The 58146-nt window shown below is 37.4% G+C and overlaps 2 protein-coding genes and 3 long non-coding RNA genes across 11 annotated transcripts; 4 read left to right on the top strand and 1 right to left on the bottom strand.

Moving 5' to 3' along the window:
• Positions 1 to 5458: 5458 nt before the first annotated feature.
• LOC110884904 lies at positions 5459 to 8451 on the bottom strand. 6 transcript variants are annotated; one of them, XR_002561678.2, is made up of 7 exons: positions 7988 to 8451; positions 7708 to 7882; positions 7439 to 7573; positions 7191 to 7353; positions 6362 to 6628; positions 5984 to 6096; positions 5459 to 5852 (listed from the first exon to the last, which is right to left on the bottom strand). It is a non-coding gene; the product is annotated as an uncharacterized LOC110884904 (long non-coding RNA). The 6 variants fall into 6 exon arrangements; XR_002561680.2 differs by lacking the exon at positions 7439 to 7573 and having other exon boundaries at positions 7988 to 8058; positions 8138 to 8448; XR_002561682.2 differs by lacking the exon at positions 7439 to 7573 and having other exon boundaries at positions 7708 to 7761; positions 7848 to 7882; positions 7988 to 8447.
• Positions 8452 to 25878: 17427 nt separating this feature from the next.
• LOC110881644 lies at positions 25879 to 27302 on the top strand. The gene is made up of 3 exons (XR_002559834.2): positions 25879 to 26014; positions 26481 to 26534; positions 27099 to 27302. It is a non-coding gene; the product is annotated as an uncharacterized LOC110881644 (long non-coding RNA).
• An 834-nt stretch (positions 27303 to 28136) lies between these two features.
• On the top strand, positions 28137 to 29290 carry LOC110881523. The gene is made up of 2 exons (XM_022129752.1): positions 28137 to 28422; positions 28542 to 29290. The coding sequence occupies exons 1-2, from the start codon at positions 28137 to 28139 to the stop codon at positions 29288 to 29290; spliced, it is 1035 nt and encodes a 344-aa protein (XP_021985444.1).
• A 3550-nt stretch (positions 29291 to 32840) lies between these two features.
• On the top strand, positions 32841 to 34260 carry LOC110881646. The gene is made up of 3 exons (XR_002559835.2): positions 32841 to 32974; positions 33439 to 33492; positions 34057 to 34260. It is a non-coding gene; the product is annotated as an uncharacterized LOC110881646 (long non-coding RNA).
• A 7605-nt stretch (positions 34261 to 41865) lies between these two features.
• Positions 41866 to 52598, top strand: LOC110884906 (major pollen allergen Ole e 10). Of its 2 annotated transcripts, XM_022132608.2 has the most exons (3): positions 41866 to 42450; positions 50886 to 50916; positions 52366 to 52598. In XM_022132608.2, exons 1-3 carry the CDS (start codon positions 42024 to 42026, stop codon positions 52517 to 52519), a joined length of 612 nt encoding a protein of 203 aa, XP_021988300.1. In that variant the 5' UTR covers positions 41866 to 42023; the 3' UTR covers positions 52520 to 52598. The 2 variants fall into 2 exon arrangements, with proteins under 2 accessions (XP_021988300.1, XP_021988301.1); XM_022132609.2 differs by lacking the exon at positions 50886 to 50916 and having other exon boundaries at positions 52366 to 52592.
• The last annotated feature ends 5548 nt before the right edge of the window (positions 52599 to 58146 follow it).

Below are 58146 nucleotides of genomic sequence, written 5' to 3'. Positions count from 1 at the left end.
GGCGGTAAGAATGACCTTATATTTTGATGATGTAAGAACATCAATCATTGAATGATAGAGAGTATTGTTCTCGGTTTTCTCAAAAATAGCCACGTAGTTATGTGAATTTTTCATCATCATGTCATGATCGGAATTGAAAGTTGCGAGAGGTTGACGAAGAAGTGTTGAAGAAGTAGGTGGAAACCGCTCTGCTGAATTTTAAACTCGAGACGAAAGTAATACCTCTGTTTGGGGATGAAATAGGGGTTTATAAAGTGAAAAGGTGAATGCTGACGTGTCAGAAGTTAGAAAGATCTGATGGCTAACATTTGTCCACGTCACAACCTCTGCTCTGATAATGGATGACCAATTGTTTGAAAACCATTGTTGGCCAACAACAGATGTTAGGCAACATTAGTAACTCAGCAGTCCTCAGATTAAACAGAACCTATGAGAACAGACAATACCCTTCAGTAGTGTTTGGAAACCACTGTTGGGCAACAACAGATCTTATACAACAATAGTAAGTCAGCAGTCCTTTCAACAGACTTTTAATATAAACGAATAAATTGATATTAAATATCAGCAGCCATTTAATGCAAAACATTTAAAAAATAAATTTTCATGGGAAAACTATAAAATTAAATATCAAGAAACTGAAAGGACAAATTTTAAACCTCTGCCATAAAAAAATAAAAAAAAAAACTCTTCATTTAAAGACCAACAATAATCTAAATGGCAAACAAAGGCTACTACCACTTCATCGGAAACAAATGTTGTAAACAGTGGTAAATCAACAGTTGAGCAATAACAGATGTTCAGAACTGTTGAGCAGTGGTAAATCAACAGTGGTAAAAAACCTCTTCATTTAAAGACGTTTACAAAGATCTGTTGAGCAATAACAGATGTTCAAAACTTCTATTGTGTTGATCGTTGACAATTCTTTAGAAACTGTTGTTGGGAATAACAGATGTTCGCAACAATAGCAACTCAACAGTCGTTACAAAAAACAGAAATTATGAGAACAGACAATACCTTTAAACAGTGGACGAATCTTTTGCCAAACAGATGTTTTAAAAACAGCTGTTTTCAACAAACTTTTAAAAGATTTTTGTCAATTTTTTTCAAAATACCTATTTTTAAGAATGTTTAGAACTTCTATTGTGTTAATGGTTGACAATTCTTTGGAAATTGCTGTTGGGAATAACAGATGTTGGCAACAGTAGCAACTCAACAGTCGTTACAAAAAACATGAATTATGAGAACAGACAATAACTTTAAACAGTGGATGAATCTTTTGCCAAACAGATATTTTAAAAACAACTGTTTTCAACAGACTTTTAAAGATTTTTGTCTATTTTTTAAGAATGTTCAGAACTTCTATTGTGTTAATGGTTGAATATTCTTTGGAAACTGCTGTTGGGAATAACAGATGTTTGCAACAATAGCAACTCAACATTTACAATAGCAGGTATCAACACTAACAACTATTGATGCTCAAATCAATAAAAATAAAATGCTCTACAAAGATTAATAGAATTAAAATTTACATATCACATATGACGATAGATCAACAATTACATTGAGAACTGAACAACGAAATTTAATAATCTTCAGCGCTTATCCTCAACTTGCTTGATAAAGCGATACTTTAAATCATAAGAACCTACAGAAGGATATAATGGTAGTAAAACGTGATGAAAAGCTTCTGCACTGTTTTTGAAGTCTGAAGTGCAGAAAGACATCACCATCAGGTTTCTGGACACTTGGTCTCTCGTAAACAGACCAAGATGCAGTCCATCAAAACACCTCTTCAGCTCTTGAACAGTAGGCCTGTCCTCATATACTTGATCCTCAACTTACTTGATAAAGCGAGACTTTAAATCATAAGAACCTACAGAAGGGTATGATGACATTTTTAACTCATGAATGTGGAGCCAAATTCATATATGTTATTTAACTTGTATATTTCTTCAAGTCTCATGTAAAAGAAGGATATAATAATCGTAGTAAAAAGTTAAATATCAAGAAACCGAAAGAACAAAAATAAAAATAAAAAAACAGGTTCTCATAATTGCCATTAACTTCTTCATTTATCATAAAGAAGTACTCCACTTTCTGCACTTCAGATTTCAAAAACAGTGCAGAAGAACTCCCCACTACTCGCTCGAAAAAAAAAATCTGAAATATATCAACACCTTAAAATAAATATTATCAACATATATCAACAGTTTAAAAAAAATCCACAAACCTAAAATAACCCGCAACTGATTGTTTGAATTTTAAATAATTCTGATTAGGCTGAAATATAAACAGAGAATTAGAACAGGTCAATTCAAATTTTAAGATTCAAAATCAGAGAAAAAAACATACCCTCAACGATGTTGCAACAATGATGTTGGAAAAATTTCGTGAACAAAAAGCTGTAATCGCAGATGAACAAACTGAATATGCAAATCCGAGGTCAAAGGTGAGTGTGTGAAATACAGCTTCAATGAAACAACGATGTTGGAACAATGATATTGGAACAAAGAACTGTAATCGAAGATTAACCGGCTCAATCATGAGAGCTATGCATTTGAGTAAGAGAGATATGATCGCAAATATAAAGGAGAGAGATAAATTGAAATTTGAATGTGGAGTCAAATTCATATATTCATATATGTTATTTATAGGGAGGCAGATTCATATGTAGTTTGAATTTTAAATTTGGAGCCAGGATTTTGATTTTAAATTTTGAATATGGGCAGAGGTTTGAAGTGGTTTTATAAACAGCTGCCCATTTGTAGATATGGGCAGATGTTTAAATTGATTTTAAAGTGATTTTCTAGATGTGGGCCAGGCATTTGAAAATTAAAGTGATTTTATATATTAAGGATTATGATGCGATAATGACATAAGATAAGCCTTATTGGACAGCCTCTCCTGCTGTCACATCAGCTTTTCTTATGTCATTGAAGTTTCTTCTTTTATAGAAAGTATAGATTGGGGGAAGATGAAGACACATGTGTTGTGATGGTGCAGGGGGTGGTCACCACAAGAAAATCGACCAATAGCGGTGACATTTATCGCTGCTAAAAGTACCGATCTGTGCCGATAAAGGTAATAGCGTTGACTTGTCGCCGCTAAAGGGTCATCGCTAAAAGTTGGCCGGTAAAGGATCGTTTGTCACCGCTAAAAATTGGCCGGTAAAGGACCTAACTTATAATATGCGTCATAAAGTAACTTTTTTACTTTTCATATTACATTAGTTTTCTTTTAATCTTATATTAATTTCTTTTAATTTAATTTTATATGATAACCTTTCCAAATCTTGATTTAAATAAAATAAGTAACAAAGATCATGTACAGTGATTAGTTTGAATGCTACAATTATATTTGAGGTTAGAATAATGTTATAATATAGCCCAACCTTTTCTTTTGTTAGTCTATATAATACCACTTAACATTAGTGGTGTTCAAAACTATCCGTATCCGAATCCGAAATATCCAAAAAATAGGATATCTGAAATTTGGATATCCAAATTTTTCGGATTCGGATTCGGATAGTGATTTTCAAAATTTTCGGATATTTCGAAAATTAAATTTTCATTTTTTTCGGATATCCGAAAATATCCGAAGTATCCGAAAAATATCCGAAAATATCCGAAAACTTATATTCGGATATCCGAAACTATCCAAAATATCCGTTTCCAAATATTAAAAAAATAATAAAAATATAAAAATTAAATAAAAAGTTGGATTTTTGGATATCCGATTTACTATCCGAAAATTCGGATATCCGAATTTCGGATATCCGAAATTTGGGATACTGATTCGGATAGTGATATCTGGTATCCGAAAATTTCGGATATCCGAATTTTTGGATATCCGGTTTTGAACACCCCTACTTAACATATGAAAAGTTCTTAAAACATCTAGAGATTATAGATGTTTATGAAAGTTGAAAGATTGTGTAAGTGGATGTGAAGCACCATAAATAAAAAAAATTACATAAATCGTAGTTTAAAACATAATTCGATAAATGTTTGATATTACAACATTAAACATAAATAAACCATTATTATTTTATTAATAAATGTAAAATCTTAGCATGTTCTCTATTTGTGGATTCACTCCGAGGATCGATTCCTTAACCGTTGAATGCGTAGAACACGTATCTTGTGTGGAAGTCAAGTACGTGTGTAGATTGAACACAAAGATGTAATTAATACTGATTTCTATTACTCATATAACAGTTTATAACCACGAAATCAAACGAGCAGAGCTTCGCCTCTATAATGCTCAAAGTCACCAATAAAGAAGACCCTACACTTCTATCTATAGGCATAGTGGTTTCGCACAAGGAATCTACGAATGAGCTCGATTCGTACGAACCTGCTCCCTTCGTACGAACCGGCCTGATTCTCACTTCGTATGAATCACCTTCTACATACATGAACTTTATATTTTTCTCTGCTCAACACCAGTCTTTCTCATCTGATTAAGCTACGATACGTGATTAACGGAAGCGATAGACATATGCACTCACAGATTCCCCCTTGGATATTGTTGCAGTCAATCTTGTAGCTTTCTATCTCTTTCTCTCTCTCTCTCTCTCTCTCTCTCTCTAAGTCTTCACGAAGCTTTGACAGTTTCAGTACCACAGACTCCACTTCAAGCTTCACTTGAAACTGCTTTTTGCTCACTACAAGAAAAGTGGGTTTTTGGTACGCACAAAAGTGTCCTAAAATGCTATTTTACAGGACCTTTCATTTAATAGGACCAACGGTAGAAGCGTTTCATATAAAGGGGTCGTAATAAGTCCCGGAACTAAAAAAGCGTCCTAACATCTCAAATAAGATTATGAAACCAATTTTATGGTCGCGTAATATGTTTTTGAATAACCAAAATAGTGTCCTAATAAAAACATATTAGAACACTTTTACGATGTTCTAACATGTGCTTACATACTTTTAATCTTTTGATACAATTACAAGCGTCCTTAAAAATTAATTGATAGGACCCTTAGTAAGTAACATTATAGCTATTTTAGTACCAAGAAAAGGGTCCTAATATACCAAATAAGATTATGAAACCAATTTTATGGTCGCATAATATGTCTATAGACAACTTAAATAGCGTCCCAAAAGAACATATTAGGACACTTTGACAATGTTCTAATATGTGATTACCTACCACTACAAAAAAAGGCCATTTAGTGGCATGCAAAATGTGCCACTAAAAACCCAAAAAGTGCCACTAAAGACCCTTTTAGGAATGAGTGGCACACAAAAAAGTGCCACTAAAAGCAGTGCCACTAAAGCCTTTAGTGGCACTTTTTTGTTTGCCACTACAAACTCTTAGGCCTTTAGTGGCACATAATTTTTGCCACAAAAATTGACGTTTCTTACATTAGTTTTATTTAATAATAATTATTATTTATTTACATAAAAATAAGAATAAAACTTTAACATGTAGTGAATCATAATATAATCACTTCAATTAAAAGTTTGATCATCTTCCACACAATGTAAATGTTTCAAACAAATGTCAAATAAGTGTCAACCTAAGTCTAAATATTTAAAACAAATAACTAATAAACGTTTGAATAAAAACTCAAAACTTCATTGCGCTTATGAACCTCTTTCACAATCTTCATGCTAGTTAAATGATTGTTGTTGTCAATTGCATTCCCCTGACCAGCAGTGAAACCATGACTACCACGCTAAGAAACGCCACCAACAGGTCCATGTACTCCATGGTTGGTATAAGGTAAGGCTGAGGACCTCCATGATAAGGATGGATGAGGAACCTAGGGCATTCGATATGTAAATGGATGTAGACTCGGTTTGTGAGATCATTTGCTGGTGGTCGAGATGGCATGTACTAGCCTGCACACAAACAAAATGATTAAATAAAAGAAAACCATTTAATTGTGTTCTAACAATCATAATACACCCCTTTGCAAAGTTTACCAAAAAAAAAAAGATCTAGAAATATGACCCAAGAAAAGTAGACTTACCTTGGGTGAATAAGAGAGGAATGTTAACTGCAAACAACCTAGTGTAGCAAGAGCAACTTCTTTACTACCATTTGCAATGTTGTTCTTTACAAACCGAAGCAAAGATTCCCATCCTGAAAATTAAGAGCTTCTGATTTGTTAAAACAAAAGCTAGTATATATTGTCCCTTTTCTAATGAAGATACAAAGAAAATGTACACAATATGATTACGAAAACGATACTATCTGAAACTAATCTAAGCTTTTAAATTGAGCAATTTATAAAGTAAGCATTTGATGAACTTTGGTCACTTTCAACCCATTTGACCCGTCCTAAAAGGCAAAGTATGACCCAGAATAAACCCATTTCTAAGAATTTTATATATATACTCTACCTTACCATGTGAGAAGCATGATCTAAAGTTGTGAAAACACAATTCCAGAGACAATCCACCTACATGCTCTTTGAAAGCTTTTGGCCATGGCTTGTTAGAGTTGAAAGAGTGTCCGCATAGCTGAATTCCTTACCTTTTCCATTATTCTCTATAGGACCCTCCAGCGGACCCTTGGTGATAAAGTCAGTCGAAATCCAAAGCAGACCAATGGTGTTAAGCTAATATTCTTTTTAGTCTTCTGAAAACTCTATGCACCGTTAACATCAATACATCTGATTACGTCAAAATAATGATTTAAATAGTAATATAAGCAGTATAAAACCGTAAATAAAACATAATAACAAAGAAAAAAACTAACACTACAAGAAACAGGCACCTTTAGCGAAATCGCAGCCGTTTAACGACGCATTTGCAACCGTCAAACGCAGCTGCAAACGGCAGCGATTTCGCAGCCACTTAAACGCGCGTTTGCAGCCGTATACGGTCCTTTAAACAGCGGCAAACGGCCGCGATATTGCAACCGTTTGCAGCTGCGTTTGCAGCCGTAAACTGGCCTTTAAACGGCTGCAAACGCAGCCCCAAACGACAGCGATTTCGCAGCCATTTAACGGCACGTTTGCAGCCGTTTAACAGTCTGTTTACAGCTGCACATGCGTCATTAAATGGATGCGAAATCACAGCCGTTTAACAGCGCAGTTGCAGCCGTATACGGGCCTTTAAATGGCGGAAAACGCAGCTGCAAACGGCTGCGCAATTGCAACCGTTTGCAGCTTCATTTCCAGCCGTAAACTGGCCTTTAACAGCCTGTAAATTATATGCATATAACTTATTTACCCTTAAGTGGTTCATGATGGCTTCCCTGTGCGGTTGTGAAACTATAGTATATATTGGATGGTTCTGAATTCTGACAAAGTCTTCACCTTAAAGATAGATAAAAACACACCGAGGAACATGGCACCGTGTCCTGTCCATAGTTTATACTTTGCTTCCTTTTCATCTAAAAGACACATACACTTTTGTAGCTGAATGGACAATTATTTAATTAAATATATATTTAAATATAATACTTCAACTCAACTCACTATTTTTTTTTTTATGTTAGATTGAATGTGTTTTCAAATCAGAGTATTTGTTGGCTTCATATGTTTATAATTTTCATAAATGACTCTATATCATCGACTTCACATGCAAGGACCTTTTTAAGGGATTGGCTTATCCTAAAAAAAATAAAAGATCACCAGATCAGGTTACAGATCAGGTTACCATAACGCTAAACTAAAAATATACAACTAAATGGAAAAGTAAAGACAAACAATACCACTGGAAAGCAAAGCGAGATGGTAAAACAAACCTGGAGGGCAAAGCGAATAACAATCTTGACAAGTAGGACTGAATATGAAGACAACTGGAATTGGAATAAAAAGTGTGTAAGGGAAACAACAAACCAACAGGTTACACAAAGGATACCACTATGGAATCAAAGAGTACAACAGTTGCAGTCCCTTGGGCATGAATGACTCGGTAACCTGCATATATTTTTACCTAACCAACTAAATTATGGGAAAAAATATACCAAAACAGAAGCAAAAAAGACGGTATATGTAAAAAAATAAAAGTGTTTTGTCTATAACCTGAAGCGCGTTCAACAGTTCCAACTTTTATCCCTTGTAAGTACATGAACCTTCACCATGTCAAACTCAACCTACGCACAATCAACAACAATTGCAACAAAGGTACTTAGACAATTGTGAATAAAATTAGAGGGGAAAACTAACACAAACATTTCATTAAACCCTTGGTATGCACATATTCTAAACATCATAATGAGCAGATAAAAACAGAGATTTAGCCACAACAAAGGTACTTAGACAATTGTGAATAAAATTAGTGGACAATTGCACACAGGGGCTGTAGCGAACAAGAGAGACGTGGTGCACTAGAGGGCAACGACGGTTCAATAGGGCAGCGATGGTGCACCGGAAGGTATCAGTTAGGGAACGAGATGGATCTGACAGAGAGACTTGGGGTTCAATTAGGGTTTGTGAGGGTGAGAAATTCATGAGATGGGGAAAATGTGAACGGAAACAAGCGGGAATATAAGGAAAATAAAATTTTGAGGGGAATTGGAAACAAATGGGAGGGAAAATGTAAATGAAACTAGTTGGATGCTCCGCCCGTGTTGCGGGGCGCTAAACCAAATATTTCTTAGTTTCATGACACGTACGTATGTATTTTAGTTGCTTGTACATACTACTTATAAAACGATCTCAACACAAAATACATCGAGTCAACCAATTAAACTAAAACACTACCATAGTTGAAAAAAAACGGTGGCAAGCTTGTAATTTTGAGATGGGGGCAAAATAGTAATTTGTCAGAAACAATGAGCTAGTGTTAGACACCTGATTGACACAAAAGTTAGATTGAGTCAACCAAGTAAAATAAAAACTACTATAGCTTTGCAAAAAAATAGTAAAAAAAATGATGGCAAGACTACAAATTTTAACTGGGGCAAAATCGTAATTTTTTTAAATGAGGCAAACGCATAATTTTAAACTGAGGGCAAATTTGTAATTTTAAGCTGGGTAAAACCAAAATTTTGTTTTGAATCGGGGTAAAATCATAGTTTTAAACTAAGGGCAAAATCATAATTTTTAGCTAGTGACAAAAGCATAATTTTATTTTGCACTAAGGGTAAAAACGTAATTTTGAACTCAAGGCGAAATCATAATTTTTGAAAAGGGGGCAAAATCATATTCTTGAACTGAGAGCAAAATCGTAATTTTGATCTAGGGAAAAAAACTAAAACGATGACAAGACTACAAATTTTAACAGGGGAAAATTGTAATTTTTTAAATGAGGGCAAACTCATTATTTTAAATTGAAGGCAAATTCATAATCTTGAGCTGCAGGGTAAAATCATAATTTTATTTTGAACTGGGCAAAATCATAGTTTTAAACTAAGGGTAAAATCATAATTTTTAGCTGGACAAAAAGCCTAATTTTATTTTGAACCGAGTACAAAATCGTAATTTTGAACTCCAATACAAATAATGAAATCCGAAAAAGCAAAAAAAAAATATTGGTGGTGGTCAACAGTAGCGGGAGGTGGCCGCGGAGGATGGTGGTGGTGGTCAGCGGAGGGTGGCTGTAGTGGTCGGGGTGGCGGTGGTCGGTGTAGGCGGGTGGCGCGATGGTGGTCGATGGTGGTGACGACGGGTGGTGGTGGCGGCGACGATGATGGGTGGTGGTGGTCGACGGTAGCGGGTGGTGGCAGTGGAGGATGGTGGTGGTGGTCGGCGGAGGGTGGCGGTAGCGGTCAGGGTGGCGGTGGTTTGCGATGGCGGGTCGCAGCGATTGTGACAACCCGAAATTTCAAGGTTAGTACCTTCGATTTAGTGATTTCCCTGTTTCTGTTTTAATCTACCTATTCGATCCGTGACTCTGGCAAAGGTGCTTTATAGCTGTGCAATGTGTGTATTGTTTGGTTGGAAACCCATTAGCATAATTGATTTACTTGTAAATAGGATTCTAACACATAACCGACACATAACATCAGTTATCCGAATCTGTTACTCTTAACTTGTCAGTTCATTGTTTCACACATTCTTGTAAGTGTATCATGGCCTAAGATAGCATTTGATGGTAACATAAAATCAAAGTATAAGCCGCATGCCAATGAATTAATTATTATCACCCCTTTTCTAAGAAACAAACCTATTCCACATTAGTGGGTGACCACCGGCCCAAACCACTAGGTTAGTAAGCAAACCTAACCGGCCCAACCTATTGTCTATGTATATACATGTATACGTAACCCTCGTGGGCACTGGATAATACAAACCCTACCTCCCTCTAGTTGCGTGCGGCAGGAGAAACCATTCTCCCCCATCGATACATCACTTTGTTTCAGCAAGACTTGTGGTTAGTAAACTCCATCTATGCTAGCCATTAACTGATGATTGTTCTCTTATATACTCTTGATTTGGTACGATGTTGATATGTCGGCTTATGCAAGGAATTGGTGCCATATTAATCTGGTGCATATATATTAAATTATGTTTTTGATAGGGCCGAATAATTTAGAAACCTCGATACACGCCCCGTAGATCATTAATAAATCGGCCATATTAGATCATTAAATTAAATTATGAACGAGTATGATGTGCCGTCAATTTGAATATGGGTTGCAAATGTTTTTGATAGGGCCGAATAATATTCATGTGATAGATGCTGTATGTGGGCTATGATTTGGTGTAGATATATTTGTGTGAACTAGCAATATAGGGCTATCATTGGGATGATTAAATGAATGTTTTATTGAAAAAGGGTAACAGTGATATCGATTGATCACTGACAATCAATATATTGATTTTCATTTGATAATTTAGTGCATGGGATATCGATGTATGTATGTATGATGCTATACTTGTGCATGCCACAACAAAAGAATCATAATAGGTAACTAGCTAAAAGGTCCAATAGAATTGTAGGATCTTGGTTGCATGGAACTTGACTATTGAACAAGAAAGGATAGCTTTAAGGGTCCAATAGGATTGTAGGAACATGGTTGCATGAAACTTGACAATTGAACAAGGAATGACGGCCATGTGCTTGATCAAATCATATAAATATTTTACTAATGGTGAAGGTGGGCTTATCATGTCTAATAAATGCAGTGAGGTTAATTGTGGGAACGAATCATGTGGGTCGGTTCATTGGTGATCGAGCATTAGTAATAAAAAAAAAAAAATCAAATAGGGCCGAGAGGTCTTTGGATGCGGGGCATTTATCCCTTGCGAACTGGGCTGGGTTGCATGACCACGGGTCACCAGCTCAGCCCACATCAATGCGTATGTTGGCTTTAGGGCCCAACCTGTCATGAAGTCATATATATACGCGGCCCTTAGGCGAAGAATGGGTCGCGGTTGTAAGCTGGACTTCAGAATGGGTTGTACACTTAATCTAGAAGGCACAGCTGGGCTTTAAGGGTTGTAACTCAAATATTAACTGGTGCAATGGGCTGATGAGTTCTTGTGACATGGGCCGATTCATTTTAGGCGTATTGCGTATCAATGAAGCATGTGTTTAGAACCTTATGATAATCCTGCAAATGGCAAAACTGTTTAGGTGTTGTAGAGATATTTATGTATGTACATCATTTTTGTGGTGCCTCGCGCGTATAGTGCAATGAGACGTTAGGGGTTATGTAATATGCGATGTACGAGTTGCGACATGAACTTGTACTATAATTGTACCATGACCAGGAGGTTTAATAATGACATACGTGACGTGATATGTTGGTCGCTCATTTCTTTTGCAATACGTGAAATTTAGTATGTGAACTATGAATACATGAAACTGACTACTTCTGGTAACCACAATAGGGTTTGACTGATCATTGTGTGAAACGCGTAATTGAGTCTACCGAGCAAAACAAAGGTGAGTTCACTACATTCGAGCATGCGTCCCAGTGGGTGGGGACAGTCAGTGGGTATCCCATGGGGGGGGGATAAGTCTTTGGGTAAAAACGGGTATATTGGTTAATATTCTCACCTATCATCTTTTGTAAGTCCCTCATCGGGTATTAGTTAGTAGCGCTACTTAGGTTTGGCACCCTCACCCCGTGCCTGTAGAGGACGGAGGTGAACTAATGACCCAGTCTGGCCCAGTACTAGATAGGAGTACGTGGGAAGGGCAGTCGTGTATTTCAGGAGCCGTCATTGTTCGGAAATGAGATATTAACAATATTACTTGCATTGGTCATTGAACTATTTTACGTACAACGGGTAACAAACGTTTTCTAAAACTGTGAACTCGCCAGCTTTGTCTGATACACGTGTTACATGCTCGCAGGTCGTTAGGTATCTCGGAATTGGGAAGCTTGCTATCTGGGAGTGCTGGAGTGGTCATGGATCGAGGCTCTTGGATTAAATTACATGTGATACATTGGTTTTAAGCGTTAATACAAACCATTGCTAAACAACTTTTTACATGCTTCCGCTACACAACTTTTGAGAATTAATGTTATGTTGACAACTTATGTTGGTAAAATAATGTCATGATTTATTTAAATATTTACCATTGGTTCAATGTGATTGGTGGCTCGAACTCTGATGCGTAACACGCCTCGCGGGGTTTCCGCAGGTGGAATTTTGGGGGTGTTACAGTTGGTATCAGAGCCACTGGTTATAGTGAACTAGGTTTTAAAACGTTTTATAAAACCAGACTATAACCGAACAACTTCGAAAATCGATCATGACACTCAGCTCCAGATTGCAAGGTTCGTTTCTCTCTCACTTTACACATTACTTGTTTAACAGTCGCACACTCGCAACGTATATGAACTGAAACAATTAGCACCATAGTGACTTGATAGCGTGACCCCACACATCGACTCATGCGAGCCATAGACCTGTGATATCATCTGTTGTGTTGTTTGAACGGGGGAAACTTTGAGCGCGAGCTAAGAAGCACTGAGATAAGCATGCAAATTGCCTTATTATTATGGGTGCACACTTAATAATAACGCGGGGTGCATGCAAGTCCCAGTGAGACTTATCGAGCGTGAGGAGGGTTCTGCCCTACTATGTGTGAACTTAGTGGTACATAAATATCAGTATGATACTTGACTCTCATCTTGTTTCGACTTCCAAATCGGTTTATTCCCAACTATAGAAACATGAGTGAACGAGGACACGGACGTGGCAACATCACCATGACTCAGGCTGAGTGGACCGACCTAATCAACACCCGCGTGGCTGAGGCTTTAGCAGCCTATCAAGCTGGTACGGAATGTACCAAGTATTCTTACCCCCCATTGTGTACACGGCTTTTCACTTCTATTATTTGATTAATGTGACACACAACAGCCTATAGGAGGCATAGTAGTGAGTGACTCTTACATGAACACAAATTTTTGAAACACGAACTTTTCACTTCTCATCAAACTTTACGAACCTCGATGTCAACAAACATTGCCTGAACACTCATCAGAACGCCTAGCAAACTGTGTAGAATGTTAGGTGCTTGTGCGAACGTCCCTGAGTTGGATGTGGTAGCGTCGAATGAATGATTATTACCTTCCTCACTTATCTTCATTTGTTTGGACCCAACACACTAACGCCCTAAACCTCGAAGTGCGATCACTTTTGCAACACTCTCGAAACACACTGGGAATAATTCGAATCACTTGCTGGAATGGTGGACAAAAGGATGAGTGTGGTATCCTACCGATTTTAGTATTTGGACGACCCCGATTACCAGCAACGGACACCAGCGAACTGACTTCAATCTAAAACTTAACTCTGGCCAGCGACTCGTGGGAGTCAACTGTTACAAACCAATCTGAACTTTAGCAATGACAACCGATTTTAGTGTGGGATGTGTAAATTCCAACACAACGAGTAGTACCTTGGAACTCGGCACGAAGTGTGAAGAGAGGGGCATTGTGGTGGAAGAACGTGGCGTTCGGCTTCAAGCACCAACATTAGAGCAACAGTATTCGTGACACCCAGGTACTTGTAATAGTAGCCTACCGTATGGAAATGAAGGTGCTTTCGGCATGTATTGGAACCGGCTGATGGCAAGTCAACTGCGACCACACATGTTAGTTGGGACACAAACTCGACCCTACGGGAGACAGGCATGCGACACTGGTCTCACTCCTACTATCCTGGGTGGTTACGATATAGTAATCAGTAATAGTTCACTAACTAGACAAATCACTCAGACGCACCATGTGAGAAGAAATTTAGCGTCACTTTATGCATTGAAGTACCAGAGTGGTGAGAAGATTTGCATCATGTCGGTAATGACAGCCCAGAAAGCGTCTATGAAAGGATGACCTCACTGTAGTAGCAACTAACTCTAATAATCAGACAAAGAACGATAGAAACGAGGATCTATCAATTGTTGTGACTAATCTCAATGTGCAACTCGAAGAACTTTCAGGCATATCACCACAACTATTAGTCAAAAACTCGTTGATCTCACGACTAGGGGAAGCTCCGAATACTCGTACTCTTACCGTCTTGCATCAGAAGGGGTGCAAGAGCAGTATAAGCCACTATGAGAACTGTTCGGCAAGAAGGTTGTCAGACCTAGTTTTCGCTTTGGAAAGCCCCAGATGCATCCGGGAGGATGAGCCCTTCTTGGTGTGTGTACTGATTAACGGGAACTCATCAAGGCGACAGCCAAGGAACTGTTTCCATAACCGTGTATTGACGACCCGTCGACTAGTTGCAAGGAACGAGCTTTATCAGATGAAAGTCCAGGGGGAAAAGATTATTAAAGCGACATATCCGACGCAATTCAGCCATGCGACTTTGTATCCCAAGACCTTGGGGTGGTCATCACACCCGCAGCTCTACGTATCATGTGAACCAACCATGTTATTCGAGGACGTATCGAATCTTTCCCAAGAGAAAAGAATATCACAAACATTCTTGCATTTTATTAGAAGAGCCCTAAGGGAGGAGCCATACCGCACGAAGTCTCGATGAATGTAACTTCTGGGTTCGAGAGGCGTCTTTGGTAGGTCATATAATCAACGGAGCAGGGATGCACGTGGATCTCGCTAAGACTCGTTTTGGTTGGGAACTGATCGACACTGAAGAATTCCCCGAGATTACAACGATAACCTGGTCCCGCTTGATGTTACCGCAGATTAATCGCAAGGATTCCGGAGGTCACGTAACTTAGATCTCTCCAGTACAGCCGAGTGATGTGATTACGAGAGACAGAACAGGAGGACGCCTTTCCAACTTTCGAATCTTAACTCTGCAAAGCGCTGAGCATCGTTTTACCCGAGGGTGTGGGTAATACAGTGATACATCATCATGTTTGAATCGGAGTCCCAGTTACACGTCGACGCCACACAAGAGAGTGACGACTTACGTAATGGAGTTACAAAGAAGAACAGCACGACACACACAACCGGTAGTAGGAATCGTGGTCTTTGGATTCACTTGGAGGCATTACTTGGGCGGTACCGAACGCGTTACTTAGACCGATCACAAGGGCCTCCCATGTACCCTGGCCACGAAGGAAGCTTTATCAGTTGATGAGAACGCTGGATGGAACTTTTGGATGAGTACGACCGAGAGACCTGAACGTGCACGACCTTGCAGTTCACTATCCACTCTGACACACTTGACCAGACTCACCTTGTTCGAAGTGAAGACCTGTTGGAAGAGAATTCACAAGATGAGTTCATGCAAGGCATGGAGGAGCAACTATTGGCAAGGCGGACGCTATTCGCTATCTCATGGAACAAATGTGGATTCCACTATACAGCAACCGTATGGAACTCATACTGAGCGAAGTACACCGACTCCGATGTTCCAGCAGTTTGGACTTGATAGGAGATATTAAGATTTTAAGTCTCGTATGGATAACCGGGCAAGAAGGCCCATAGCACTACATATGAACGATGTTGGACATGTGCGAAGGTCAAGGTGGAACATCGGAAACCTACTTGTTTGAGCAGTAACCAGGAACACCCATATGGGAACGCAAACAAACACCATGAATTTGTCATTGGTTTACTTAAAAACTCAGAACGGAACCGACATCACCTGGTGATCGTCAATTGTTTCACGAAACCAGCACACTCTCTTGCAATCAAGAAAACTAGTGGGTCTTCACAAACTGTGGATGTTCATCTGAGAGAGGCGGTCTCAGGCATGAGGTGCCAACTTTTGTTACTTCTGATATTGGAGCTATACCTGATTTATGACAGGCAATACACGATATCCTCGGCTTACGTCTAGGCATAGACATTTCGTATCACCATGGGGCAAACGATCAGAGTAAACGAACCATCCTTGCACACGAGGACATGCTGTGAGCATGTGTATGGTTAACTGTAGTAGAACTGGAAGGACGCTTATCTTTGGGTGAGTTCTACAGCAGCTGTTACCGTATTAGTATGCATATAACCTTGTTTGAGGCATCGCTTGGACAGTAACGCTAATCTCCTTGTTGAATTAAGGTGGGTGATAACCTAATCACAGGTCCAGGACTTGAGCTCAAAACTCTTGAAGACTGTCTAGATCGGAATTGTTTGATGGCAATGCGTAACTGTTAGGAAAACTGATGAGCTTAAGAAACTCTGGGAGTTTGATGTGGACGAATGTGTCATAATCGAAAGTATCACCCTAGGAGGGTGCGGTACGCTATAGTAAACATAGTAATCTTAGTTTTCGACGCGTGGGAACATTCGAATTACCAGAAGGAAACGGTGACATGGCTCACAAACCCGGACTAATTGATGTTTAGTCGTAATGGTATGTATACCATGGATGTAAGACTGTGTTGTCTGATGAAACCCTTATGATACCTTTGTCGAAATCTGAAGTCATCGGAACAGTTGTATTTATCAGAGAACCTATCGAAAACACGGACTAAGGAGTCAAGGTTCGCTAGTATAAGTTGTATGACCATTGTGTGGATTTGTTAAACCTCAATACGTGGACCGAAATTTACATAGGAATGTAAGTATCCGTTGAAACTTCAGTACCCTCAATGGTTCAAGAGGTGGAACCAACCATGATTATCACTGGTGAATTTCGGGACGAAATTCCTCTTCAAGTTGGGGATGATGTAACACCTGGGGAAAATCCGCAGCAATCTTGAATTGCCACTTCACTCGTACTTACTTGTCAAATTTCGGGACGAAATTTCTTTCAAGTTGGGAATGATGTGACAACCCGAAATTTCAAGGTTAGTACCTTCGATTTAGTGATTTCCCTGTTTCTGTTTTAATCTACCTATTCGATCCGTGACTCTGGCAAAGGTGCTTTATAGCTGTGCAATGTGTGTATTGTTTGGTTGGAAACCCATTAGCATAATTGATTTACTTGTAAATAGGATTCTAACACATAACCGACACATAACATCAGTTATCCGAATCTGTTACTCTTAACTTGTCAGTTCATTGTTTCACACATTCTTGTAAGTGTATCATGGCCTAAGATAGCATTTGATGGTAACATAAAATCAAAGTATAAGCCGCATGCCAATGAATTAATTATTATCACCCCTTTTCTAAGAAACAAACCTATTCCACATTAGTGGGTGACCACCGGCCCAAACCACTAGGTTAGTAAGCAAACCTAACCGGCCCAACCTATTGTCTATGTATATACATGTATACGTAACCCTCGTGGGCACTGGATAATACAAACCCTACCTCCCTCTAGTTGCGTGCGGCAGGAGAAACCATTCTCCCCCATCGATACATCACTTTGTTTCAGCAAGACTTGTGGTTAGTAAACTCCATCTATGCTAGCCATTAACTGATGATTGTTCTCTTATATACTCTTGATTTGGTACGATGTTGATATGTCGGCTTATGCAAGGAATTGGTGCCATATTAATCTGGTGCATATATATTAAATTATGTTTTTGATAGGGCCGAATAATTTAGAAACCTCGATACACGCCCCGTAGATCATTAATAAATCGGCCATATTAGATCATTAAATTAAATTATGAACGAGTATGATGTGCCGTCAATTTGAATATGGGTTGCAAATGTTTTTGATAGGGCCGAATAATATTCATGTGATAGATGCTGTATGTGGGCTATGATTTGGTGTAGATATATTTGTGTGAACTAGCAATATAGGGCTATCATTGGGATGATTAAATGAATGTTTTATTGAAAAAGGGTAACAGTGATATCGATTGATCACTGACAATCAATATATTGATTTTCATTTGATAATTTAGTGCATGGGATATCGATGTATGTATGTATGATGCTATACTTGTGCATGCCACAACAAAAGAATCATAATAGGTAACTAGCTAAAAGGTCCAATAGAATTGTAGGATCTTGGTTGCATGGAACTTGACTATTGAACAAGAAAGGATAGCTTTAAGGGTCCAATAGGATTGTAGGAACATGGTTGCATGAAACTTGACAATTGAACAAGGAATGACGGCCATGTGCTTGATCAAATCATATAAATATTTTACTAATGGTGAAGGTGGGCTTATCATGTCTAATAAATGCAGTGAGGTTAATTGTGGGAACGAATCATGTGGGTCGGTTCATTGGTGATCGAGCATTAGTAATAAAAAAAAAAAATCAAATAGGGCCGAGAGGTCTTTGGATGCGGGGCATTTATCCCTTGCGAACTGGGCTGGGTTGCATGACCACGGGTCACCAGCTCAGCCCACATCAATGCGTATGTTGGCTTTAGGGCCCAACCTGTCATGAAGTCATATATATACGCGGCCCTTAGGCGAAGAATGGGTCGCGGTTGTAAGCTGGACTTCAGAATGGGTTGTACACTTAATCTAGAAGGCACAGCTGGGCTTTAAGGGTTGTAACTCAAATATTAACTGGTGCAATGGGCTGATGAGTTCTTGTGACATGGGTCGATTCATTTTAGGCGTATTGCGTATCAATGAAGCATGTGTTTAGAACCTTATGATAATCCTGCAAATGGCAAAACTGTTTAGGTGTTGTAGAGATATTTATGTATGTACATCATTTTTGTGGTGCCTCGCGCGTATAGTGCAATGAGACGTTAGGGGTTATGTAATATGCGATGTACGAGTTGCGACATGAACTTGTACTATAATTGTACCATGACCAGGAGGTTTAATAATGACATACGTGACGTGATATGTTGGTCGCTCATTTCTTTTGCAATACGTGAAATTTAGTATGTGAACTATGAATACATGAAACTGACTACTTCTGGTAACCACAATAGGGTTTGACTGATCATTGTGTGAAACGCGTAATTGAGTCTACCGAGCAAAACAAAGGTGAGTTCACTACATTCGAGCATGCGTCCCAGTGGGTGGGGACAGTCAGTGGGTATCCCATGGGGGGGGGGATAAGTCTTTGGGTAAAAACGGGTATATTGGTTAATATTCTCACCTATCATCTTTTGTAAGTCCCTCATCGGGTATTAGTTAGTAGCGCTACTTAGGTTTGGCACCCTCACCCCGTGCCTGTAGAGGACGGAGGTGAACTAATGACCCAGTCTGGCCCAGTACTAGATAGGAGTACGTGGGAAGGGCAGTCGTGTATTTCAGGAGCCGTCATTGTTCGGAAATGAGATATTAACAATATTACTTGCATTGGTCATTGAACTATTTTACGTACAACGGGTAACAAACGTTTTCTAAAACTGTGAACTCGCCAGCTTTGTCTGATACACGTGTTACATGCTCGCAGGTCGTTAGGTATCTCGGAATTGGGAAGCTTGCTATCTGGGAGTGCTGGAGTGGTCATGGATCGAGGCTCTTGGATTAAATTACATGTGATACATTGGTTTTAAGCGTTAATACAAACCATTGCTAAACAACTTTTTACATGCTTCCGCTACACAACTTTTGAGAATTAATGTTATGTTGACAACTTATGTTGGTAAAATAATGTCATGATTTATTTAAATATTTACCATTGGTTCAATGTGATTGGTGGCTCGAACTCTGATGCGTAACACGCCTCGCGGGGTTTCCGCAGGTGGAATTTTGGGGGTGTTACAGCGATGGTAGTCGATGGCGATGGCGGCGGATAGCGGTGGTGGTCATCGTCGGATGTTGGTGGCAGGTGGTGACGACGGCAGGTGGATCCTACGTGTGCAAAGGGGGCTCCATCTCACACCATGCAATTTAAAGGGGGCATGATAAAGCCCCATGGCTGAGGTGGATCCTACGTGTCGCTTACATGGCCTGATAAAGCCCCTAGGGGGCTCCAATCACACCCTACAGCCTAAATATATTGCATCGCACCAACAAAAGGCTTAGGTACTAGTGACATTCTTTATTGTATTAATTTTAAATTTTAAATATATAAATTCTTTATTGTGTTATTTATCTAGAGTATTGCATAAAAATTTAAAGGTTAAATCATATTTAGAGGGAAACCAAAATAACAAAAACAGGTACACCGTACGCGGTTGATGCATTCCTAAAATTCGGTACGAGGGAGGGTAGGTTCATTTTGAACGCCAGTTTGGTATGTGGTATGGTGTACCACATACAAAAGAGTTTAAAATAGATTTTTTTTTTCACAAGATTTCAATTTAAAATAAATTGTGTATGCTAGAACTTAGAAGGCTGTGTAAGCATGTATATAGTGTAAGTGTGCAAAAGGCACTGTTCAAAAAAAGCGGGAAAAAGACTGTTGAGATACCAAGACATTCATTTAGTTCAAAAACAGTGTGAAAAGGCTGTTGAGATTGCGGTACGCATAGTTGTCAATAGAATCAAATCGGCTCGACCTAGCCGGTCTCAGGCTCAGCTCGTTTACACACCTACCAAAAAGGGATGTTTATATATTCAACCTCACAAGTTGTGCAAATACATAGTATCATCAGGTATGGCTATACAAATAAATTGGTAATATGAACAATTATATAAAGTAAACAGAATGATAAAAGGATTACATTAAATTGTTACAAAATTAGAACATATCAACACACAATATCAAGACTATTGGGTAATAAAACCGTGTGATGTAAATTATAAATGAATAAAAAAAATTAAAATAGTTCATCAAAATGAGCATCAAAAAGAGGCGTCAAAGACTTTAAACTGCAACAATCAAGTTATACACACTTAACAACATGAGCTATAATCACACGTAGCCAAGTGATAGGCTAATAGCAGGGTTGTATGATATGACGAAGCTCTAATATGTTAAGTTGAATTTTTAATATTTAAATCTATTGTTCCTTGATGTCCAATTTTTTTATGTTTTCCAATGAACCCTCTCTCTATATATAATTTATTAAAAGTAGAAATTTTATCTCATGTAAGTTTAGAGTTTATAGTCTATAATTTTATATATACTATATAGAGCAATTAATTCATAATATATATCCACCCTACTTATAAATCATTTTTTATTAATATCCTAAACTAAAATTGAAAATTTCCCTCCTTTAATTAATATCCTAAACTAAAATTGCAAATTTCCCACTTTAAGTTAATATGGATTTCCCTCCCAACATTTTATCAATATTTGGGCTCTCCCTCCTTTCTAAAAATTCCCTCTCAATATATTTTTGCAGAGTAGGGATATGGTAAAAAGTGTCTAAAATGTAAGAAGGGTAAGAAGTGTTTTAAACCATTGGATATTTGATCTAATGGTTGAGATCAATAGGGTATAAAAATGTAAATTATGTTTTAATTAGAGGGACCTTATGTAAAATTAAAGGGCAATAGTGTCTTTTTCAATGTTTGAAATATGGTAACCATATCATACACGACCAAAAAACTCCCATATTTACTCCTTTTTCCTTAAATATAGGAATTAATGATTCACCTTAATTATAGGAGGTCTTTGGTTGCATATTTCGTCATACATTATCATAACGAGAACTGTAATCAGATTCATGGCATGATGTTTTAAAACAACTGGATAAATTGACTATGATTCAAGTCATGGTGTTTTATCTGGAGACATTGTTCATGGCGTGGTTTTTTAAACATCTATGATTCAAGTCATGGTGTTTTATCTGGAGACATTGTTCATGGCGTGGTGTTTTAAACATCTATGATTCAAGTCATGGTGTTTTATCAAATACACAACATTCCCAGAACATCTATGATTCAAGTCATGGTGTTTTATCAATACAAAATATTCCCAGATTTTAAAACACCATGACTATGATTCAAGTCATGGTGTTTTATCTGGAATCCAAAAAACATTGTAAATCATCAAACAAATAGACGATTCAAGTCATGGTGTTTTATCTGGAATTTGAGTCAGATAAAACACCATGACTTGAATCATAGTCAATGTCTCCAGATGTTTAAAACACCACGCCATGAACAATGTCTCCGGATGTTTAAAACACCACGCCATGAACAATGTCTCCTGATAAAACACCATGACTTGAATCATAGTCAATGTCTCCAGATGTTTAAAACACCACGCCATGAACAATGTATCCAGATGTTTAAAACACCACGTCATGAACAATATATGATTAAAAGATGTTGCGATTAAAAGATGATGAAGAAGATAAAAGAATCAGATGTATAATGTTTCCTAAAATTTCTCCTAATTCAAAATTAGATTCATCCCTATAAAAACTCATCGCAAGTTTTTTTTTTTTTTTTTGGCAGTTATCTTTGAAATCAATTAAATGATAAGAAAGTCAAATTACTAATATACCCTTTTGAATTAATTAGGATAAAGGACACTTGTCACTCCCAAATTATTTCTCACACTTCTTACAAAAGTCTCACTTTGTACAGAATCCTCTACCTATTTTTGCAAAAGCCATCTTTAGTAATAAAATAAGTTTAACTCCTCCCAAAATTTCATCCATAGTTGTCTTTTAGACTTCCAAGCCACCATGAAACTTTAGTCAAATAAAATTACAAAAGTCCCATTTTGTACAGGATCCTCTACCTATCTTGACCCAAAGTCTTTCGAGTGGGTCGGTTTGGGTTTCTTTTAAAATTATATGGGTTGGTTTGGGTAAAATATTTTAACTAAATGGGTCACAATGGGTCACTTGAAATTCTTCTTGTTATTTTCGGGTCAAAGCGGGTTGACAACATTAAAGAAATGGGTCGATGTGGGTTAGTGTCTTAAAGAAACGTGGCAGGTTTCGGATCGGAATGGGTTTCGAGCCGGCACAAGTATCCGCATGAGACGGGTTAAGGCACGAAACGGGTTCAGTTCAAACTGAGTTTCGGGCCGAGACGGGTTTCGGCACGACGCAAGTTTTGGATCGGAACGGGGTTGGTTCGGGTCGGGTTTCGGGTCGACACGGGTTTTTTCACGGGACGGGTTTCGAATTGCAACGGGTTTTGGGCCGAGACGAGTTTCGGGTCGGGACGAGTTTCGTACCGTTTCGACCAGTACCGTTTCGACATGTACTATTTCGACGCGAATAGTTTCGACGCGAAACGTTGCGACCCGTACAGTTTTGAATCTAACTGTTTCGACGCAAACCGTTTCGACCCGTACCGTTTCAACGCGAACCGTTTCGACGCGTACGGTTTCTACGCGAACCGTTTCGACCCGTACCGTTTCCATAAAAAATAACTTTATCAAAATGACAATTCTTGAAAATGACATTGAATATGAACTTTGAGCTTCTAAACCAATTAATAAAAAAGATAGATACGTACTAGTGGGACTAAATTACGTTAACTATATGAATTGATGAAACCGTGACACGTAAATACACAGTTGATAAGTCATCAACTCGTTATCAATTTTGTAATATAATTTGAAGATGACAATGCTTCTCTATACTCTAATTTGGTATAATAGCGAGTATATATTTAGGGTAGTGTTATAATGGGTTCTCGGTTATCGGGTCAGTACTTACGGGCCGTATGATCACCAAAGTTATATTGTAAAAAAAAAAAAAAAACCCTGTCCCGACTCGACCCGAAACCCATTCTAACCCAGACCCGTTCCGACCCGGACCCATTTCGATCCGAACCAAAACAACCCTTTTTTATAATTGACCTGTTCCGACCCGGACCCGTTCTGACCCGAACCCGTTTTGACCCATGACCCTACCCGACCCGACCCAACCCATTTACCAGGTCTACTAGATTCACTTGTGCTCAACTTAGCATTTAAGCTTGATCCATCACTGTATTACTTTCGTTAAATTTTTAAAAGTATTTACACATAAAAATAGAAAACTATGTCGCTTGACCTGTTGTGTATAAAACTCTAGCGAATAAACGTCCTATAAAACTTATGTTTTACGACTCAAATATCAAGTGTTCTATTACGGTGTATGATAATAATACCATAATGATTAAGCGTCCTATAAAGGATAAAGTTATAAGACCCTAGTGCCAGGTGTCCTATTAAGTTATGTTATAATAGAACTCTAGCGAAATAAGCGTCCTATAAAACCGATGTTTTATGACTCAAATAATAGGTGTCCTATTACAGTGTATTATAATAACACCACAATGATTAAACGTCCTATAAAGGTTAAATTTATAAGAACCAAGTGTCAAGTGTCTTTTTAAGTTATATTATAATAAAACTCTAGCGAATAAGTGTCCCATAAAACTAATGTTTTATGACTCAAATATCAAGTGTCCTATTACGGTGTATTATAATAACACCACAATGATTAAGCGTCCTATAAAGTTCAAAGTTATAAGACCCAAGTGTCAAGTGTCCTATTAAGTTAAGTTCTAATATGACTTCGACTAAAAAGGGTCATATAACAATGAACATTTATGACTTAACTACAATGTGTCCTATTAAGTCGTGTTATAATAGGACCCCAGATGATCAAGTGTCCTAATACAGTACCACATAATGGGACACTAACAATTAAATGTCTTATAAAGTACTTTATTAGGATCTACATTTTAAGTGTCCTATTAAATTATATGATAATAGGACCCCAAAATATCATCCATCCTATTAAATAGTTTTTTAGGACACCGGTTTAGTAGAGTATATTATAAAAAGACCCTAAAAGTTCATTAGTCCTATTAAATAGTTTTTTAGGACCCTCTTTAACAAGCGTCCCACATAAAAGGTCCTAAAAAGCCATTTTTGTTGTAGTGGCTTCAGCAGCTCCCCCTTTCGGTTGACTCTTTCTCCAGGTTCCTCTTTTCTTTAAGCTTCCGAGCTTTTCAGGATCGTCACCTGGTTCTATCTCTACAAGCTCCCCCTTGCTTCGAGCTCGACTTCAGACTCCCCCTTAGTCTCAGCTATCGGGATTGTAATCTGGCTTTTACAAAGATTTGACAATTAAAGATTATTATATCCCAGTATCGAATCCTGGCTCTATGAAAATCATTTGACAGATTTAAAATTCCAGGATTTCATACTAGCTCTCTCCCCTATGAAATAACTCTATATCTGACAATTCAGCATCCAAAACCCTCTCAGATAATCATCCAAGTCCAAATTAATGACATTGGAGATTTCACAAACTATTTTTTTTAATTTTCATGTAAAACTTCAAATTTCAAATTAATGAACTTGTTTATTTTCAGAAACATGTTCAGCATACTCAGATTTTGAAACTCAACATTCAGACATCGGTTGTCAAAAATAAAGCAGAAACAAAATCTTTTTGTCTTTTACAAAGTTTATGCTAAAACACTCCGTAAATCCTTTTGTGATTTTCTAAAATATAACGCAGTAAAGAAATATTTACAGACAATATTTTTGTTTGAGTTCGTGTCAGAGGATCATATCAGTTTATGACAAATCACTAGCACCGTTGAGCTATAAACACTTTAAGTTCTAAACGATTCACCTAGATTGTGACTATACCGATCCACTTAAATTTTCACACAAACTTCAATTGATTCAAGATACGAGATTTAGTGTTTTAAGAACTTAACTTATTCGCGTGTCCCACCTCTGTAACACCCCAAAAATATTTATTATGCATAAGTTAAATGTAATAATTAAAAGGTGATGCTTAAATTAAATTATGATGAAAATAGAGGGACTAAAGCTTTAACTATCTAAAAATGAGAATGATAAAATGACAATTAACAAAAAAAAAACCCACACACAGTACGTGTGTGGGAGTCCTGTTCGATCAACAAGGGGCCAAAGGGGGGAAAAACCCTAGCTCAATCCAATTCACAAGATTAACTAAAGAAATTCAAAGAAATTGAAAGCATAATCAGGAAATCTCAAGCTCCTATCTTGTTTATTGAAAGGGGTAAGTTCAATTTCATGATTTAATAAATTGTAGGAAGTGGGTTTTGATCTAATCTTGAATGCATGACATGAAATTTATGAAATATAGTTAAGATTATGATGTAAGATTAGAATGATACCTGATTACTAGCAAATTTCGTTGGTTAAATAGTCAAGACCCAATTTATGAGAAGTTGTTAGGGATAGAATGATCAAGTATTTATATGTGTGTGAATTGTTGATGAATAACCTTGCCCATGATGTATAAACATTAGATAAATTGATATGGAACGAAGCTTGATTGATTATTGTAGGATGATTATGGAAAACTAGTTTAAAAACATGTTTTAGCAAGATAGGTAAAAGTCCCAAAAATGCGAAACCCGCCATGTGTTCGATGAAATGCTTGAAAGAACCATTATGTGTAATTTGGAAGTTAATGGAACAAAGTTGGGATACTAAATGAACGAATGATTATGTTGATATAGGCGTGAAGGGAGAGGGCTCGAGTGCTAAGAAATCGGAAGGGGCACAGGATCGAGGTATGATTCGTTGCATACAAATCCTTGTTACACTTTCTCTTTTATATATAATTTGATGTAGAACTATCTTTGTATGACAAATGTGACAAGTAGCAAGTAAGCGACAAATCCTTTGTGGATTTGGTTATGTTGACGAAAGTTGTGTTAAGCACCATATGTTGACCGGTTGAAATGAAATCGGGTCAAGTAAAGATGAACGCTATCCGTTTTAACGGGTAGTTTTGAATGCTATATTGAAGGTGAAAGCTAAACTTCGTTATGCGGATAGAACGAAGAGTAATGTATATGCTTAACTCTCAACGAGAGTGTTTTATGCTAAACCCAATTAAACGGGTCAAACATGTATGCTTAACTCTCAACGAGAGTGTTTATGCTAACCCAATTAAATGGGTCGAATGTGTATGCTTAACTCTCAATGAGGGTGTTTATGCTTAACCCAACTATTTGGGTAGTCGAATGCGTAAAAGTAAGATTGATTTTTGGTATGGATAAAGCTAAGACGAAAGGATTATGATTTAACTAGGGTGATCACTAATTTTTTTAAAACTTTGATTGTTAATGTAGGTAAGACTCCGCTACAGGCGACTTGGAGATACGGAGCGAGCACATGTTCAAGCCTTATTATATCAAGCGCTTCCGCAAGTTCATATGCACGCTTTTGGGTCTATGTCTTGTTACTTTGTCAAACCTTGTTAAAAGTTTAGATTTGAAAACTTGTTGTTTTTGTTGGGGATATTTTAATGTCAAAAGGGTCGTATGTGAATGTTATTTAATATGTCAAAAACAGGGGTCATGTCCGTATTACGAACGGGTCATGCCCAATTTTTGTAAAAATTTTTATTATGTGTCAAGTAGATACTTTGTTGTCCGAAAAATCATTCTTTTGTGAGTAATCTAACATTAAAGAAAAGCGGACCTTACAAGTTGGTATCAGAGCCAAGGTTTGAGGGATTCGAGCTTTTAACGCGATGCTTGAACTCAAACCGATGGCTCGTTCGAAAGTGTGCTCGCTCCAAGATCGCCAAGGAGGTAATAATGTACGTTTTCGATAAATGCTAGTATATGTAATGAGTTTGAGATGTAAAGTTGAGTTAAATATGTGAAGTAATAATTATGAGAAGCGAAACAATAAATTCCGGGGACCGTACAGCTGGAAACGGACCCGAAAAAGAGTTAGAATGCTAAAAAACGAAGCTGCAGCGGATTAAAGAATGGTTGGCCGTCGCCGACGCCCCTATATTGGTAGACGGATTAAGTTCCTGTCTACGGACAAATGTAGGCGACGCGCATATCTAAGGCCCGTTGCCGACGGGGCATGAAGCCGTCGGCGACGGCTAGCGGAATTCAGTCCGTTGATTATTTTTTTATTTCACGTTTTGTGTTGCCGGGTTATCTAAAAACTTATTTTATGACCACGTAGAGTCCATAAAAGGCTTAATAAGTGTATGTAGTCACGATTAGTGATTACAACCAGAATGAACTCGTGATAATCAAAAGTGATGAACCGGACGACATGAGATGAACTAAGTAAATGTTGATTAAGGAATAATGATATGCTGAAGGTCTGTGATTTGTATTAAACGAAATTATAACATTGTGTAGATGGCTGATGCAAGAAATATTAAAGATGATAATGATGATATCAATGACGCGGCTAGACAAGAAGCATTCGAGAACAAAGTTACGGAAGTAGCGGAAGGGGTTATGCAAGCCAATCTCCCACGATTGGCTCAAGAAGTAGAAAGCCGAGTTCTGGGGGTTGTGGATGCTATGATGACCAGTAGGTTCGAAGAATTGAAAGAATTAATCGAAGGATCCAAGGGTAGAGGTAAGGAACGAAGGTGCACTTATAAGGATTTTATGGCATGCCATCCGACGACGTATGACGGTAAAATAGATCCCGTGGAATGTCAAAGATAGGTCTCGAATATAGAGGCGGTGTTTATACGAAGTCGGTGCGATAAGGAGGATCAAGTGATGTTCGCTACTGGTTTACTAACCCATCAGGCGAAAGATTGGTGGGATGCTCACGGCAAGGAAGTAGGCGAAGATGGACTGCAAGTTATGCTTGGCAAGAGTTCAAGGGGCCCTTCATGAAATATCATTGCCCTCAGTCGGCTATCGACAAGATTCAGGAGGATTTCTTACGCCTCCGACAGAAAAACGAATCAGTAAATGAAATAGCAAACACTTTTATGGACAAGATGAAATTCTGTGGGGACTTGGTAACAATCGAAAGAATGAAGATGAATCGTTTCTATGGCGTGCTAAAAGCAGAAATTAGAGAGTTCATCACCCCCTCGAAATGTGAAACCCTCGAGGAGCTCATTAACTTAGCACGGGATAGAGAGATCGAGATTAAAAGGCAAGAAGAGCAAGGTGAAAAGAGACCGAGTGAAAAAGGTGCAAGTTTTAGTCCATCTAAACAGGGGAAGTTTCAGGATCAAGGAAGAAAGGGTAAGTCGAAAGGTGGGATTACACCATGCAAGACGTGTGGAAAGCTCCATATCGGAGAGTGTTTGTTAGGCAAAAAGGGGTGCTTTAAATGTGGCACGGAGGGGCATTCGTCTTATCAGTGCCCGAACAACCCGAAGACTTGTTTCAACTGTTTCGAAAAGGGGCATATCAAGTCGGAATGCCCAAAGCTTCCACAAGAGTCAAAGAAAGAAGATAAAAAGCAAGAGGGTTCTAGGGCGAAAGGGAGAATGTTTCAAATCACATCTGAAGAAGCCAAGTCCCAGCCAAATGTGGTCTAAGGTATCTTTCTAATAAATTCTGTACCGGTTTATGTTTTGTTTGACACCGGAGCCACTATGTCGTTTATCTCTAGTGAAATCGTTCAACATCCTTCCTTTAAGATTGAACGAATGTCGATGCCCTTAGAAGTAGAAATAGCAGATAGTAAAAATTATTTGCTGCACGAAATATGTAAGAATTGTAAATTAACCATCGACGACGAGGAATTTGCCATTGATCTCATACCTATGATCTTGGGGGAATTTAAAGTAATAGTGGGTATGGATTGGATGTCTCAAAACCACGCGGAGATAAATTGTGAAACCAAAACTATACTTCTCCAAACTCCAAGTGGAAGACGGTTAAATGTACAAGGCGAAAGAAAGATGGAAGCGAAGTTATGTACCCTCGTTCAAGCTACCAAGTATGTGCTTAATGGGAGTAGAGCATATTTAGCTTACGTGATAAATACTCAACAAGGCTCCCTGAAGCTCGAAGATGTCGAAATTGTGAACGAATTTCCGGATGTATTCCCGGAGGAATTGCCGGGACTCCCTCCCGAGCGAGAAGTACAATTTAATATCGAATTGAATCCGGGTGCGAAACCGGTTGCGAAGGCTCCCTATAGATTAGCTCCCACGAAAATGCGAGAATTAATGACACAATTACAAGACCTCCTAGACAAGGGCTTTATACGCCCAAGTGTGTCGCCTTGGGGAGCACCTGTCTTATTTGTTAAGAAGAAAGACGGGTCGATGCGCATGTGCATCGACTATAGGGAGTTAAATAAGCTGACCGTAAAGAACCGCTACCCTTTACCCAGAATTGACGACCTTTTTGATCAGTTACAAGGGGCGAGTTGGTTCTCAAAGATAGATCTGCGATCGGGGTACCATCAAGTTAGGGTACGAGAAGAAGACACTCCAAAGACCGCATTTAGAACCCGCTATGGACATTATGAGTTTTTAGTTATGTCTTTCGGGTTAACTAATGCGCCGGCGGCATTTATGGACCTTATGAACCGTGTATGCCGACCCATGTTGGATAAGTCTGTGATCGTATTCATAGATGATATTCTGGTTTATTCACGAAGCAAAGACGAACATGCAGTGCACTTGCGTGAAGTACTTGAAGTCCTCCGTAATGAGAAACTCTACGCAAAATTCTCAAAATGCGCCTTCTGGCTCAGGGAAGTGCAGTTTCTGGGGCACGTGATAAATTCGGAGGGTGTCTTAGTTGATCCGTCAAAGATTGATGCTGTGATGAAATGGGTCTCTCCGAAGAACCCGACAGAGATAAGAAGCTTTCTGGGTCTTGCGGGATACTACAGAAGGTTCATACGGGATTTTTCCAAGATAGCCTTACCCTTAACAAAATTGACAAGAAAGAAAGAGAAATTTGTGTGGGGAAAAGAACAGGAGGAGGCTTTTCGAATGTTAAAAGAGAGACTATCACGTCCCCCGGTCTTGACATTACCAGATGGAACTGAAGACCTGGTGGTCTATTCAGACGCTTCACGCCAGGGATTAGGTTGCGTTCTAATGCAAAGAGGAAGAGTTATCGCTTATGCTTCACGACAATTGAAGCCACATGAAGCGAACTACCCAACCCACGACTTAGAATTGGCAGCGGTAGTGTTCGCATTAAAGATTTGGAGGCATTATCTATATGGGGCAAAATGCACCATTTACTCGGACCACAAAAGCCTTAAATATTTCTTTGAACAGAAAGACCTAAATATGAGGCAGCGGAGGTGGTTGGAACTTATCAAAGATTATGATTGTGATATCCTCTATCACCCGGGGAAGGTAAACGTGGTAGCCGATGCGTTAAGCCGTAAAGAGTATCCATCTCCCATAAGAGTGAAATCCATGAAGATGATAGTTACGCCACGATTACTCGAGGCGATACGCGAATCCCAAATAAAGTCGCTCGGAGCGGAAGACCTGAAGAGAGAACGATTAAAAGGTGTGATCGATAATCTAGAAGAGAATGCGACCGGACTTAAGACGCGGTTCGGCCGAATTTGGATCCCACGATTCTATGAAGTCAAGGCCGCCTTGCTCGACGAGGCACATAAGTCTCGATATTCGGTCCATCCCGGGGCTAAAAAGATGTATCGGGACTTGAAAGCCAATTATTGGTGGCCGGGCATGAAGCGTGACATAGTTAAATACGTCGCGAAATGCTTAACATGCTCCCAAGTGAAAGCAGAACATCAAAAGCCGTACGGGAAATTACAACCTTTGGAGATACCGGTATGGAAGTGGGAGGAACTAACGATGGATTTGATAACCAAGCTTCCTAAAACAAAGAAAGGGCACGATACAATATGGGTAATCGTAGACCGACTTACAAAAAGCGCTCACTTTCTACCCATCAAAGAAGCTTACTCTTCCGAGAAGATGGCAGAAATTTATATGAACGAGATCATATCCCGTCACGGAGTGCCTGTGTCGATTGTCTCGGATCGGGACACTAGATTTACTTCTCGTTACTGGCAAAAGTTTCACGAGAGTGTGGGTACGAAATTGCATATAAGTACAGCCTACCACCCTCAAACTGATGGCCAGTCAGAAAGAACCATTCAAACACTTGTTGATATGCTGAGGGCGTGTGTCGTAGATTTTGGGGGAAGTTGGGACGACCAATTGCCACTGGTCGAATTTTCTTATAATAACAATTACCATAGTGGCATTCAAATGGCACCTTACGAACTACTATACGGGAGAAAATGTAGGACTCCCGTATGTTGGGGCGAAGTGGGACAAAGAGAGCTTGCACCAAGTGACTTAATAGCGGTGACGAATGAAAAGATTGAAATGGTTAGAACGAAGTTGAAAGCAGCCCAAGATTGGCAAAAAGCTTATGCAGACAAGAGAAGGCGTCCTATTGAATTCCAAATCGGAGATTTTGTCTTACTGAAAGTGTCCCCATGGAAGGGTATAATCCGTTTTCGCAAACGGGGTAAGTTAGGTCCTCGTTACATCGGACCGTTTAAAATCTTAGCTCGGGTTGGAAGGGTTGCATATCGATTAGAATTACCGCCTGCTCTAGACGGGATTCACAATACCTTCCACGTGTCGCAATTGAGAAAGTGTCTTGCGGATGAGACAGCACTAGTACCTCTTGATGATATCGAGTTGGACGAAGGGTTGAATTATGTCGAAAGGCCCATAGCCATTAAGGATTTCAAGGTGAAGAATCTCCGCAACAAAGCTGTTAGACAAGTGTTGGTACAATGGCAGCACCGAAAGGGTTCAGATCTCACATGGGAAGCAGAAGGTGAAATGAGGAAGCACTATCCGTTTCTTTTTGGTAGGTACGCGTTTAAATGGGTTATGTGTTCAGGTTTCGGGGACGAAACCTCTTCTAAGGGGGGTAGACTTGTAACACCTCAAAAATATTTATTATGCATAAGTTAAATGTAATAATTAAAAGGTGATGCTTAAATTAAATTATGATGAAAATAGAGGGACTAAAGCTTTAACTATCTAAAAATGAGAATGATAAAATGACAATTAACAAAAAAAAAAAAAAAAACCCCACACACAGTACGTGTGTGGGAGTCCTGTTCGATCAACATGGGGCCAAAGGGGGGAAAACCCTAGCTCAATCCAATTCACAAGATTAACTAAAGAAATTCAAAGAAATTGAAAGCATAATCAGGAAATCTCAAGCTCCTATCTTGTTTATTGAAAGGGGTAAGTTCAATTTCATGATTTAATAAATTGTAGGAAGTGGGTTTTGATCTAATCTTGAATGCATGACATGAAATTTATGAAATATAGTTAAGATTATGATGTAAGATTAGAATGATACCTGATTACTAGCAAATTTCGTTGGTTAAATAGTCAAGACCCAATTTATGAGAAGTTGTTAGGGATAGAATGATCAAGTATTTATATGTGTGTGAATTGTTGATGAATAACCTTGCCCATGATGTATAAACATTAGATAAATTGATATGGAACGAAGCTTGATTGATTATTGTAGGATGATTATGGAAAACTAGTTTAAAAACATGTTTTAGCAAGATAGGTAAAAGTCCCAAAAACGAAACCCGCCATGTGTTCGATGAAATGCTTGAAAGAACCATTATGTGTAATTTGGAAGTTAATGGAACAAAGTTGGGATACTAAATGAACGAATGATTATGTTGATATAGGCGTGAAGGAAGAGGGCTCGAGTGCTAAGAAATCGGAAGGGGCACAGGATCGAGGTATGATTCGTTGCATACAAATCCTTGTTACACTTTCTCTTTTATATATAATTTGATGTAGAACTATCTTTGTATGACAAATGTGACAAGTAGCAAGTAAGCGACAAATCCTTTGTGGATTTGGTTATGTTGACAAAAGTTGTGTTAAGCACCATATGTTGACCGATTGAAATGAAATCGGGTCAAGTAAAGATGAACGCTATCCGTTTTAACGGGTAGTTTTGAATGCTATATTGAAGGTGAAAGCTAAACTTCGTTATGCGGATAGAACGAAGAGTAATGTATATGCTTAACTCTCAACGAGAGTGTTTTATGCTAAACCCAATTAAACGGGTCAAACATGTATGCTTAACTCTCAACGAGAGTGTTTATGCTAACCCAATTAAATGGGTCGAATGTGTATGCTTAACTCTCAATGAGGGTGTTTATGCTTAACCCAACTATTTGGGTAGTCGAATGCGTAAAAGTAAGATTGATTTTTGGTATGGATAAAGCTAAGACGAAAGGATTATGATTTAACTAGGGTGATCACTAATTTTTTTAAAACTTTGATTGTTAATGTAGGTAAGACTCCGCTATAGGCGACTTGGAGATACGGAGCGAGCACATGTTCAAGCCTTATTATATCAAGCGCTTCCGCAAGTTCATATGCACGCTTTTGGGTCTATGTCTTGTTACTTTGTCAAACCTTGTTAAAAGTTTAGATTTGAAAACTTGTTGTTTTTGTTGGGGATATTTTAATGTCAAAAGGGTCGTATGTGAATGTTATTTAATATGTCAAAAACAAGGGTCATGTCCGTATTACGAACGGGTCATGCCCAATTTTTGTAAAAATTTTTATTATGTGTCAAGTAGATACTTGGTTGTCCGAAAAAATCATTCTTTTGTGAGTAATCTAACATTAAAGAAAAGCGGACCTTACAACCTCAGAATATACTCCCGTATCAAGATTCCCTAGATTCAGTCTTTCAGGTGAATATACTAAGTTGATATCTGTACTTTGGGTTAGTGCGAGGCCTTGAGAGCTCAGGTATGAACTATCGTTCAGTCAAAGAGATGAAGGCTCGACTTGAGGTGTGTCCCACTTAGGGATCTTCTTTACAACAGCACTTGATTTATATCTTTCGATATTTTTCAATTTTTATGCAGAGGGAAAGATTTTTAAAGCACGCAAAGTATTATACAAGGACTAGGCCATTGCTGACGCAAAATCAAAAGACCAGGTATAATACCCTAGTCCCTAGATATCAAACATTATAAAGACCTAGTATCTCAGAATCAGGCAACCTCTCAAACGAGATTTCAGAGGTTATCCATATATCCAAGAGATGTTCCCCACGAGATAAGTAAGTTATTGATATTTAGGTTTATATCTCGAAATCAATTTACTAAATGTGTAAAAACCTATTAACATATCATCAGTGAGGCCGTTTATCATATTTGACTATTCATTTCTTTAGCGTACTGTGACTGTCTACTGATATACTATCATTTCCTCTTTTTACACAAAAACTCATTTTGAATTCTATCATGTTTTTGCCTTTTTCAACTTTTCAAATGTTTTTGTATTTTCAAAATTCTTACTCCCCCTAAAATTCAAGACATTTAAGAAAATTTGACAACCCGATGCAGATAGCTTTGTCTCGCCATCCATTGTCTACATTACGTACTTTGTTTTGCATAAAGTACCCCCATGATTTACAACACATTGATTTTTAACAATGTTAAAACCATTTAATCACTTGTGAAAAAATCATGTCTGTTCAGCCGTTAGGATTTCGGCATAATCATTCAACAATTTTTTCAAAATTTTGAATTTTTAACAAATTTAAAAACAAACGTATTTTTTCATTTTTTTCCAATTTTTTACAAAAATAAAACCATATTTATTTATCTTTTTCTATTTTTAGGGTTTTTGATTTATGGTTCATTTATATATAAAAACAAACAAACACTCCATGTTTTTCAATCTCAGGGATTTCCTGCCTCCTGTGCTAGGCTGCTCCGTTTCTCCTCTTGTTGACATTCATTCGTCTTCAGGAGCACATGCACATTCAAACAATTCAATCATTTGAATAATACAACCCAGGCCTGTTTGACCTTGGTTATTGTGACACAATAAGAATTGTTCAACTTTGGAAAATCTTTGTCATTTTTAACAAAAACTTTTTCATTCTGAGTTTTTTTAACCAGGTTGGGTGGAAAGGACAAAACTTGTAACAAAATACCTGCTAAAGGACACCGCCTGTCAACATTTGAGAAAAAGGACACCGCCTGTAAAGTACTATAAAGATAAAGGACAAAACTTGTAATTTTTCCTGTTTTCTTTCTTTGGGATGAACCTTCATCGATTTGCTTTTGATTTGCTCTTGACAGCTGCCCATTTATGCGATGATAGATAGCTTTCTTGTAATCGTCTTCATGAAATGGATTCACACTATCATCAGCTTGCTGATTGGTGCACTCTCTTTTGAAGTGTCCCTTTTGTTTGTACTTGAAACAAGTGACCGTAGCTTTGTCAAAACCCAGCTTTATATCAGGACCTTCAAGATATTTTTTGTAACAACCCGACTTTTTGGATCGTTACTTGTCACCGTCATTTCATCCGTAAACGCTTGTACTCTTGGGATTCGATTAATGCCATGGATTTAATCTACATTTTAAAACTATATTTTTATGCATTTTAACGCATTACTACAACGCATATTACAACGCTTATTCAAATCGCAGTTATCGCATTTAAACGCTACTTATAACGCTTGCTACTTAAACGCATTTTATCGCATTTTACATCGCTTATCTAGACTAAATGCTATCGCAATGCAAACTGAACGCAAACTCAAAACGCGGATTTACTTATGTTATGTGTGTTATTTGTGTAAATGTTATGTGGTTATCAACGCAATGCTTATACGCTCAAACGCTTACTCGCAACTTGATTAAACACAACGCAATGCTTAACAAACGAAACATAGTTGGAAAACCAATACGCTCAAACGAGGCTGTCCGAATGGACATCCGCTCGGATGACCATCCGACCGGATGGCCATTCGACCGGACGAGCCATCCAACACCGCCTTTCTCGTAACCGACTTAAACCCTCGCACCTCCACTATAAATACTACCCGTACACCTCCATTCTCTGATTTGACACTCTCATCCGCTCACACACTCTCAGTCGCTCTCAATCACGAATCAATGCCATTTTGTAAGCTTTTCATCTCAAATCTTGTACAATCTTCATCTCTAATCACTTCTACATCATCTCTTCATCAAAATCACACACAAACACTAACTTTTTCCCTGAAATCACTGATTTAGACCTCTTGAAGGTGGTTTCCACCCGTTTTGCTTAGGCAAACTGTTGTGGAACACCATTTGATCGAAGATGGTTCTGGATCTAATGGATTTCACACTTTTAAACTTAAAACAACAAGATTCAACACTTTTTCATCTATTTTCGACTTTTCTTCACTTTTCTACTAAAAAATCGATGGAATCTGGACTAAATCAGACTCTCGACTCGTTCCTTAGTCGAGAGCCAGCTTGAAAACGGATTTCCACCGGAGAGATGGACCGATTAACGGGTCAAACATGAAATTCCACCAAGAACAATCGTCTGTCCGAAGGGGTGGTACCCATCCGACCAAATGAACTGGATTTGGTATGTTTCCGTTGTTTGGCACGTTGTCCCGCCGTCTCCGTTAACTCAAAACCTTGTACTTAGAAAATTTTACCAAAAACTCCAACTACAGATCATCTCGTTCGAATGGCCATCCGTCCGGATGACCATCCTACTGGATGACCTGGCCTTTATAATTTCCATTGTCTTAAACATTTTTGACGAAACTTCGAACTTTAACAAGTTTACAAACAAACACATCTCATTCGAATAGCCATCCGTCCGAATGGCCATCCGCTCGGATGATCATCCGTCCGGATGACCATCCGCTTGGATGGATTATACCCATTCGTTCGGATCACCCGTCGAACACTTAACCCGCTCGACACGCTGTTTACACTATGTTCAATGACTTATGCTACTATTTCCATGCTCAGGCTAACTCAACCCGCCCCCTTCTACCCAATCTGGCTTGTGATTACTCGTTAAACACACACTGTGAGTATACTCAAACCCATTTTCATTTATCGCACTTTTGGATGTTACATACGTTCTATATTAAAACACAACACACAACGCAAACACTTTAAACGCTAACCGTTCCCGCATGCTATTCGTGATCTATGAATGCTTGTACTATGCTTATACAGTGTTACACTATACCGCCTCTAGCAACAATAGTACTATAGTTTGGACTCAGCACCTGTCGTGGACAGGGGTTGCTAGGGATCACATCACTTTACTTCACGTGTTCGCTGAACATGTGTCATACAAACTCTACAACGCAGTCTCGTGGTTAAGTTGTAATCATTGTTTGATAGTTAAATGCTTCGCCCGTTACGTGTTACGTGTTACATGCTGGTTATGCGTAAACACTTTTCATACTATATGTTATTCAAACTTGTGTACTCACCTTTACATTTTATGTATTGAATTTATTTTAACATATGTGACATGTTGATTTGGATGTTATGCTGGAAATCGAGATAGGCAGTCTAGAAACTCCACTAATAGAAATCTAGGTTGTCGGATCATGATTTGTTTAAGAGAAACTCGTTATCTGTAATAATTATTTGTTGGATATTTGTTCGTTAGTATGGGAAGATGAACCTTTAAAAATATTGGTAATGAATAGTTGTTATGGATTCTCTTGAGCAATCTGGTTTGCCTAGTGTCGCGCCCCGATGATTCCGCCATCAGTTGGGGTGTGACATTTTCTCCCAGTGATCTCCATAAAACGTTGAGTCCTCCTGATTACGCTAGCCATACACCACCTAATATCCATGAGCTCCACCTCTTCCGATTCTACCTGATCGTAATCCTCTTTTGTCATATTTGGATTGCCAATCTTTCCTGCAACCAAGCTTTCATAAGACTCTAGAATGGAAGCCAAGAAACTCACATGCTGCCTAGCTAAATCAGTATTCAAGTTTGGAGAATCTTTCCAATTCTGATTTGGATTGGATTTGAAAGATGCAGAAGATGAATGAATGATATCCAGAATCATAGTTCGGAGATTTGCTCTTTGATGAATCACTAATATTTTCAGCACTAAATGTCGTACTGATCTTTGGCGCCTGATTGTTCATCAGCATACTTCTCCGATAATACAAATCAACATTCTGCTGATAACTTGAACTGGTCATTTTGTTTTGTTTCTGTAACTCTAGATCATGACCTTCAGGTTTTTTAATCAAACCATCCAAAGTCATTTCATCAAACTTGGCATCATTTTTCAAAACCATCACAAACGTTTTCCAATCATCAACATGTGGTAATGCCTCAATCAGTTTGTCGATAATCTCTTCTCTGTCCTTTTTAATTCCAAACCTCTCAAGCTCGATTTTCAAATGACAAAATCTTTCTATCATTTGTCGGACAGTTTATCCTTTCATGCATCCGAACAGATCAAACTCCTTTTTCAGCAAAGAAATGTTGTTCTTCTTGATATCTTTTCCACCTTCGGCTTTAACTTTTAGTGCTTCCCACATTGACTTGGACGTTTCACCATGTTGAAGCAAGAAAAGAATATCCTCTCTAACAGATTGTTGTACCAGTGTTACCATTCTTAGCTCATTAGAGTGATCCTTTTTATCATTATCTGAAAATTGTTTAATGTGAAGTAGTTCATTTTTATCGTTTATCGATTTTTCATATCCAAAAGTTAACATAACCCAACTATCATAAGCGTAAGCCTTCACCCAATTTTCAAATCTAGTGCTCCACCAATGATAATCTTCTATATTCATTAGTTTTGGTGGCTTTTGATGATTCCCGTAAACATTATCATAGTTCAAACTCTCAGAAATAACACTTAAGCAGTTTTTGTTACAGGTGTTTCTTCGTTTGTGAATGCATTGTAAAATGTGTTGTAGAATTCTTCAGTCATGATCTTGAGAATTTGAATAACCTGCAAATACACAATCAAACGAAAATTAAAAAAAATACAATATCTCAGTTCGTACGAACGTAGAATGGTGGATTCGTACGAATGTACTGAAAACAGATTGATTATTACACCCAGATTCGTACGAAGCTACTACTGGGTTCGTACAAAGCTACTACTGAGTTTGTAAGAATGGACACTGAAAACAAATAACCCCGGTTCATACGAAGCGACAATCTGGGTTCATACGAAGGCACTTCACTGGGTTCGTACTAATTCAGTTTCGTAACAAACAGCCATATATTTAATTGATTTGATGATGATTTTGTTAGAATTTTGATCAGAAACTTTGTAGGATTGATTCACACAACATATCCAAAAATTAGCCAATTTTAACCATGGAATCTTTGTAAATCTGAGTTTAAAGTTCAAAAACAATGAGTAGAAGTTGAATAGAAGAAGATGTGTGTAGAAGATGATGAATTCAGCTCTGGATCTGATGAAGATACTTGAATCTTTGTGTCTTCAATCCGTGCAAACAATCACCCGCTCTGATCCACTTGTGGATTCGCTCCGAGGATCGATTCCTTAACCACTGAATGCGTAGAACACGTAGCTTGTGCGGAATCCAAGTACGTGTGTAGATTGAACACAAAGATGAAATTAATACTGATTTTTATTATTGATATAATAGTTTACAACCACGAAATCAAACGAGCAGAGCTTCACCTCTATATTGCTTAAAGTCACCAATAAACAAGACCCTACACTTCTATATATAGGCATAGTGGCTTCGCACAAAGAATCTACGAATGGGCTCGGTTTGTACGAACCGACTCCCTTCGTACGAACCGGCCTGATTCTCCCTTTGTACGAATCACCTTCTACATACATGAACTTTATATTTTTTATGTTCAACACCAGTCTTGTCTCATCTGATTAAGCTACGATACGTAATTGACGGAAACGATAGACATATCTACTCACACTATTACTCTTCACTATGAACCTTGTCAGACAACAAAGAAGAACTCGACTGAGCTAATTCACTAGTAAACTGTAGAAGGTAATAAAAATGAGAAATTTTAAGTAAAGAAAATATGGTTAACAAAGTCATATCATATTCTTTCAAGAATCTCGTAGTTCTAGCCCTACACAAAATAAAACCAACAACTTTCTTGCTTCTTCTGGTTGTGATTCTGTCTCTATCTTCCCACATTTTCAGCCTAAGCATTTTCACCAAGCTAACATACATTTACCAACATTCACATCTTTGAACAAAAATAAACATACACTAACCTTATTTTGAAGGAGGAGAAGAGGTGGTGACGGTGGAGATAAGGTGGTGGCCGTGGAGACGAGGTGGTGCCGGTGGAGAAATTCTCTAGCATACACATAAACATAGACCAAGAATCAAGAAATTAACAACAAATATAACAAAATAAACAAAAAATTCAACATATACTAACCGATTTGAAGTAGAAATTGGTAAAAATGAAGAGATATAACCGATTTGGAGAAGAACCCATGAGAGAAGATGAAAGGTTTTGGGGAAAGTGGAAGGAGGGAAGAAATGGCGATGTTTTGTTTGTTTATTCGACGGACCAATAGGGGTGACAACCTGTCGCCGCTATTGATATATAGTGTCGCCGCTATTAACCTGGACAAAGCCCAACCGTTGGATGAGGATAAGAAACGTGTGGCTAGGTTTCACTTGGGATACCGGGTGCGGATAAGGCCAATAGCGGCGACATATTAGATGTCGCCGCTAATAGTGTCGCTGCTATTGGTTCTTTTTCTTGTAGTGGGTGTGATGCGGTGGTGGAGGTGTGGTGGTGGCTGGAGAGAGGTAGAGAGAGAAGGAGAGCTAGAGAGATAGAAAAGGTTTTTCCTTTATATATAAAAAAATCCATATACACGTATATTGGCCACGCCGGATAAAAAAAACTAGCTGAGGTAGTGTTTGGTTAACGATGGTGTGACAGAATACACAATGTGTTAAATTGGGGGTGGCGGAAGTCAAAGTGCCAGTTGGAGGTAGCAGCGACCAATAGCGAATAATGGTGGTGATAAAATCCAATAACCCAAAAATATAGTGTGTTATCGCCATGTATGTTTTGAATATGTGATCTATGTATGCATGTTTGAAATTTCTGACAATTTTATATAACTGTTTGATCATGTTAAATATAAATTAGGTGTTGGATGTTAGCTACTTTATACATAAGCTCAAACTTATACTTTTTAATAAGATATGAATCTTTTAATTAAACAATTAACCAAAGTGGATTAATAATCATGATTAATATTGACTATATAACCCACACGACTTTCACTTTCTTTCTCCTTCATCCACATCATTCTCTTTTCTCCCATGCCTCCATTACTTTCCTTTTACACCTCACATTCTTCATGAACTAATCATGATGCTTTGCTCTTTTTCCACATTGCACACCAACTGATCAAACAAACCAACCAACCATCAATCATTCATTAATCACCACCTACAAAACACCACAAAAAATGCTCCCTCTTTCCCTCTTTTTCATTCAACTCCTCACCCTCGCACTAGCCGGAACCATTTCCGACAAACAGATGGTTGTAACCACACCTATAACAACTGTTCCTACGATAACTCCGGCGAACACGAACCCTACTATCCAACCCAAAACCACAACATCCCCAATACCATCATCTTCATCTTCTGGTGGTAGAAGTTGGTGTGTTGCAAGCCAATCTGCTTCACAAACTGCATTGCAGGATGCTTTGGACTACGCGTGCGGTCATGGTGGCGCAGACTGCTCCGCGATTCAACAAGGTGGTGCATGTTATAATCCGGACACCCTGCGCCACCATGCTTCTTATGCTTTCAACGATTATTATCAAAAGAATCCGATTCCTAGTAGCTGTAATTTTGGTGGCACCGCGATTACAACCAGCACAGATCCAAGTTAGTAACCTTTCTTTCACTCTTGGTGTTCTTCTATACATGTATGTAAGTAGAGAACTGTGAGAATTGCATAAACAATGTGTACGTAATATACATAAGACAGTTTTTTAATCTCCTCCTATATTTCTTTTCCCAACACTTGCTTCGATATACTATGTACATGTGCTTACATAGTTCTTACAGTTCTTTACTATAATATGTTTTTGTGTTGAGCCCCACTAGCTATTAGCTAACATATATATTAAGTTTAAGGTTAAAGTATAATGACCAATATGTTAGCTAGTTCTTTTAAGTTTTATAACAAAAAAAAAAAAAAAAAAAAAAAGATGCATGAAAAAGATAAGAACTTGTATAAAATTTCAAAAGAGGACGGTAGCAACGGTATCAAAACAGGAAATATGAAATATAAAACGGTATTTTTCCGCCCGTTCAAAAGAGGACGGTAGCAACTGTATAAAAACAGGAAATATGAAATATAAAACGATATTTTTACCGCCCGTTAATTTATGTCTCACTACTTGTGATTATGTTCAACATACTACGTGCACCTGCTTATACACTTCTCGTAGTTATGTGCTTTAAAATGAACAAGTCAAGTTCCATTAAAACATATATTAAGTTTAAGGACTAAAGTAGTAGGGTTAAAGTAAACTCACCAATATTTTTTGCCGGTTCTTTTAAGTTTTTGGAACCAAAAAAGAGGCATGAAAAAGACAAAAGTCTAAAACCTTGAATGTGAGATTCAAAAGATATTGAGTCACAGCTATAGAAAGTGGTGATAGTCTCAGACCAAAATGGCCGCAACACACGGCTTTGCCGAGCTAAGAGTGGCTGAATAGGCTCAACTTTACTTCAAAAGCAATGGCTCCAAGGTGGAATCATTTTAGATCTTTATAACGTTAGATCGAGACCTTAGATATCATGTCAACTCAAACCTTAAAAAAGTTGAATTTTACATGTTAAAAAAGTGGAATAATAATTTTGTTTTTCCAAATCTTTGTTGTGATATAATATTATACTATATATGCCGTTAAAAAAAAATATTATACTATATCTAGTTAGGCACATCTTTTAAGAAATATTACTTCATATAATTATATTAGAGTAAATTACACTTTGTGTCCTTTAAGTATAGCATGAATTATGAAACGTGCTCTTTAAAAGATTTAATTTCAGTTTATGTCCAAAGTCACTATGTTATGTAATAGTTTATATCCTTTTAAACAAACTGAGTTAATTATGTTAGTTAGGTTAAATTAGCTCAGGGGCAAAACTGGTATTGCACACTTCATTGCATCAGATTCCCTTTTATATTCCACACTCAACACAAACCCCCTCTCTCCCTATCACCACCACCACCTACTTCCACCACCACCACCACCATCGCCTCCCACCACCACCATTGCACCCCAATAAACCCTCAATCAATATGGATCCAACAATAACAACCACTAGCAACGCCACCATAACTTTCTCCTCTGTCGTGTATCTGAATTGGAGATCGAAGTGGGAGTGTGTGAGTAGGAGTAAAATCGGTGGTCGCCTAAGGTGGTTCATGTTGTGGATGAGCAATGGTAGTCAGTGGGGTTGATTTCAAATGGAGAGGGTGAATGGTGAATGAGTGATGGTGACTAGTGGCATTCGGTGGCAACGTAACAAGGTTGGTTTTCGTTGATAGCGACTGAGGTGGTGGTTGAATCAGGTGGGAGCAGAGGGCGGATTAGGTTGGGAGTTTGAGTTTGTGGTGGAAGTTGCAAGTTTAAGGGTTCTCAGGTAGGTTATTTGGTGGTGGAAATGGAAAAATGGTAGAGATGTCATGAAGTGGTGGTTGCAGAGGATTTGTGGCCAACGTTATGTGACATCGGAGGTAGTGGTTAGGTGTTGTGCAGTAGAGTGGGGATGGTGTAAGTTGTGTAATTGGTGCAGAGGGGGGAAGGTGTTGGTAACGGTGGAAGGTGGGGCTAGGGTTTTAGAGTACATGGGTGCGACAAAGATGAAGGCTGGTGGTGGTTGCGACCGCATGATGGTGGGCTTAGGCAGATAGTTGTTGCCAGATCCCTTGGTGGTTTTTTTTTGTTGTTGGATTCTCTGGTTGCAGGGGTAGTCGGCACTAATTGGTGAATTGTGGGATGGTTGTGGGTTATTGTTTGAAGGTGGGTGTTAATATATGATATGTTCATAACTTAATTTGTAGGTAGGTGTTGAACTCTGGTTTGGGGTTTTGTTTCCGATGATGATTTTCGAGTGAGTGTAATTTAATCAAAAACCAATATGGTTTCTAAAGGGGCATCTAATGCAAGAGAGGGTGAAATACCAATTTTACCACTAAGCTAATTTAACCTAACTGAAATAATTAACTTAGTTTGCTTAAAAGGATATACGTTGTTACATAACATAATTATTTTAAATATAAATTGAAATTAAATCTTTTAAAAGACACGTTTCATAATTCCTGATATACTTAAAAGACACAAAGTGTAATTTACTCATTATATTATTTAATTTAGACCATACAAATTACAAATTTATGTTGTATAAATATATTATCAGTTAAAACTGATTATTATATAAGAAAAATAAGAAAGAATAATTATCTCGGCATAGAACGCACGCATCTTTTTTAAAATAAAAGAGTAAATTGTCATTTTAGTTCCTGAGGTTTGGTCCAAATTGCAATTTTAGTCTAAATAGTTTTTTTTTCTCCTCTGGTTACCTGACTTCTCCATTTTCTTGTCATTTTAATCACATTGTCTAACTCAGTCTAAAAATCTGGTTATAACTAGAGGTATTTTTGGCATAACTGTTGAGTAGTGATAACCAGAGGTAGTTTACAACATATTTTATAAACCTCATAATAATTTAATGCCAAAAATACCTCTGATTATAAACTGATTTTTAGACTAAGTTAGGCAATTTGATCCAAATGGCAAGAAAAATGAAAAGTCAGTGACCCAGAAGAGAGAAAAAAAAATACTATTTAGACTAAAATATCAATTTAGACAAAAACTCATGGACTAAAATGGCAATTTACTCTCAACATAAAAAGAGCATGGAGGATGTGGGATATGATTTTCATCATCTTGTTAAATAAGTTTCTAATTTTTGGGGTATTAAATAATTATAAACAAATATTGTTTTTTATACAATTGTTAAAAATTAAGAATTACTTAATGATCACTTCTCCTGTATGATTTAGATAATATACCAAAATAAATAAATAATTTTGAATGACATATATCAAATGAACATAACGAAAACAGTATCGTGTGCTAAAAGGTTCTGAGAAGTTGGTATACTGGTTAGACACCTTGTTTCTCTTCTTGAGGAGCATTACTTTAAAGAACATTGGCAGTGACAATGAACTTTAGAACTAGGCCTTTTTGGAGGTCGCTAGTTCGAAATCGAGTCAAACCGGGTTTTACCGCATTGGGCCTTCAGGCAGGCGGGTTTTCCTCAAAACTGGTGGCTCAGGTATGCATCCAACTCTGACTGTTATAGAGGAGGGGATGCATTTACTCGATTGAGAGCATCCCATAATACTTATCCAGTGATTTAGTCTGCCGTTAAAAAAATATAGCATTGATGAATGATTATATGTCTTTAGTTAAGATAAAAAAATGAGAAAGGAAGAAAAAGACAGAATTTTAACAAAGCTAGATGTTTTGATTGATCGCCGATTAGAGTCCCGTTTGTGATAAAATGTCATGTGCGAGCCAGTGATTCTACAACAAGTCAACAATGGGTTTTTAGGCGACGGATTTCCCCTAGAACTGGTAGGCTTTGTTGGACGTTAAAAAAATACACGATGATCAGTTATGTTTCTTGAGGTGATTTTGTCATAAATATATAAATTACGAATTTTAAAAGTCTATAGGGTGGAGTTAATGTAAAAAATACCAAAAGTGTGAGAAAGGTAAGAAAGAATCTCAGTCATTAGATCTAAATTAATTGAAAAGGGTATAATTGTAAATGCATTAACAAATTCAAACATGGTAATCCTTGATTTAAGGATTTGGAGAGAGAAAATCCTTGATTTAAGGACTTATAACCGTCCATAATTAGAGCATGTTCATGACATGGTGTTTTAAATAAATTCATAGTTCAATTCATGGTGTTTTTACAAAAAAAATATAACATCATTCAGTAAACAAAATATAACACCATTCAGTACACAAAAAACACCATTCAGTACAAGATATAACACTATTCAGTAAACAAAAAATAACACCATTCAATAAATAATAGTGTGAGAAAGGTAAGAAAGAATCTCAGTCATTAGATCTAAATTAATTGAAAAGGGTATAATTGTAAATGCATTAACAAATTCAAACATGGTAATCCTTGATTTAAGGATTTGGAGAGAGAAAATCCTTGATTTAAGGACTTATAACCGTCCATAATTAGAGCATGTTCATGACATGGTGTTTTAAATAAATTCATAGTTCAATTCATGGTGTTTTTACAAAAAAAATATAACATCATTCAGTAAACAAAATATAACACCATTCAGTACACAAAAAACACCATTCAGTACAAGATATAACACTATTCAGTAAACAAAAAATAACACCATTCAATAAATAATATAACACTATTCAGTAAACAAAAAATAACACCATTCAGAGAAGAAAATAACACCATTCAGCGCATCATTAATGAAAAGAAAATAACACCATTCAGCACATCATTAATGAAAAGAAAAATAACACCATTCAGAGAAGAAAATAACACCGTTCAGAAAAAAAAAAAAAAAAACACCATTCAGCACATCATTAATGAAAAAAATAACACCATTCAGAGAAGAAAATAACACCATTCAGCAAAGAAAATAACACAATTCAGTAAAGAAAATAACACCATTCAGAAAAGAAAATAACATCATTCAGAAAATGAAAAATAACACCATTAATGAAAAGAAAATAACACCATTCAGAAAAGTTAGGGCTCGCTAATTTCTTCGGTTTTTGTTGTATCAGAGCTTCGGCACTCGATTCATCATCTTCCGCTTGCATAGGTTCCGGTGTTCTTGTTCTCTGCATTCTAGGGTTCCGTCAAACCCTTGCGATCTTCATCAATCGGATCAAAACATCGATTTCTGCTTCATATTTCCAGATTCTACACTATTCAAACACAAATCAAACAATCGGAACATAGATCTGTGATAATTTCGAACCGAATCTCTCACTGTTTTTGAAGATTCAAACGTGGAGAAATTATTTCAACTCAGAACATAGAAATTGTTTTTGAAGATCTGTGTAATTCACTGCTTCAATTGTTTAATATGGAAGAAGAAAGAGAGAGAGAGAAATTGTGAGCGTATGAGAGAGAGAGAACGAAATTGTAGGGATTTGATTTACAAAATGAAGATAAAAAGACACAATTGCCCCTATATATTTCAATTCAGTCCAAATTAACAAAAATATTTTGCAATTTGGTTCCTATTAATCTCAACCATTAGATCAAAATATCTAATGACTGAGATTCTTTCTTACTTTTCTCACACTTTAGGCCTTTTTTACAGGATCCTAACTCTTAATAAAGTCTATATATATATTTTTATTTTGATATTTTTTCGGTTTTTGTATACGTATATAGTCATTTGTTAATGGTAATCAGAAATTAACTATTTCTATTTTGGATGAGAATGATAATCAGAAATTAACTACTTCTCTTTTGGATGAGAAGAAAATTTCTAATAATTAGTCAAATTGTTCAACACCACTATGTTTAGAAAATGCAAAATTCATGCGTATTTTTTGGGCTTTAGATATTGTTTTTATTTAATGACATTTACGTAATTAACCGTGTATAATTTATACACGAGTTAAATGCGATTTTAGTCCATGTGATTTGAGTTATTTTGCTAGTTTAGTCCAAAGGTTTCACTTTTCGTCTGTGGGTTTAAAAAGGTTTCACCGTTGCCAGTTTAATCCACTGGGTTAACTTCATCCAATTTTTCTGTTAACGAAAAGGACAATTCGGTCATTTATATGTAATTCTGTTGACTAGAAAGACAATTCGGCCATATAAAATGACCAAATAGCCCTTCTTTTTAACAAAAAATGGATGAAGTTAACTCAGTGAACTAAAATGGCAACGGTAAAACTTTTCTGAAACCGCAGACGAAAAATGAAATATTTGTAATAAACCAACAAAATAACCCAAACCATAATTTAACTCTTTATACAAAGTTGAACAATGGGCATGGGCCTAACTTTAAAAACCTTGACAATACAGGGCGTGGCTGATAGGTTTGGGCCCCACCGGCCGAAGCCCGAACTAGGATTGGAATAAAAAAGAAATACCTTATGGCTTGGCTTATAATGAGATTATGTTAAGCAAAATGATTAAATCATTAATCAAAATGAAATTAAAACAAATGCATCAAGTAATAAGTACTAATAACACCAAACGTTAGTTTAACATGTTAAAAAATAACTCAAGTACAAAAAAAAAAAATAATAATAATAATAATAAATAAACTTGGAGTAAAATTAGAGAATTGCCATTATTGTTTATTTTATATATATTAGAGTGAATTTTAAGTTTTGTCCTTTATCTTTATATCAAATTTCAGGCGATGTCCTTTATGTTTAAAATTGACGAGTTTTGTCCTTTATGTATCAGATTGTTGCATGGTTTGTCCTTTAGTCTTAACTCAGTTAATTTTTTCTGTTAAATCAGATAACACAAGGGTAGTTTAGTCTTTTAACTAATTTATTTAAAAAACTAACAAACAAAAATTAGAAAACTAATAAAACATAAAACAAATGAATATATAAAAAAACAAAACCCTTTCTCTCTCTACTCCTCCATCTCGCGGCCTTCTCTCTCTACCTCTCTCCACCACCACTCTTAATATCACCGCCACACCACCATTGTCACCATCAACAACCACTGCTCTCAATATCAGAGAAGCCCAAAAATAAAAGCCCTCGTCACCTGCAACAACATCCTGTTGTATCACCAACTGAATCATCCATATTTCATACTTTGAATTAACATTAATATTCAACAACAAAAAAAGTCAATATTGGATCTATCTTCACCAAACCAACAGAACACAACAAATCCAAACAAAAGATACCGTTTAGAAGCGAAAGGCAGAGAGATGCATCTTAATTGAATCTCCATCGTCAACCTTCAACCCCCATCTTCATTCGTACACGAAAACCCTCTTTTTAATTTCTAACAATCCCTAACTTTCCACCACCGTAGCTCCCAACAACTACCATTACCGCCGCCGTTGCAAGCTTTTCTGGCAAGAAACCATCATAATTAGTGCACCGATTTGAGGTGAGCTAGCCACCATTCTACTCGTTTTCAGTTTCCAATCAAAAGACCCAAGGTTTTATCCATAGAATGTGATCATGGAACTCGAATTTGACGTGAATTCGAAAGGGGCGAATTAGGGTTCATATTTTGGGGAAGATGATGACTGGAAGGCGGTGGTGCTTGATGACTGGAAGACGTGAAATCGAAAGGTGAACAGGTGGTGCGGTGGTGCTGTGTGGGTGGTGCGGTGGTGCTTGAAGGCGGATCTCCAGCTGTGGGGGTGCTTGAAGGCGGATCTCCGGCTGTGGGGGCGGGGTAGTGTAGAGAGAGAGAGAGAGGCAGAGAGAGGATGAGTGGTGGAAGGAGGTTGCGGTGGTGGTGCTTGAAGGTGGTTACGGTGGTGGTGGTGGTGGAAGAGGAGATGGTAGCTGTGATGGTAGAGGGGAAGAAATGAAATGAGCTGATGATGATATCTTATATATATATTTCTTTTAAATGGTTTTTTAAAATAATAGGGTAAAAAGACAAAACTACCCTCATGTGCATTGCATATGTTCTGATTTAACAGAAAAAACCAACTAGGTTAGGGCCAAAGGACAAACCGTGCAACAATCTGATACATAAAGGACAAAACTCGTCAATTTTAAACATAAATGACAGCGCCTGAAATTTGATATAAAGATAAAGGACAAAACTTGAAATTCACTCTATATATTATTTTAAAAAAGTAAATGAGTGGTCTTTATTTTTAAATACGTTAATGAGAATATTTCTCTAGTAATCTAGTTACATTACTGATAAGTTTATCTTTTAGCATTTTATGTTTAGGAAATGCAATCTTCATACATTATTAATATTTTTTGGGATTCTAAATATTGTTGTTATTTTATTTGACCCTTATACGTAGCTGTGTATACAAAGTCGATGCACAAATGGACCTAAATCTTGTTTTTCTTATTTTCATAAAAGTATAGAAAATAACTAATTTTTAACATATTTTAAACCACAATAACTTTCAGTTTAATTAAATAATAAAATCCATCGGTATAATATACTCTGAGTATTCTAATAAGTTTTCTAAATATATGAATAAATCAACCAATATACCTGACTATATTATGCAGTTTTACTTATCTGTTATGTACTAAACTTTTGCGCAGGTTCTAATACATGTCAATTCCCGGCAACAAGGTGGAACCATCAACCTTCTTTTGTAGGTTTAATTGTTTAAACATGAGTAAACTCTCATTTTGGTCCTTTTGGTTTGGTCACTTTTGCCACTTTAGTCCAAAACTCAAACTTTTTTGCATCTGGGTCCCTCTGGTTTCAATTTTATTGCCATTTTGGTCCAAAAATGAAATCAGGTCATATTTGTCTTATAAAATCCTGCTATTTTGTCATTTTCCATAGGGGCAAAATGGTCATTTCTTTTTTATAAATAAATACCATATTTTATAAGACAAATATGACCTGATTTGCCCCTGAGGAAAATGACAAAATTGCAAGATTTTATAAGACAAGTATGACCTAATTTAATTTTTGGACCAAAATGGCAATAAAACTGAAATCACAGGGACCCAGATGCAAAATGTTTGAGTTTTGGACTAAAGTGGCAAAAGTGACCAAACCTCAGAGACCAAAATGGCAGTTTACTCTTTAAACATTATATAATATAATAATAATATGATTGCAATAATTAAACTATTATAAAAAATGTTTGATAAAGAATTAACTGTGATTATTATAAATCTATTTTAGTAAAACTGAGTTGTAGAGGCTTGATTTGTCTATTAATTAGAGCATTCACATTCATTTCTCCATCCTAAAACTCATTATATTTTCTCTTTTTTTTAATTAAATAATATTTCTTATATATTTATCATTTCCTCTTTTTTTTCCTCCAATCACAATCACTTAAAAAAAATTTAAAATTAATAGGAATGAACAGTGTTTTCCCAAATATACAGATGAACATTAATATTTTTTTTCTACTCTACTCATAATCACTTTTTATAATATGCATAACTCACTTACATAAAAATACAGAATGGATATGAATGCTCTTAGCTGTCTATTTTAAACCTAAAAGACAGTTGGAATGGTAATTGTATGAGTTTATTTATCATATGTTATGTCTAAGTATCAAAATCAGGTTTTACTGGTTTTTTTTCTTTAACTCCTTAAATGACACATGTCAACGTAAATTACATTTTACGTGATCAATTAATAGGTCTATAAGAAGTGTTGTATTTGATTCTTTCCAATTTTTAATCGAGGGGAGTATTATATGATATAAGTTTGTATAGAGCATTTTTATGTTACTCTGCCAAGCACTAAATATATCTAAAAACCTACAACTACTAGCTACCAAGTATAACTACCACCTTCTAGCCACCCGCTTCCAACCAACAGTCATCAGCTACTTTTGCCAAACATACCCTATACATTTGTATAGGACATGTATACACGCATGTCTGTATAGAACATTTTTATGTTACTGTATACATTTGTATAGGACACGTATACACGCATATAACATTCTAGTATTAGAGGAGATGTCAAACAAATGAAATCAGTGCAACTTAGATGAAAGGTTAAATTAGAATAATATACGTTATTTATTTTGAATTTTGATTGCAGCACAAGCTCTTCAGTTTTGAATACCACAAATTCAAGTGGAGCTACAGTTTTCGGTTCAGGACCGTCTGTCCCCTCCAGCATTGCATCCCCAATGCTCCTTCCGAATGTACTTCATTTAATCTTCTATACTTTATGCATTTATGTAGTGTTTTAAAAATATGTATTCTATACTTCTTATTACATAAATATTATTATTAGTAGATTAATTTAATAGCTTTATTAGTTTACTTTCACCTTAGAAACATAGATTTTACTTTACTGTATGTTATGTGTTTTGAATGGCTAACTCATATTGACTGACACTAAGGTCGTTTGATTTGTGGAATTCAAAGAAAATGGAATTACAATTGGAAAACTTTTCATCATAGAACGTGTTTGGTTGGTTTTCAATTTTTTTTTTTATTTTTTTTAAACTTCTAATAAACTCCTTCCATGTAACATGTTGATGTTCTGAAATCAAAGTTGAGATTAAAAAAAAAAGTGAAATACAACTCAAGATCAAATCGAAACAAAATGGGAAAAGATGAACTGCAACTATATGTAGTTCTAACCCTCTAAAACGAAAAAAGTATAATTCCAGGGAAAATTGGATAAAATGAACAAAACCCAGATGCCTTCGAAGAAATAAGAACCATGGAAAATTGGCCGATGAATTGATGAGGTGGTTGGGAGGCAACAACGAAGGGGTATTGACATTGATGACGATAGCGATAGTAATTTTGAAGCAACCATGATTTTTTATTCAGTTTTTTTATTAACTGAAAATCTAATTTTTTAAATTGATATGGACAAGGAGAAATGAATTAAGAGAGGAGATGTGAGGAAGATAAATTTGGAATAACCAATTTGGGATATCCCATATCTTAAAAAAGAGGAATTGGATTTAAACTCATGCTAGAAAAATAAAGGGTTAGGATATAAGGGGAGGTGGGGTGGAGCCATGATGGGCTTCCATCACGCGTGATGGCCTCCAAAACACTGCTGCCACCATTACTTTTCACGCGTGAAAAGTTGTTTCCATGGAAAAGTTCACGCGTTGAATTTTGTTGAGTTTGTGACCGTTGGCATTATTTGACCGTTCTTGAACCGTAATGTTTAATAATAATAATAAAATCCTTTAAACCATTTATATATACTTCACAATTTTTAACCATTTCACCCACACCAAAACACAAACACATATCACACATTCTACATATTTCTCAAATGGATTTTCCTACGGATTCGACGTTTCCGATGGACAGCAATAGCGATACTCAATCGTCTTCTGACAATAAAACGCTTAAATATTTTGTGTCGGTGTATAACGAACAAGTTCGTCCCGCCCAAAGAAGAAGATGGTGGATCGTGATCGTATACATGCCAACGAAGTGTTAATGAACGATTATTTTGTGGAGAATCCGGTCTACAATGCCGAAACGTTTAGAGATCGGTTTCGTTTACCAAAAGAATTATGTTTAAAGATTGTTGGAGACATCGAAGCAACCGAAGAATGGTTTCAAGAAGGTTACGATGCGAGGGGCAAACCAAGTTTCACGCTGATATAAAATGCACGTCCGCCATTCGCCAACTAGCGACAGGTAACCCTCCCGATCAATTTGATGAATACCTAGCTATGTCGGCCAAAACTTCACGTGAAGGTCTGCAATTTTTTTGCAACGCGGTCATTAAATTGTATGGTAAAGAGTTTTTGCGTAAACCGACGAGACACGACATCTCACGTATTTACGCCGCACATGAGGCTAGATGGCATTTTCCAGGGATGCTCGGTAGCATCGATTGTACACATATCGAGTGGAAAAATTGTCCAAGAGAGTTGCGAGGGGCTGTTGGTGCACTTGTGTCTGTACTTTGTCTGTATTTTGTAATGTTATAAACGATGTCTTTTGTTAGTCTTGTTTACGTCTTGTGTTTGATTTGTATATGTGTTTGACTGTATGTTTGACCAAGTCAACCATCCTCCTGGTTTGACTTGGCCAAACAGTCAACACTTAGTGTGTAAGTTTACTTGTGTTCGAAGGATGTCATCGAAGGATGGTTTGTATCCTTCGATGACCTCGAAGGATAACCTTCGAAGGAAACATATGGACCTCAAAGGATATATCATCCTTCGAGGTGTGTATGGATCCTTCGGAGTGTTTGTGGTCGATAGATGATCCTTCGACAGTCTTTCTGATCCTTCGACACATGTTATCTGTTATGGGTATATATATCCCATGTTGGTTTCACTTCACAGGAAGTCTTTCAAGTGTTGTTGATAGTGCATGTGAGTGAACCAAGGTCTTGTAGAGAGCATTTCAGTTTGGTCAAGGGCTGTAATCGTGTCCACTGAAATACAAGAGAAAACTTTGATATTTGCGTGTCTACTCTTTCTCTTTATAACTTGTGCTTTCATCTAAACTATCGGTTTGCATTCTAGCTTGGATTCCGCACTTGCTAGAGTGTTAAACATAACAAGGATAAGGTTTAACCTCAACCTCCGAGGGACCTACAAGTGGTATCAGAGCCGTGGCTCTTTTCCTTGTTAAAAACCGGGTTTGTACAAGACTTTGGAAGTGTTTGGACAAAACTCACTTGGTTTAGCACCCGTTTTTAGTGTGTTTTTTGCATTTTTAGCCTTAAAAACGTGTTCTAAACTAACCGGGTATGTTAAGGGAAGGTTTGGGTAACTTAAAAATCTTGTTCTAAAAGGTTTGGTTATTTCCGGCCAAGATTCCGGTTAACTCCGGTACCGGTTTCTGGATAAAGAAGCTTCCTTTTTGGGCAATATTTCATAAGTCAAATCTGAGTTGGTGAAAAGTTGGGTCTGAACATACCTTCTGCCGAAAGTTGTGCACCAACCCATCACCTTTCTCACCAACCTTTCAACTTTGTGTCAGTTGTGTCAGATCTCATCGAAAGATATCTTTCGAAGTCGAAAGATCATCTTTCGATCAAGGAGGTTCGACAGATACCCATCTTTCGAACATCTTTCGAAGTCAGTGAGTTATCTTTCGAGCCAAGGAATCTTTTCGAAAGATATATTGTTCGAGCTACTGTTACATTTCGAAAGATAAGGATCCTTCGTCTTGGAGAATCTTTCGAAGTCATTGTTCGAAATTCAACAGTGATCTTTCGAACACTGTTGATCCTTCGAACAAGTGTCTTTCCTTCGAACAAGTGTCTATCTTTCGAACAAGTGTTTATCCTTCGATCCTTATTTGTTTAAGATTAACAGTTGTGTTTTTCAGTTGTGTTTTTCAGGTCTTTCGATCCTTGATCTTTCGGCTGTTTGTTTCTCTTCAACATTTTAACATATTTTGTGAAAATTAATTTTTCAAATTTTAAATCAATTTTCACTTAATATATTAATTTTTATAAAATGGGAACAAACGGTCAGTGGGATCCATCCGCGTGGACTACAACAACTTTGACTCCACAATCATCAGCTACGCAATCATCAGCCACGCAATCTGCGCCAGAGTTCAACAAAACTGCATGGATGCAGGCAATTGCCCCACCTCAAGCTGCAATGATAACTGCAAATCAATGGGCATTGGTCACAAATCAAAGCAGCGGCATTCAAGCAATGATGCAGAACGACAGTGAAACTGGTACAAGCACAAAACCGCCAAAACTAAATCACATCAATGATTGTGGATGGTGGAAAGAAAGGCTGAGAACTTATGTCCAGGGGCAAGGTCAAGATCTATGGATGTGTTTCTTCACTCCATTTGAAAATGAGTTGGAAGTTGCAGGATCGAATCCAGAAACTTACAGCACAATGTCTGATGATGATAAGAAGAAATTTGAGTTAGAAAAGAAAGCATTCATGATTCTCACACAGGCTCTTCACAGAGACATATACCACCAGTTCGTTTACTGTACAACTACTAAAAGCTTGTGGGATATGCTCACGTTACGGTGTGAAGGAAACGCTCAATCGAGGAAGATCAAGCAAGAGCTGCTGAAGAAAGAGTTTGAAGGTTTCACGTGTATGGAGAACGAGGGTTTGGCAGAATTATCTACAAGATTCCATCATCTGTTGAGTGAAATGTTTGCCTTCAGAGTCACTGCCACTCCACAAGAAATGGTGAAGAGATTTGCTGATGGCTTACCAGCAAAATGGAGCGGTTATCTTGAGATTCTCAAAGAAAACGGTGTTCTGGACACAATCACCGTTTATGAGCTAATTCAGAAATTGGAGAACAAAGATGTAGAAGAAAAGCTAAAGGCAAAAAGAACAATAACTCCTCAGAATCCAGAGATGTGTTTTGGGATTGCAGGTGGCATTAGTGGAGAAAAGCCAGCCTCTCAGCATGCTAAGCGTCAAACAGCTTTCATCTCTAACACCGGACCTTCCACAACGAATCAGTTTGATCCTTCAGCATACACGATGATGTATTCAAGACCAGATTCTTCTTCTCAACAACAACAACAACAGACAGCTCAACAATTCACACCACCGCCTTTCTTAGACCCAAGCAGAGCTCAGCAGCAACAACCGCAACAGCAAGGGTTTTATGGAAACTCTTCAAACTTTCAAGCCACTTCCAATCCGAACACAGTCAGATTAGACACTTCCAACTTTTCCAAAGTCACTGTTGAAATAGCCAAGGAGCATATGGAGATGTTGAATACCTTGGTTAGTGCTTATTGTGGATTAGTTGCAGGTCAGATTGGGAATATCAATCTAACCAATGAAGATTATCAGCAAGTGGATAAAGAAGAGTTTGAGATGATGGATATCAAATGGGCTCTTGCTAGTGCTATTCGAAGAGCAAAAGAGTTCATGAAAAGGACGGGGAGAACCAACTTGGAAAGCAACAACAACACCAAGTATGGTTTTGATAAGAATGCTGTCACCTGCTTCAACTGTGGTGAAAAGGGTCATTTCAAGCGGGAATGTCAGAAGCCATCTAAGCAAGGCAATCAGAATCCTTTCAGGAATCAAAGATAGCCTCAACAACAACAGAACAACAATTCTGACAGACAGATGGTTCCTGTGGGAGGAAATACATCTGGATCCACAAACACTAATCCCCACAGAGGGTTAGTGGTTCAAGCTGATGAGATTTGCAACTGGAATCTTCAGCTTGGTGAAGGAGGAAATGGTGGAACAGCATGTTATGCTAAAGTGGTTGAGAAAGTTGTAGAACCCGTGTCTGCTGGTGAATCTTCAGAAGATGAAGATAGTTCGGGTTACAGTGGGAGCATGGATGGGGAATCACTTGATGCTGGTGATTTATCAAGTGATGCTTTAGATTTGGAGGTTGATGAGCTCTTGGCTGACGCTGAAGCATTATGCAAGAGGAGATCTATTCTTTGCCAGAAATCTGCTGGAACTTCTGAGAAGCTTTCTCAATTTTTCTCTGAAGACGGATCTTTTTCTTTTCATACAGCCTTTATGGCTCATGTAGAAGGTCAAACCTCTCAGGTATGTGATACTAACTCTGACTCTAATTCTGCTTCTACTGAATGTGCAAAGTGTTTAGAATATGCAGAAAAGGAAATTCAGTTTGAAATCACACACAAACACAATCAAGAATTGATTGTAGATCTTTCTAAAGCAACTGAAGCTAACTTGTTTTTAACCAGAAATGAAAAGGAGTTTAAAGCAACAATTGCGTCATTAAAACATGATGTTTCTGAACTACAAAAGGCTGTTTTGAGAAAACAACATGCTAACAATAATCTAATTGACACAATTGAAAAACAAATGGTAGAGTTAGCGACAGCTCGATGCGAATGTGAAACAATCAAGCAGAAATTGGAAAGCTATTCCAATTCCCGCTATGTTTT

Source organism: Helianthus annuus, chromosome 10, assembly GCF_002127325.2.
Source record: "Helianthus annuus cultivar XRQ/B chromosome 10, HanXRQr2.0-SUNRISE, whole genome shotgun sequence".
Classification (NCBI taxonomy): Eukaryota; Viridiplantae; Streptophyta; class Magnoliopsida; order Asterales; family Asteraceae; genus Helianthus; species Helianthus annuus.
This window is presented reverse-complemented; position numbering and strand designations above follow the sequence as displayed.

What these genes read in the sequence shown, in the direction of transcription:
- LOC110884906 (XM_022132608.2), top strand. Translation starts at nt 42,024, where the DNA reads ATGCTCCCTCTTTCCCTCTTTTTCATTCAACTCCTCACCCTCGCACTA. An exon ending in TACAACCAGCACAGATCCAA is followed by an intron (nt 42,451 to 50,885) that starts GTTAGTAACCTT and finishes ACTTTTGCGCAG; the next exon opens with GTTCTAATACATGTCAATTC. An exon ending in TGTCAATTCCCGGCAACAAG is followed by an intron (nt 50,917 to 52,365) that starts GTGGAACCATCA and finishes TTTTGATTGCAG; the next exon opens with CACAAGCTCTTCAGTTTTGA.
- LOC110881523 (XM_022129752.1), top strand. Translation starts at nt 28,137, where the DNA reads ATGGCTGATGCAAGAAATATTAAAGATGATAATGATGATATCAATGAC. An exon ending in CCATCCGACGACGTATGACG is followed by an intron (nt 28,423 to 28,541) that starts GTAAAATAGATC and finishes CTAACCCATCAG; the next exon opens with GCGAAAGATTGGTGGGATGC.